The sequence below is a fragment of the Cucumis sativus genome, chromosome 6 (genome assembly GCF_000004075.3).
Source record: "Cucumis sativus cultivar 9930 chromosome 6, Cucumber_9930_V3, whole genome shotgun sequence".
NCBI classification, from domain to species: domain Eukaryota; kingdom Viridiplantae; phylum Streptophyta; class Magnoliopsida; order Cucurbitales; family Cucurbitaceae; genus Cucumis; species Cucumis sativus.
The window spans coordinates 2874809-2935756 of NC_026660.2; the positions used below are offsets into that span (position 1 = coordinate 2874809).

Below are 60948 nucleotides of genomic sequence, written 5' to 3' on the forward strand. Positions count from 1 at the left end.
TAGTTAGAAGATATCTTTTGAAAAGTCTTTATTATCTATCAATTCTAATGTTATGTTGCTAATACAAGATTTGAAAAATTCAGTACACGTTTGTAATATTTCACATATTTATGATTTTCAAACAATAATCTTAATAAATTGTTTAAATAGATTCAGTTATGAAAATTTAGAGTTAAAACAGATAAAAGTCTCTTATATTTATCGAACTTGATATAACAAGCTTGGAGATGCCACGTGTCACAATCATAGCGTTTCAATCTCGAGACGGACGATTGTGCGGCACTTGTTCTAACTTGATGAACAAGTGAGCCGATCAAAATTCGAAAATCACGGACAAAGTCGACGTATGATGTAGCCTTCTTCGACGTTTTTGGGAAATTCGTTCATAAAATGTGAGAAAGAAAGAAATATGTAAACATTGAAATTGATGTTACAATATGCATTAAAGTCCGTTAGTTGCAAGAAAAAAAGGTTGCTTGCAAATAGTACAATTAATGTTTGGACGGAGATTCAACTAGTATGCCTTTCCTATAATACATTTTGAACATTTTCAGCTCTGGTAAGCTTGCATATGAAAATTCTGAAACGTCACACCCAAATTTTATGACTTAAAATAAAAGACAACTACCTAAACTAAATATGAGACATAAAGATAAGATAAACTGAGGATATTCGGAGCGTATAACCATAAGTAAACACACATTGGAAAAATATGACCGTGACACCTCGCTCCTTTTCGACTTGATTATTGATGTAAAAGGCTGGACAAGACCAAAGGCTTTTTGATGGGCTTACAAGTCCTCTCTTTAGAAGATCTGATATTTCTATTTTACATGTCTTTACTAGGTCTTTGAACATCCTATTCAAGCTTTCAAAGGTTCACATTTGCAAAGGATATGTGTGCCTTATCACAACACATTCATTTTGGTTAACAACCTTAACGAAGGAATTATTGTAGGATCCAGTTTCCTATCCCAGTTGTATCCATATTTATTTACTAACAAGAGTATAATTTTCAGAAAGTTCAACAAAGTAATTACTTTCAATTTGTGTCACCCCATGCCTTCTAAGTATATCTCCACCATTGAAGAAAATATTTTTCAATTCGTCTTCGAAATTATAGTAAATTTTATGGAGATTGATGAAAATTATTAAAATTAGTTTGATTGTGATTGAGTTATGAAAAATTGTTAAAAGTAGCAAATTTGACAAAATATAACAATATTTTCAGATTCTATCAATAATAAACGTTGATAGTCGTTGATATGCTTCTATAGTGATGTTGATAGTTAGTAATAAAAGTCTATCCATAACTATCATGGATAGAATCCAAAATTTTTGTAAACATTTTAATTTATTTTGTTAATTTTAAAAACGTTCCTATCATTTTAATTATCATTACAAAGTAAGATAACAACCAGTAGATGTGAATGGTATAATCTATGTGAATGGCATAGAATGGGATGTGAGAGTAGAAAATTTGGAAAAAAAAGATAAAAAATATTATCAAATATTTAAAATTAATTATAAAATTAAAAACATGAAATATTTTCCTATAAAATTATGGTAAATGTTTATTATAAATAAACTATATATAAAAATGAAAAATTATAGTATTAAACCATAAAATAATAGGAACATAAAAAATCATAACATTAGAGATAACGTAATGAAAAAGAAAAAGAGAAATCAAAAATCAAATTTTCAAAATTTCAAGATTCAAGAAATGGAAGGAAAACTTTTTAAACCAAAATTTTGAAATTTATCTTAATCTCTCAAAATTTGGAGATTTCAACTAAAAATTTGAACTAAGGGTAAAAAAAAAAAAGGATAATGTTCTCAAATAATTTTTGTTAAGAAAAAAACTTGTTTCACCCAACTTTCTTTTCTCCATAAATTTGTTATTGTTAATAAAATTAAGTGACGATTTGATGGAAAGAGTTGTCCCAATCAGCCATTAATGAGAGATGGTATAGGTTCTTGTAATTAGAATGCATCTCCCTAATGAACTCAATTATTGTCCTTTAATTTTCAACTTATCATCAAAATAATTGGTATCATTTTTACTAAAGTTCAAATCATTGGTATTGGTATTATGGAAAGTAATAATCTCCCCATCACAAATTTAAGGTGAACTTTCAAGAAAAATATATATATATACACTTAAATAATAGAGCATTTTCAATTATAGCCAAATAAATATCAAACAAAAGTTATACTTTTATTAGTGTCTATTCCGAGCAATAGAAAATTTTGCTATATTTGTTTAAGAATTTGAATTAATTCCTTTTAACTAAAAGTTAAATTAAAATACATATTAAATTTTTAAGTAAAAAACAAGTTAGAAAAGAATAAGCGCAAATTCAACTTTGTTATACTCAAAATAAAAAATAAAAACCATTATAAAACTCAAACACTACTACAAAACTCGATTTATTTGACGCTTAAAAACTGTCAAATATTTGTTTACTTGACGCTTTTCAATGCGCCAAGTAATCTAGGGTCAAGAATAAGACAGTTTTACTTGACAATTTTTAAGCGTCAAGTACAACTACACTTCACTGGTAAAAGACGTCAAGCATACGAGATTAATTGACGCTTCTTCTGCGTCAAGTAATCCAGTGTCAAGAATAAACGGATTTTTGTTTGACAGTTTTTAAGCGTCAAGTAAAATTATACTCAATAATTTATAAACGTTAAGTATATAAGATTTGTTGACAATTTCTACATGTTAAGAATTTTTTTACTCTTGACACGCTTTGCATGTCAAGTTTTTTTAAATAAAAAATTATATATTTTAAAATATATCCATAATTTATCTTACAACTGTTTTGAAGTTCAACAATAACGAACATATATAAGTAAAGTAAGAGAGTACGCGTGCAAATGTGTTAAATACACATTAATTTAAAATTGAATCAACTAAACTTTTTCATCAAACAACTAATAATATTTTAACATATTGCATATATATATCAATCAATCATATACATACATATAGTTTAGCCTAAACTTCTAACGATAGCCTAAACTTTCCAACTATGTATAGCCGAACTATAGGTGTATCAACAAAATATCAACAAAACTAATTCACCTAGCTATATCAATTATATAAACAAAATATCACATCTACATCCAATATCAACAAAACTTGTCTATTTAACCCAAAATATAATTACCATAATCACATGTGGCCACAAAAAAAAAAAAAAAAATCAGCAAGCTTCATTCGCACTTCATCCAACTCGAATTGACTATATGGGCTTTTTGTATCAATTTGATATGAAACCCAAAATATTAAAGTTAATACATTGATTACTTGAATTGTAAAAAATAATTGAAATAATCATTTAAACACAACATACTGAATCTGTGACTACCATGCTCCTTTTAGCATTGTCAATTAAAATAAACTTGTACAAAAACTATAAACAAATTTACCTCAACTATGATATAGATCTTTACCTTCAATTCAGTAGGCACATCTGTCCATGATGCATAGTTAATGGGGATGTGGTAGTGTACACATGATCCAATAAAAGAGTTTAGCTTCACCCCATTTTCTCCAATGGGTACGCCATCTTCATTATATTCCACTAATTTTCTCTCACCTTCACTTCAAACACGAGTCACATCGAACATAATTAGGTCTTCACTTCCTTTGTTTTTTACGTTTCTCTATAATTTGTTCACCGACTCCTCCAACGACTAATCCACCAACCTCCTTGTCTTGATCATCACTTATTATCTTTGGCTCCATGTGTAAGGAGAATATCTTGTTAAAACAATATTAAAAAGAAAAGATTATATTAGACATACTAGGCATATACAAAATAAAACATAGCATATATGTACATATATAACAAGTAGAACCCACCTACAATGTGTTATTTAGAAATCTGTATGCCTTAATAGACTGATCATACATATGATGAGATACTCTCGTCCAAATCATTACTTTCATCGATATTTGGCATATCACTAGGTACTCCTTGACAATGTAACATAATATCTCAAAGTTCGTCGTCATTTGGTTGATCTTCATAATCTCTTTGTGGTGGAGTAAGCACAATTGACCATCTAGCATCACTTGGATCTTCAACGTAAAAAACTTGCATTACTTGGGTTTCCATTATAAATGAATCAGGCTTGTGACTTATTCTTTTTAAATCAACTAACACAAAACCAAGGTCATCGATCTTCATACTAATATTGTTCTCAACCCAATCACATCTAAACACTGCAACATTGAAAGTATTATAATTAAGCTCACATACGCGCCTTTAATCATTCCATAAAAGGACATATCTCCAGCGATGAAGTTTTTATCTTTTGAATTGGATACTTGCACTTTTTTCACGACTAATCTAACTCCACTATTTTGTACATTTCGATTCTGATCATAAGATTTTGTGTGAGAGCGACATTCATTAATGACATAACTGTTATACTTAATGACTAAAAGGATAAGGCCATGAGCAATCCACCTCAAGTTATCTGAAACTTCAATATTTTCCATCCTAATCTCAGATGCAACCTACCATGATAAGTACCTTAACGAAATTACAATGTTCACCATAAAAAATATCAATGTTTAAAATTTCACCTTTTCTCTTTACCAAGATATGAAAGTTCGATCATGTTCTTCTTGAATCTATTTTTTGATGAAGAGCCTTAATTGGGTATTTCAATTGCAATACCCCCGCATGTTTACTTGAACATTGAAACATTGTAACATAATGTTAAGTTTATGTCATAAAATTAAATAAAACAAAAAGAAGACAAGATAATTGAAACTTTAATTTACTCTATATATGGTTGCACACCAATTGTATTTGCCCAAACATATCGATGAGCTTGGTATAGAAGATCCTCTTCAAGTTTTAAGGAAACTCCTAAAGACAATGGTCTACCAAAGTTTGAATTGTCTAAAGATGCATCTAATCTATTAATGTCTAGCCCAACATGATCAATCCTTGATAAGAAGTCTGAACAAAACTCAATAGCTTCTTCTACTATATAACTTTCTGCAATAAAACCCTCTGGACGATATCTATTTCTCACATAGTTTTTTAGAACTTTCATGTATCTTTTGAAGGGATACATCCATTTTAGATATATGGGCCAAAAAAGTTTGACTTTTCTAACAATGTGCACAGTGAGATGCATCATATAGGGAAAAGTGAAGGAGGAAAATATTTCTCTAGTAGACACATAGTCACCACAATATCTTCTTCCAACCTTTTCAGTTGTTGCACATTGACGACTTTATTACATACTAGATTGAAAAATATACACAATTGAGTGATGGCATACCGAACGTATTAAGGGAGCACAAATCTTATCGCAATAGGAAACAATTGTTGTAAGAGCATGTGACAGTCATGAGATTTTAAACCATTAAGCTTTAAATCAGTCATCGACACAAGGTTTATAACGTTCAAAGAATAACCTTCAGGTACCTTTACTTCTGACAATGTCTTCAGAACACAACGTTTTTCTTCCTTTATAAGAGTATAACAAGCAAGAGGAATAATTTTTTTTTTTTTTTTACCTGACAGGTGCAAGCTCGGGTCAAATTTTCAAATAAATTAAATCATGTCTAGCATTCAAACCATCATTGCTTTTTCTGAAAATATCAAGAAGTGTACCCAATATAGTCAAACAAACATCTTTTTTTCAATGTATATCATTATCTACGCAATGTCTAACATGAAGATTTTTCCAATATGGTAGCTCAAAAAACAAAGACGGAATGTTCCAACAACTCATTCAACTTCCTTTCATAGGCTGTTTTTTTTTTTTTTTTTTTTTTTTTTGTCTTTTTCTTTCCTCTTGAAAATTCAAGGTCTTTTATTCTTGAATATACGGTCTCTTCATACAAAGGTTCTGAAATTGTTTAAAGCTCATTTTCACCATTAAATGATTTCTTTTGAAGACGGTATAAATGGTTGTGGGCTAGAAATCTTCGATGTCCAACATATGCCATTTTTTCCCCATATTTTAATCATATAAAGGACGTATTATCTCCACAAATTGGACATGCTTTATTCCCTTTCACACTACATCCACTAAGGTTTTCATATGCAAGAAAATAACTTATTGTCCATAATAAAACAGCTCTTAAATGAATAGTTCTTCTTAATTAGCATCATAATATTCAACACCACTTTCCCATAACAATTTTAAATCCTCAATTAGTGGTGCTAAGTACGTGCCAATGTCATCCTCTGGTTGTCTTGGACCCGATATCAACATTGATAATATCATGAACTTTCTTTTCATGCACAACAATGGTGAAAGATTATAAATAACTATCACTACGACCCAACCACTATATTTAGAACTCATTTCACCATGTGAGTTGATTAAATTAGTTGACAATGCTAAACGAATATTCCTAGGTTCAGAATCAAAGTTTGGCCACTTCAAATCTACTAATTTTCAGGTTGGAGAGTCTGCAAGATGTCGTAATTTTTCATCAACTACTCGCTCATTAGCATGCCAAATCAAATTTTTAACATTGTCAATACTTCGAAACAATATTTTGAAATGTGGAATCGGTGGAAAGTACCATACAACATTTCTAGGAATCTATTTTTTCCCTTTGTTTACATTATTAGCATACTTCCACCTTGATTCACCACATTCAGGAAATTCAATTCCATTAGCATATTCAATTCCATTAGCATATTCTTTTCTATACAAACAACAATCATTAGGGCATGCATGAATCCTTTTGTAATTCATTCCTAGTGCACCTAAAGTTTTCTTCGCTTCATACATTGGTGTTTGCATCACATTGGTAGTAGGCAAAATTTTTCTTTCAATTTTCAGTAGTTCTGAAAAGCTAATATCACTTCATCCATGCCTAACTTTCAAATTATACAACTTGATTAATGTGGACAATTTGGTGAATCTTTTGCATCCTTCATATAATGGTTTTTCGACATCATTAAGCAACTTCTCAAATTCATTTAGATATTTTGAATACTTCTCATGAGCAACTTCAATCATTTCAGTAATTCTTCCAACATCATTCTCTTCATACATGTGGGTATCCAAACTTAGAAGATTTCTCGCATAAGAATGAGTTAGGTAGTTGTTCACCATGCCAATAGTAGTATGATTTTGTTTTTCACAATTTCCACATTTCAAACAAAGACAATGAATAGAGCCATCATTTGTATTAGAAAAAATCAAAATTCATGAAGTTTTCTACACCCAATTCATAATCTTTTGATAACCTACTCTTGTGCATCCATGATTTATCCATAGGTGTAAATCCTAAGAGAAGTTATTGAGTAATGGTTATCAATTTCAAGTATAATATAAAAAAAATACAATGATACATAAAAATAAATGATGATGATGACAAGTTTTCTACACCCACTATTGCAAAGAAAATCTCATGAACATTGATGATGCAAATAACTATTTGACAAACAAAATACAAATAGAAAATAGAAATTTGTAATATTCAATATCATAAGTAATTCTATAACTATTACACCACCAATGATAAAAAAAAATATGGTTGTAGGGTCTCTTTTTATAGATTTAATGTACTAAAATAATAAAAGAAATATAGTTCATAATATAGAAGACTATTTAGTTAGGACTCAATCTATTAATATATTACTATGAGCATTACCGCCCGCCACCGTTTCTTTCACTATTTGACCTTCGAGTATAAAGTTTTGATACAATTATTGCCCTTTTTAACCCATCAAAACTTCATGTCCAAACTATTGTAACCTAACTTTCTTTTTCATGTTCAATTGTGAATAAAACTAAACTCACTTTTGTAGGCTCTAGTCAAAAGGCTAACCACAAATGTTTAAGAAGATTCGGAAATGAACCTTTAAAGGGGTCAACATAAAGACATTCCCTCTATTCTCTTTTCTTGATTTTCTTTGAAACAAAGACAGTAACAAATAGATAAATAAACAAAAACAAGTAATACACACAAATTAAGAACTCAACTAAGCAAGGGACCTACTAGGTCTCTGCATGTCAATATATTATTTGGTCTATATTGAGCAATATTTGACAGCAACAATCATCGTTCTAAAGTGAATAAAAATGACCACCAATATTTCAAGAATAAATAGTTAAAAGCAATGGCTAATGGGATTTTAAAATAAAATACTAGCGAACAACTTAAACATACATACAAGTATGTGTTTATGCATGATAATGAAATGACTCTTAGTGTTTGATCATGCAAGTAAAATGAATAATATATGCTCGAGTTTTGAAACTATATTTGATGAATATTGTTGATCACACACATATATATATTAATGAAACTGTTTCTGGACAACGGTACAGGACTATTAGATCAGCACAATACACAAACAAAAATATAATTCAATTACAATTTTTTTAAAAAAAAAATTGAAACATGCTTGATGGTTTTAAAATATCATAAACAATTACATTCTTGACAGTTATAAAATGTCATAAACAAATACATTCTTGACAGTTTTAAAATGTCATAAACGAGGACATTCTTGATGGGTTTAAAATGTCATAAACAAGTTCATTCTTAACAGTTTTAAAATGTCATGAAATTATGTATATTTGACGATTATAAAACTTCAACGTTCTCTATTCTTGATGTTTTTATCAACCATCAAGAATTTTGACTTTCTTGACAGTGACTTCAATGACATTTTTAAAACCATCAAGAGTAGGGTTTCTTGACAATTTAAAAACGTCAAGAGAGCCTGTTTTTATAGTAGTGAGGGACAATCTTCCTTTGTGTTTGGAATGCACTCATGCATTCATAGGAGATGAGCATTTAAGGAATTAGATCACATTGCATCCTTTAGGGATGCCAATTTGCTACCTTGATTTCCAACTTTTGTTGAGGTATTTAAAGTTAGTTTGGTTTGTAATAGAGATTGTGGTCTTACGTGGTTAATGTTGTTAAATATCTCACTAGATTTTTTTAATGGAATATTTGACTAGAGAGTAAGGGTTTTGAGACATCTTGGGAGGAGATCGAGACCATTGTTGGTTCAAGGCATTTGTTAGTTAAAAACATTGCCTTACCCCTTAGATCCAAGACAAGCCAATAAAGCTTATTTTCCCAAAAAAAAAAAAAAAAGCAAAAAAACAAAAAGGGCAGAAATAGTGAAGACACTAGCAAGTAACAAATTAACACTTGGGACTTATAATGTTGGGAAAAAGAACATTGAAAGTAGCTCATGCCTTCTTTTTCTCCATCCCTTGCTTCATGGAATTCGACACAGGCTTTCTAGATGATGCTACCCCACCTCGTATGACCTTTCGAGGTACTAAAGATCCCAATTGAATCAAAACATTTAGCATGAGATAATGAGAAATTGATATATTAAAAGCTAGAAGAGGAATCTTCAAAACCGTATAGGCAAGACCCTTTGGATTCATAGAATGCATAAAATTAACTCATATGAATGGAAAAGAAACTGAAATCATTACACAATCAACAGATAAATTCAAACAAAGGAATGTCGCCTCAATGAATGTATTAATATTGATCTCTATATGGACAGAACCAATATCTTATGAAGTAGAAAAGATAGAGGAAACTAACTGGTTCCAACCTTCATTTTAGTGAACAAGTAGTTTCTAAAATATAGTGCACAAACATGTCCATTCTATTCAGAATACAACAATCTCAATTGTGTTCCACTTTCAACTGCTCGTTTCTGGTGAACAAACTCCATGAGAGGGGTAAAAATTGGAGTTTCTTTTGCAGCACCTGCGAACAAAAGTGGATATATAAAACTTCTAGAAATTATTCGAATTTGGAGTTAATAGTATCCCTCTGGCAGTTCATAGCAAAGTTATTGAATGACTATTCAGCAATTGTTTGAAACTCTATTTTTCTTCTAAATCCATATTTCACAATTAAGAGTCACGTATGTCTTGTACCCAAAAAAAAATGTGAATGTCAAGATTGTCACAGAATACGAAAAACATTGGTGAATGGTTAGTGGTCACAATGAGAGAAGGTCAAGGATGTAATATATACATACGGACACAACTAATTTATCTAGCGACTTCTCACACAAAATCAACAATAACCATGAACTTAATCTATTATATGAAAGCTAAGTCCTTAGCTCAACTCTTTAATTCCCTAATTTAGCTTTCATCTATCAATATTCTATCCTTAAACTAATTAAAGAACACACAACTAAACAACAATGTAGTTTCTTAGAGCTAACAAACCAAACATTCCATCAACAAAAAAAAAACATTATATATCCACTGGAAAGTAAAACCTCACTTGAAAACAAAATAAAAACATTCAAAGTTCATTAAAAAGAACAAAGAAAACACCCAAAACTCATAAGAACAACAACCCATTAATGAAAAAAGAGAGAAACAGTATAAGTTCGAGACATTTCAAACAAACAAAAATATGAGTAAACAAAACAGCGAGTGATGAACAAACCAATGGTAAAATAAAAATAAAATAAACAAACAATTAACAAAATTAGCAAGAACAAAGAAAAATTCCAAAAGGCCATTACAAATAGAGAGACTTTAATCTTTAAAGTTCGTCTAATCTTTAAAGTTCGTCTCTCCAAAGACCTAATTGTCATCACTGGACAGAAGCCCTAACAACGAACATAACAACACTTGACCCACTTGTCCTCCCAATGTCAAAGAAAATCCTCAAAATTATCAAGAAAATCAAGCCTTATGTACCTGATTTCAAGCTCGCATTCGAACATTTTTGCATCCCTATAAGACTGATGAGTTCGCTCCTCATCCTCCTTCTTCTCTACCCGGGAACAGATTTGAAAAGGTGATGCAACTGTTTAGTGTGAAAAAGAGAAAAAGAGAAGAAGGTGAGAAGAGAAGAGGGAGTATCCATACAAAATATTTTGTTTCTTTTTCTCATTACAAAAATAGTGTTGGTTCTGCTGCCTAAAATTTAAGGGTTTTTAAAAACTTTTTTTTATATAAGTTATCCTTCAAAGCAATAATAAGGGATATTTGTTGTAGTGATAGAACTTTAGTGAAACGACCCATTAGTTAATGATGGTTGATTAACTCGGTCTAAAAAGTTTAGCTAGTTAATCTAGGATCATTGGAGTTCATGATCTGTAGGTCCATTAGGTTCCCTCGCTACCGCATAAGAAATCAACTTAGAACATTATGATGGAATAATTCAAATTGTTCAAATTAAGTAAAGAGAGAGAAACCAACGAATAAATTTGATATAGTCCTCGGTTATAAAGTTTAAGATAGAGTTTTATGTTTAAATGTGATTATAATATTAAAAATATGAATACAGATTCATATTAAGAAGCTCAGAATTGAGAAGTCAAATTTTGACAAGTTTTATATTCAAGTATGATTTGAATTTTGAAGAAATAAATGCATATTCATGCTCGGAAGGTCGAAATTAGTCGAAACGAACAAAATGGTAAAAAGTCAAAATGCTGACTTTACTTGAAAAAGTCAAACTTTGAATTTGATTTAAATATCAAATTACCATATTGCCCAAAGACTAATTTAATCAACAACACTTGTTGAGATTTAACAAGCTTATTCCTATCATGTGATATACAAGTGACTTATTACATGCAAGACACCTAACCTAATAATAGTTAGTGGAATGCTAACTGTTGAGATAAAGGAATCTCATTACACGCATGTAGTTTGCTTGAAAAAAGGATTTGTGCAAATGGAAAAGAGGACTCTTGTTTTTCGGGTGAGATAATTATTTTGTAATTAGGAATTACAAAATAAACCAAAAAACTCCTTTTTCCCTTCACAAAATCTCAAAAGAAAAGTTCTTCCTAAAAAAATTTCATCTCTTTCTAATTCCTTCACCAAACGGGTTCCACAACCCAGTTCTAAGTTCGGAGAACAGCGGATCAACACTAATGGTAGTTCTGACTTCAAGTTTGTAAGAATGTTGCAAAGAGTTCGTGAGGATATTACAAAGATAAAAAAACATCAAATGTGAGTTTTTCTATTAACTCTATATTCAATTTAATTAGAGTTGTAATGCATGTTAATTACTAAAACGTTTAGTTGCAATTAGAGTAAAATCATATCCTTATTCCATTGCGCATGTCTACCCTGAATTTCTGAATTTTGAAAGTTTTAAGACTAAATTTATGATTTTAAAACTAAAGTTTAAAAATCATATAAATACACAATACACAATTCAAAGACAAGTTATCATTTAACTTTTTAAAAAGGGGGTTTGAACCTAAGAACAATATTATCAAACTAGATTTATATAGCTTTGAAAGAGTTACTATAGTTTAGGATTTAGGATGCATGGACTTTTAGTATTTAGTATATGTACTAACGGGTGTAAAAATATAGTATATTTAGGTTAATTTTTATAAATATAATAAAAAAAATATATTTATGACTAGTGTAACAAAATGAACAAATCCATGAAATGAATATTCCTTTTAAATATTTTAGGTTTGTCATTCTTTTTCATGTCTTTCTTCTTTTTATCGTCTTTCTTCTGTTCGTCGTCTTTCTTCTCTTCCTCTTTTGCGATATTTTTGTGTTTCTTCTCAATCTAAATTATCGTCTTTCTTCTCTTCCTCCTTTGCAATATTTTTGTCTTTCTTCTCAATCTAAATTATTGTGTACAAAAAAATTTTGAAAAAAAAATCATTGAGATTTGACTATCCAAATTTAAACGATAAACGATCAAATCTAAGTGATCCAAAATTTTCTTGAAAAAAATCGTTTACATTTGGCTACGATAAAATATAAATGATCGTGTACTAAATTTAAACGATTATGTACCAAAAAATCTTTAAAAAAATCTTCAGATTTGGCTATTTAAATTTAAATGATTAAATCTATACGATCTTACTAAAATCTAAATGATTTTAAAACAAACTTAAATGATTTTGTACTAAGTCTGAACAATCTTATACGACTATGGTATTCAATATTATAAACAATCTAAATGATAATGGTTCAGGATTGTAAGAAAAAAATGAGAGAAAAAATTCTAGAAGAGAAAATGAAGAAACTACGAATAAAAAAAAGAGAATATAAATATATATATATATATATGAAGAAGATGTACATAAATTCAATTCTCGTCACAGAAAATTAAAAACCAACTATAAAGTTTATAAGAAAGCAACGATGGCATGAGTTTAATTTGTTATAGAGATGGGTCAATATTTTGGCGTTTTATAATGTAAATTAACAGTTATTTTAGGGTTTTATATTCTCAAAATAAGTTCCAACTAAACAAGGGAAGTTTCGTTATTATTTAAATTTAAACTTTGAAAAAAAAAAACAATTACCATTAGCCTTATTGCATAATTTAAGACATTGAAAGCATAAAAGAGAACACGGTGGCCGGAGCAGATAAAACGATGACCATAAAAGGAAGCCGCGGCGGTGTTTTGAGTTACTGTGGAATCTTGTTCAGCTTACAATATGCATATTCACTGTACTTCTTAGTTTTATATCTTGCCGGAATTTTCTCATCGACTAATTTCGGATGAGGCCCAACTTCAAACTCCGGCGGTGGCTCCAAGAACACCGGCCACGATATCCTCGTTTTCTCCTTGTTCACAGTCGTCCTATGAAGCACACTCTTGTACTTTCCATTACTCAGAATCTGCCCCCACAACACAACAAACTTTTAATTCAGCCATTTCCGACGCAACTCAAAATTTCAGACATCTCTTGAATTCAAGAAACACTTTACCTCAATTTGATCTCCGATATGGATGACAAGGGCGTTAGGAATGTAATTAACATCATACCAATGCCCATCTCTAAACGCCTGAAGTCCTTGAACTTCATTCGGCACAAGAATCGTAATGGCTGACATGTCTGTATGAGCAGGGACTCCAAGAGCCAGATCAGGGCGTGGACATGGCGGATAGTAATTGATTTTCAGTAAATACACCAATTCATCTCCACCCACTCGCTCTTTTAGTTCATGCCCTTCAAGCCCCAAACCCAGCGACAGGCTTCTGAACAGCTTCTCAACAACCCCATGTAAATGCTTTCTGTACTCTTCATTCGCTGCCCTATATTCTCGAACACACGTGCACCCAAAAACAAAACTGAGTACAATAACCAATTATTAAGAAAAGAACTCGGAGGAACTTATTGATTTCGTTACCTGTAAGAAGGGGGATTTTGAGGCCAGAAATTGTAATTAATGGAAGAAGGAGGCCAAATGATGTGGAACAAATGGTCGACCCAACCTCTTTTTCCATCGATTTCTTTTTGGAGATTAGTTCCGTAGCCTTCTACGGATTTGGAAGCAGGGGGTTTGGCGTATATCTCTTTCATCTCAGGTGGGAGCTGGAAGAATTCCTTCCCCACGGCTTGCAAATGGGTTATTGCTTCATTTGGGATCTGGTGGTTAATGATTTGAAACATGCCCCAATTGAGTGAAGCGTCGTGAATGGCTGTGAGAACAGAATCGTCATCTGGGTTGGTGAAATCGATGACAGGGACAGCAAGGACTTGGCCTTTGACGGTAGTGATTCCGGGCTGTTCGGTGTCCGGACGGACAAACTGGGAGGGGAGAGTGCCGGAGAAAAGAAGAGAGGAAGCAACTTCTTGGACTCTCCCAACCTCCATTTTTGTTTTCGGTGAGGAGAGAAGGAATTTAGAAGCTCAATTAATACAATGAAAATTGAAGAGAGTAGAGAAGGTAGAAGGTTGCTTTCAGTAGATACGGTTTAACAAACTTCCACTTTTGTGCGTGTTTTCACAACAGAATTCAAGCGCTGCAACCCTCTTCCGTTCCTACTCAGCATGCGCCTCTTATGAATATTGGTGAGCAAAAGAGTGATGCCTAAACATACATAATTTTAAAAATACTAATGCCTGTGTTTGGGACAATCACCTCTTAATAATTAAAATTTATATTTGGATTCAACATTTTCTACTTTTCTATATTACTAACCCTTCCTTTTTCTAAAAAAGTTTAAGAAGTTATTTTAAATATTATGGTTTGAAATCCCAATAATTATTTTAAATTATTATTTTATTTGGAACTGCAAAAATCAAAATTAATGTATTTAAAATTTCAGTTTGGATGCTAATTAGAAACAATTAATAATTTAGTAATATAGGCTTTTATTACTAATGTGTTAATTAAAAAGTAGAAAATGATAACATTAATTATGTAATTTATTTTGAAATATCAATAAATCGTGCAAAATCCGACCATTTTGGCTTTTAAGTTTTTAAGTAAAAATTATTCACTTTCTTGCTATAACAAATAACCAAATTCATTTGAAATCCTGAATATTGAAATTCTTCAAAATTATGATTTTCCAAATATAGCGTAAATGTATTTCATGTTTTTATAATTTTCAATCCAACTCTCTTTTCCACTTTTTTAATGTTTCTATCATTTTTCTTTTGTCCTCGTATCTCACTCATTTTTCGATTATAGTTTGTTACATCGTAAAGTCTTTCTTACCTCTTTTTCTAATATTTTAATTATTTTTTATGTGTGATAAGAGTAGGATTCATAGAGGTAATGTATCTCAGGATGCATGAAAGTGCCCAAATTCAAAGAATTTTGTGGTTTCAATTCCATCTATGTTTGTGATTTTTCATTTATGAAAATGTTGATAAAATGTATGATTTATAAAAATAATGTGAAAAACTAAAAAATTCAAATGTATTGTTTAAATTAATTAAATAAACATTTTATGATTTTTACAACTAAGTTGTTTATTATCTATTGTTCACATGAGATTTTTAGAGAAATATTGTAACACCCCTCCTCAAATCCCCCTCTCTCCCTACCCGGGTGCAAGAGCTGGCAGACATTACCATATTGACAACACTCTCCAACCAACTAACTAACTAAACAGTGATAACTTGTAGAAATACAAGTTATTACAGCTTTTTAGGTAGAATAATGAAGTCTTTAACGTATGAAAAAAGAAGAAAACGCATAGTAAAATAAATAAAATAACTTGGTCACACAATATGGAATAGAAAAGAGCTTTATGCCTATTTATCACATTTTTCATGTGTTTTTATGCTGGGTTTTAAGCGAAAATAGAAGAGTAGCCCAACGACAAAACATCACGCAAGGAGACACGCGACCAAAAGAGTGAAGTTATGTGAGACCCGAGTTTGGAATAGAAGGATAATTTTTATTAGGAATTCTGATTAATATGATTTTTGGAAGGAAGCGTTTTAAAGTGTTTTTAAGTGTTTTGATGGTTCGCACATCATCTCCAACTACCGCTCTTGTCTTCTAGTGCTTCTTCGTGTGATAAATTTGTTCTTTGCCTAGAGACGTTAATCGCCAAATGAGTTCATGATTGTAGTCCTTGCGTGAAATGATTCCTACGGTTCACTAGTTTCTTTCTTTATTCAATATTAAAATAGCGTGAAACAGACATAACTCTTATGTAAAATATATTTTCAAGTACCTCTACGTTTACAACACAAGTTACGTGTTCTAATTATTTTCTTGTGTGTTTTAACCTCATTATTCTAATACAAAGAGCTATAATAACGAGTATTTATACACGCTATTAGTGATAAAATAACTACATTAACTTGTTTAGTTTTCTTTACAATAGCTATGTGAACACAGACTTGTCCATATTTTGTTATGTGATGTTTTTGTTTAATTTTATTTCCATAGGATGACTTCATTTTTTTGTAGATGAGACTTCAAAACAAAGTTGTTCTAGTCCAATGTTAGGAAAAAAAAAAAAACTCAGTTAAACCAGTCACATCAGTATGGGAACATTTTATAAAAGTAGAAGGATTTGATCCTAAATAACCTAGGGCTGCTTGTAAACACTGTGCGACTTCATATGCTTGTGATTCCAAAAGAAATGGTACAACTAATCTAAAATGACATTTAGAGAAACATAAGAAGTATGCAAATCCATTAGAAGATAATGTTGAAGGAGAGGGAGATTCTGAGAGTAGTTTGATGGCTACATCCTTCACTTAAGAAAATTGTAGAACAATGCTTTTTAGTATGGTTATATTGGATGAATTGTCATTTCAGTTTGTAGAAAGTGAAGGATTTCATCAATTTTGTCGAGCATTAAATCCAAAATTGTGATTCCATCAAGAGCAATCCTTGCAAAGGATTGTTTTGAAATGTATATGGGGGAGAAAAAAAAGTTAAATAGTACATTAACTCAAAGTGGGAAAAGAGAGTTTGTTTAACAATGGATACATGTACTTCTGTGCAAAATATTAATTATATGGTTATAATGGCTTATTTTATTCAGGATGATTGGAACTTGTGCAAAAGAATTTTGAACTTTTATCAAATAGCTAATCATAAAAGAGATACAATAGAAAGAGTCATTGAAAAGTGCTTAGAAGGTTGGGGTATTGATAGGCTCTTTATTGTATCAGTTGATCATGTAAGCTCAAATTATGTAGCCATTAATTGCATATTTGGTTAAAAAGTTTAGAGGCAGAAATGGGTTGGTGTTGGACGGTGAATTTATTCACGTTAGATGTTGTGCTCATATTCTTAATTTAACTGTTAGTGATGCCTTGAAATATTTGCATGTGTCTATCCTTCGAAAAAGAAATGTTGTGAAGTATGTTAGGTCATCTCCTGCTAGACTGCAAATATTTAAAGATTTTGCTAAAGAAGACAAGATGTCAACAAAAAATTGTCTTATGATGGAAGTTCCAACACGATGGAATTCTACTTTCATTGTGTTGGATGGAGCAATTAAGTGTCAAAAGAGGTTTGAAAGATTCGGCGGACATGACCCTAGTTATTTGCAAAAGGATGATATTCCTACTGTTAAAAAATGGGTTAATGCAAAAGTGTTTGTAAAGTTCCTAAGGACTTTTTCAGAGGTAACAATGAAGTTTTTTTGCATCTATGTATGTGACTTCCAAACATATTTTTTCATGAACTTTGTTTGATCCAAGAAATAATTTGTGAATACTTGTTATATGAGAATGCATTATTGAGTCAGATGACATTAAACATGCAGACAAAATTTGATCAACAAGTATTGGGGTATAACTAAAATTGAGAAGACCAATTTATTATTATATGTTTATGTAGTTCTTGACCCTAGGTACAAGTTAGCTTATGTAAATTATTATTTTAATAAATTTTTGGAGGAAGATTGTGCAAAAAAAAGGGTGAATAAGGTTGAAGAGGCATTTCATCGATTATGTAATGATTATTATATGAGAATGTCAATGTACAATCATGTACATCTATCGAAGGATTTGGCTTTCAAAGTCAAAATGAAATAGCTTCTATCTCATCTAATGGATCTTATAAGCCACATGTTCTTGTTCATAAATAGATTTAAACGAAGTAACAAATTGTGTCTAGATGATGTTAAAACAGAGGTGACTCGTGATCTAGACGAGGCTCATATAGAAGATGAATACTTAGATTTGTTAAATTGGTGGAAGGTGAATTCCTCTCGACTTAAGATCATTAGCTAAGTAGCCAAGGACATCTACAGTATTCCTATATCAACCGTGCCTTTTGAGTCCTCCTTTAGCACTGAAGGACGGATGTTAGATTCTTTCCGAGGTTCAATAACTCCTCAAAATGCAGAGGCACTCATTTGTGCTCAGAATTCGATTCAATCTAAACTTTTGGATATGACATGATAGAAAAAATTGATAGGACTGAAGAAATTGACGAAGATAATTTTTTTTCGAGGTAAGCACTTAAAATTTTAAATTGTCTCATTTAAGCTAACAGTTTGTCATTCTGAATTTTTTATCTAAAATTCATAAATAAAATTCATAAACATAGGAAATGAGATGAAAGTTGCATTTGAAAATCTTAATTATGACTCTATCGTCTAAATCCCTACTTTCAAATATTTGTTTATATTTTTATGTTTTAAATGGTTAACTTGTTAAATATTGAATCTTGCTTTTCTCTAGAGTATTGATGCACATTGACCGCTGCCCTTGTGTTGTGTTGGCTACATCACTTTTTGCACTAAAGACTCTGCCAATGCTGCCATGACCGCTGCTATGATCATTCTTGTTGAGTAGAGACATATGTACCAATTTTAGTCTAATTTCTACTGTTATCTACAAATCTTGTAAAAAATCTCAACACCCATCTGAATTTAGGTCCTGATTTTGCGTCCAAATATCTATAATTATCTAGAGCTTAAGATTGAATTTGGATTTGCTGGTCTGATACTTATCATTCTGAATGATGAAATTGAGTACAATTCCATAGGTTCAGGTACTATGGGAGAATTATCCTCAAGTCCAATGGGGACAAGGGATTAACATTGGTGTTAACAAGAATAAGGAATTATCTTCAAAGCTCTTGCAAGCAGAGGTGCCACTAAGCAGACATGGAAGAAGCAAATAAGCTTGCTTCAATCATTGTCAACCCTAAAAGAAGCAACGCAGTTCTTCAAGGTCATATGTGCCTTTCAGAGGAAGGGAAGTTGTTGCTTATGATGGTATTCTCTAAGTCCACAAATTGCTTCATTTGTTTTCATCTTGTCGTATTCTTTTGTTAAATAGGTAATGAGTTATATTAACCTATATTAAATGTTCAAACTGGAACTATTTATGGTTGATTTGCATGGATAAACATAACGTATTGGATTTTTGTTAGGATCAATGTTTGTGGAGATTTTTAATTTCTCTCTTATTAGGTGAATTGTAAGAGAGAAGGGTTGTAAAAAAAAAGACAGAAGCTACTCTTTACTGATGTGTGAATGTAAGTTTGTAATTGTAATGTTGAGTTTTTCTTTCAGAAAAAAGTTTGCAATTCAATAACAAGAAGAAAGAAAGGAAGAAATGAAAAGAGGAAAAGAGAAGGGAAAAAAATGACTCGACTCGACTGTCCGTACATTTCGAGTTGGATCGAGTTTGAAGGAAAACTGATCCGACCCAGCCCAATTATACCTCTAATAACAACTCACTCCACGCCCCAAATGCTCCTTCAAGTGGTTTTCTTTCCTAATTCGAAACTTTGGAATGTTATGCTTCAACCAATTTGATGACTACCAAACGAGATTTATGCTAACAGAGTTGTTCATGAAAAAACATTAATAAAATAATAAAATGTAGGGATTTTAAGGACCATATTGAATAATTGAAGAGAGTGAGAAAAGAGGGATTATTTGAAATAGTTAAAGAAGAAATTATACAGACTAAAGTAGTGTTTGGTAAATTAAAATAATGTATTTTCTAAAAATTCATTTATAAAATAATCTATTTTGGAGAAATCTTTAAAAACCAAACTCACATGTAAACACTTGTAAAAATATCTAACAAAACATTAATAGTTTAAATTTTAAATTCATTTTCAAAAAAGTGTTTAAAAAGAAATATATGATTGAAAAACATTTTGATTTTAGTTCAATCCAGAGTGAATCTAAGTAAAAAAGAGGATAATTATTGAAGTAAAGCATGCATGGAAGGAAGAAATTGAAAAGGGGACGTGGGGAAAGTCACACTATAGAAAGTAAGGAACATGAAATTTTTTTATTTTTTTTCAAGCAGCTGTTTGGTTGTTTAAGATCGTGAAAACAATCAATAGATATTGAAAAGTCAAATATAAATGATCGTGTATCAAATTTGTTTAAAAACATCGTTTAGATTTGAATAGAAAAATTTAAACGATCAAATCTACAGGATCTGTGTACCAACCAAAAAATCATGAAATAAATGGCTATCCAACTTTAAACGATCAAATCTAAACTACTATATATATACATGATTTGGCTATCCAAATTTAAACGATCATCTACCAAATCTAAACATCATTTACTAAATTTAAAGTATTAAATGTAAACGATCTTGTAACAAAAGTAGTCAAATCTAAACAATCGTTTACTAAATATATTATAATTCGCGCTTGCATGTCAATTAATTATGGGGCATTTTTGTATTTTTTTTATTGCGGATCAATGGACTTTTTTCATTTTTTAAAATGCTCTATACTGGTAAATATTTTTATTTACCACTTTGTTATATTTTTTAAAAGTCCATTTTTCTTAAAGTTAAACATGTTTGTTTCCTCTTAATTTACACCTTTACTAACTAAAAATAGTTAAATGCTCACCCAAATTTTAGAAATAAAAAAAAAAAAATTTAAAAATTCTTTTTCTCATTATTCAAACTTTGATTTGATTTTTGAACATATTTGTAAAAAGTAAATGATTGTTTATAGTCTCAATTTTTCAAAATGATAAACCAATGACACACTAAGCATTTTATTGGATACTTTGACCTAAACAAACTTCAAAATTTCTTTTTGATCAAAGTTATTGAACCATAGTGATAAACAACTAACATTAGTTTAACTTTAAAAAAAAAATAGAAGGAAGTTATTCAATTTAATTAAGGTTTTCATCTACCTAAGTTCATTCTATAAAGTTTCATCCACAACCAAACTTTGTAAAATCAAGTTGCAAAATCAAACTTGTTATCCTAATTAATAATGATGTACAAAAGTTGACCCAAAATTACATTAAAGACAATTCAAGACTTAAATGTACTATCTAATCTAGTCTAATCTAATCTATAAGATGAGTTGATATTCTTAAATGTTTATTTAAGTGTGCAACTCAACAAATGAATTGTAAGAGTTATTTATAAAGTTCTTGGCTAAGCTTGGCATGAAAAAAACTCAAGGTAAGGGAAAATTTGAAGTGTATGCAAATTTTTCATACCTTTATTTAACAAGGTTTTCTCCCATGGTATATTTTGATTTATGCATTTTTTAACATGAGCTCGTCCTAATTTTAAAAAATCCTTTACACCTTTCCAACTAATAAGTTTCTTTATCATCATTAATTTTATATTATTATTAAAAAAATTTACTTTTGATCTCTAAGGTTTGAACTTCTATGAAGTTAAAAAAACAACACGTTTTAGTTCTTAAAATTTAATGATAGTTGTAAAAGATCATTCACTAATTATGAATGATGTGGCAGTGGTTAGATATTTGAATTGGAAAATAATATTAATTTTTGAAGTGACATGGCCATCTTGTCCTCATCTCCCTCGAGCTCTCTACCTATGGCCTCTAGTTTCGTCTAAAAAATTGTTTTGACAAAATACAACTTTTCTTTGTTACACACCTTAATGATGGCATTTAATGTCTCAAATGGGCTTTTATTCCAACAAATGTGATGAAATAGAGGAATCTTCTTCAAGAAATTATGTGATAAAAACTTCTTCAAAAAGTACATGTGTTCTACAGTGGGTTTAGTCTGATCAAATATAATCAATCTTAGTTAGTTAGAGTTAGAAGGGAACTTAAAAATCTAAACGTAACCGATGACTAATTTCCAAAAAGGATAGAACAAAAGTGGAACAAAATCGTCTCCAATAGGCTTTATGTGGCTTCTATCATAATTGGGTTCTGATTTGTACTTGGAGCATAGTTGGTTTTTGGGTCTTACGAAGCTGCACAAGCACGGGTAGCATTTTCCAAACTTCCTGCTTCTGCTTTTCAAATATTACTCAGCCGTCGTTGAACTAAAGGAGTTCCTCTTCTAATTTGTTCATATGGAAGCTCAAGAAATAAGGGGACTTCAATTCGTTCATCACCTGGCTAGTGATGGTTCTCGTTCTTTAATGGTTGGCAACGATGCCATGGAGGTGGAAGGTTGGCACAAGTGGCACACATTGTTGAAATTTATGTCTTAGAACTCGTAGTTTGCAATCATATTCTATTCAATAAAGTCGTTATTGATACTATAATCTTAAAGCCAATAAAATAAGGACTTGAGACTCTTATTAAGTAAACTTAACTTTATGTAAAGACATAAACTTGGATCAAGTTTTAGCATATAGCCTAAATAGTGTATAATATACGAATACGGTTTTGCACCTTATTTTGGAAAAGTTATGGATGTGGTACACTTTATAGTTAGCAAATGATGTGATCATGTATCGTTCATGTAGAGACATGAAATTGGGATCATCCTATGTAAAGAGTTTACCTAAGACTGAAACCATGAAATAGTTAGACACTTTTAAGTTATAACACCATTAACTTTGTAAAATTGATTATTTTGCGTATAGATATCTCATATAACTTAATCTTAATCTTGAGCTAACTATGAACATTGCATACCATTTCCATAGTTTGTAAAGAGTTTTATCCAATTTTCTGTAAATAACCCTGTTAAGAACAAAACATGTAGACAACATTGCTTCTCTCCACATATTATCATATAATCCAAAACTCAATAACATAGCATTCATTATTTCCTTAAGGGTTCTATTTTTCCGCTCTACTATACCATTTTGTTGTAGTGAATAAGGGGCAGTAAATTCATGAATAATACCATTTGATTCACAAAATTCCTTAAGAAATTTATCACTCTATTCACTACCTCTATTTCTGCCTTCAATTTCAAAAATATGCTATCAGCTTCATCTTTTGTTTTTATGAGATAAATTTTAGTAAATCTAGAAAAATCATTAACAAAATATACATAATATTTTTTTTCACCTCTACTAAAGTGTCTTTTAAATCGGCTAGATCAGAATTAATTAATTTTAACAATTATGTACTAGTTTCAACATATTTGAAAGGTTTCTTAACATACTTTCTACATAAACAGGTCATTCACCAGTTCCATGTGATTTATTTGCATTACTTATTCTTAATTCTTTAAGTTTCCTAATTGATGCAAATTTTACATGACCTAGTGTACCATGCCACATATCAATAGATTCAACTATGTAAGTAAAACTAGAAGCATTTGCATTCATCAAGACAGTATTGAGTAAAACAAACCATTAGATAGATATCCCTTATCAATAAAGTCTCCATTTTTGGTGAGGACAACCTTGTCACCTTCCAATACAATCTTAATACCTACTTGATTCAATATACTCTCAGACATCAGGTTCCTACATAGGGAAGAAACATACAAAATATTGCTCATAGATAAATTTTTTCCATAAGTTAATTTTACAAATAACCTTTCCTTTCATGTGTACTCCTACAGTAGTTGAGTTTCCCATGCATACGCATTCCTCATAGTCATGGAGAAGTTCTCAATTGGTGCAAAAGTGTCTTGAAGCTCTAGTATCGAGAATCTAGTCCGTCTTATTTTCAATCAGATTGACCTTCGCAATAGCTACTATGACATCGTCATCTTGTGCAGCAAGATTGGCTTGTGGTACAGGTTTCTGGTTTGATCTCCCTTTCCTTTGATGACATTGATAAGATTTGTGTCCTTCCTTCCCATAGACATAGCAAATCAACTTCTTCTTCTCAATTTTTCTCGATAACCTTGAATTGTCCCTTCCTTTGTGAGTTTTTCCCATTCTGTCTTTTAACCTAAGGACCTGTCTCTGTTAACAACAGAAGATTCAACGAGGTTAGAATCAACAGAATTTAGATTTGTAGAAGCTAGCTTATCTTTCAATCTATTGACTTTTTCTTTGCGCATATTGTTGATCAACTCCTAAAGTTTCAAGTCCCTCTTTTTGTGCTTCAAATGATTTTTGTATCCATTCCATGAAGGAGAAAATTTCTAAGTAGTACATTCACTTGGAGTACTGGAGTAATTTACACATCTTCATTCCTTCGGGCCTCGGCTAGAACATTTGCCACCAAGATTTCATATTCATGAATTTTGTTGTCCGTCTTCTGAAACTGCAACCATTTTTCAAAAACATACTTTTTTTTGCTTGCATCATCTCCACCATATCGAGATTCCAAAATGCTCCAAATATCCTTGGCATATTTCTAAACCGCTAACATCTCAAACATTGGATCTGATATGTGGTTCAACAGATGCCCGCAAAATGTCTTGTTATCCTTTGCACATTTCTCAAGATCAGATGTGGATACTTGCTTCACTTAGTCAATGGCAGGGGACCCGTGGATGATTCTAGATCAGAAGTAGGCACTGGAATGGTCACTGGTGGATCAAACAGTGGATCGATGGTAAGAACATAGTCGACTTCTAGCTACTCGAAGAAGATCAATAATTTTTAGGACCATCGATAGTAATTTGTTTCATCAAGCGGTTTGACTTTAGACCAGATCCGAAAGAACTTTGTTGGAGGTCTTGATCGACATTGTTATAATTGCTTTCAGATTGTAGGAAAAATAGTCAATTAGGACCGACTGAGGTGCTAATCATGTTGTTGGTTGCTCTCCAAGGTTAACACAACTTCCATACTCAAACGTGCACTCTTCAAAATAGGGAATAGAAACAAAAACAAAATTGGTTAGAACAATAGGAATGTACTTGAGGGCGGAATAGAGATGTGAACAAAGATGGAACTGGGAGAAGAGCGACAGAGAAGAGAGAATTATTTCGGTGGTGAAGAATGACAAAATGAAGCCTCATTATATAAGGGAGATGGGTTAACTGAAGCCCGAAAAGAAGGTAACAAAACTTACATTTTATTCAAGCAAGTGCAATTATCCAATCAAACAACAAAATGCATGTGGTGACAAGATTATACTATCACTCTCAACTTATTTTGTGTTTGTTATAAAGTTTCTTAGTATTTAAACCATTTTTCCTCATCTAAATATTTTAATGTGGGATAAAGATATCAAGGTTTTCTTAACTTTGTTTATGGGCTTAGACCCAGGAGTCATTTCCAATAGGTAGCACTTGAAATTCCCATTAATCCAACCAACACTTCGCTCGTCTATGGCTCTCCCTTTCTGATTTTTCTGCGTCAATAACTCCATCCTTCATCATTCCATGCGTCTGCTAGTTTCTATCGTTGGTCAACTTCAATTTTGGCTACTTCAGTTAACTCAATTCTTTTTTAAGCCTCACATTTTGCAACCAAAAAACTGCATTTGAAGCAATTAATCTTCAAATTGGTACTAAAACAATGAACATATACTTTTTTCTTAGGTAAACTTTCGTATGGTTCGCGAAATTTTTATGCTCTTTCTTTAATTATTATGAGATATTTCATGGTGTGTAGATTACATTTTCAAGTCTTTAGCTTAAAAAATAAGTTATTCCGAAAAAAACTAAAGTGTTTGGAAGTCACTCAAAATAGCATTTTACATGTATTTTAAAATATTGAGAAAAAGTTTAAACAAAAATGAGTTTCTTGAAAAACATTTTTTTCAATTCCAATCAAACCCAACAAAAATATTATAAGGGTTGGATTGGATACTATATACGGATCGAGGTTTATTACCAACTCTCCAATTGTTTCACCAACAATTAGAGAGGTTTATCACCTCGTTATTTATATCAACTCAAATTTCTTACTAAAATATTTGTATAAACTCTTCCAATTGCTTTCCTATAATTATTACCTAACTCAACTCAACTAACTCTTTATTTTTATCACTAACCAAAAATCCCCCAAAGAAATAGAAAAGCATATGAAAGGCATCTCAAAACTATACCTCTAACCCTTTTTTAAAAATATTAACATAAAAAATCAGTTACAAGCATCTTTTATAATATATATATATATATATTAAATAATTAACATTCGGTCCTATAGTTCTGAATAGATAAGATGTAAGACTAAAGGTATTTTAACCAAAATAAAATCATGGCGAGGTTTGATTAAAAGTGATAGTATTATATTATCTTTAAAATGACCAACACTTGCGAAAAAAAATAGTTTACAACATTATCTTAAAAAATCAAGATGAGATGAGATTATGAGAGAACTCATTGATTTATGAAGGATTTACGTTTTACTTTGACATAAAATATATTCGCACTTAACATTCCATCAACATTTACACCACGTCTCACAGTTTTAAATTGAAATAAGATTGTCTAGAGAGACAGCTTTATGTAGACGAACCATGGAAGCAGCCATATCTTAGCCACAGCACGAGCCACAGGCAGGTAACGAGCCTGATTGCCACGACATCATATCACATATCAGTAAATAAATCAATTGAAAGTACGGAGAATAAAGGTTCAAAAATCAGCATTCAACTTACTGTGATCAATCCCTCGAACATTGTCCAGACCACGAGGTGGACCGCGGGGACGACCACCATAGGGCCCCGACCCAGGACCTCCAGGGCCCCCACCGTCCCATTTCTTTCCTGAACCGGATCCTTTTCTATATGCCTCTGATTTTTCCATCTATAAAGAAGTATATGAATTTTATCTTCCTTCCCAACATGACGGTTTCTGAATGCTAATATATATATAATCAAGGCAATAAGGAACAACTTACCGAGAACAAGGTGGTAAAAAACACACCAATAACGTTTACGATGGCCCAAAAGAAATCAGTTATAGTTTTGAGACGCCAAAATGATCTCTGGGACTTCACAACACCTACAAGATATCACCGCAAGTGCATAGTTGGTCAGTAGTCAGTACATGCACAACAGAATCAATAACATGGAAACATCCAACTTCATAGTTCCAAGAATCAGATCAAGAGTAGTAATATATCCAACCCACCTACGAAGCTCCAAAGTTTGTTGATCCGAAGATAGAAAATCAGATAAGATGGGACATTGTGCAACGTAAAAGCAATTTGACAACTCTTAAAAATAATTTTAACGTAAAATCAATTGAAATAGAAATGTTTAAATGTCACACAGACAGGAGTACGTAGAGAAGAGTTGAAAGGTCATTAATGTAGACAGCCTGCTAATCAAGCGAAACTGAAAGAAGAACACAGTTCGCTACTCGATAAGATAACACACAAGTGGTTCTTCTATCAATGTACTCCAACAAATATGTAAAACGGGTGTACCAGGAGACAGGTAGCAGGCTGCAATAGGAAATTACACAGAGCTGTTCAATACTGGCAAATTTAGAATCAATTTATGCTTCAGAAACATGAACATCCACCATGATCAAATATGAGAGAGTTCACCAATAAGAAGCAACCAAAAGGAATTCCAAGTTCTGATTCAATCAAAGAAATCTGCTGAGCTACACAATCCTGCTAAACAGACAACCGAAAGGATTCCCAAGCACAGGTTTATAACACTAAACCCTTACTGATACCTCCTTAGGTTGCAGACAGACTTTTAAGGGTGCATAAGAAAGGAGACTATATGAAACATCAATTTCTTAACTACGGTAATTTCACAAAAATTTAAAACTATGGTTGTCGAAATCCAGTTGTGGTTGACAAAATGAAGACATCAATATCTCTACACTTCGCTTTATAACGTGGACCTAATATTGATCACTAAAACTAAAGAGCCAGACAAACTTAAAGCAACTATAACAGAATTTACAAGAAAATACATCTGTTTATTCATCAACTTTTCACAAGCACTGACACCTGCTTTCCATTATGAACTGCAATCAACTATACAATTTTAAATTTTAAATTTTATATTGAGCAGTTGCATTTCATAAGGAAAAGATAAAAATACCCTGAAGTGAATGTTAACCTTTTAAGTGAAGACCCATTTTCCTGGCCTTTATATCCTACCAAAACCATAAATTGATAAACAGTGTAGAACTCGTTAGAAAATCTCTGTCACCACACAAAGAAATAACTAAATCCCTTCATCTTTAAAGTATCAGTAACAGCTCGTAAAAGTGGCACAACAAAATTCAAAATTTAAGTTAACGAAATAAGAATTCAACTCATACAACATAATAAAACCATCAAGCTATGTATCTTATCTAACATATCAAATGACAATAAATTTCCCAAACTCGTATATCTCTATTTTCCCGTCATTCCATTAGGTCGTAGAACAACTACCTCTCCAACTGGAATTCGACGGTTTTTCCCCTCTTCATTATTAAATTCGGGACCTAGGTTTATTTCCTTTCCATTTCTGTGGTTTCATCTTCTGTGTACGGTTTTTCAAATTGATATTTGGCAACACAAAATTCATAAAGAAATTAGACAAAGAGATATGCAATGAGAAGAATGTTCCTTGGATCTAACCTACTAGGCCCAAAATGGAAATCAAAATCATGAAATGCATAAAGCTAAGGGAAATAGGGAAAGGATCGATAGATAACACACGAACAACCCAAACACAGAAGGATCATATCTGAAGACGAGTAGAACCAAAATCCCTAATTCTATGCAAGAAATTCTTGGAGTAACCAGGGAAAGAAAATCCAAAATATTTCTGATTCCAAAAGTGATCTACCAATTTCTCAGCAGTGAAATAAAAAAAAGAACTGAATAGAGAGAGATCGAGAGAGAACCTCGTTCAACGTACGCCATGGGAGACTTTCCAGAGCTTTCTCGAGGCCGAAACGAAAGAGTCGATATTGTAAAAGCTGGACGTCAAATTACCGTTTGGATTGTTTAGAGGTTTCCGCTTCCTATTTTATTTATGATTTATGATAATATTGATAGGCTATGGCTACGTCATAAACAGGTGATCTTTTCTAAAATATAATAAATTGATAAAACAAAACTCACATGCCAACCATCTAAATACAACAAATGTCAAATCCATTTAATACAATTTAGTATATATTTATATTTGAAACACCATTTTTAAGATTTGATCGTTTAAATTTAACTACTTAAATCTATAACTAATATTTTCAAATTTTTTTTATACGATCGTTTATATTTTTAAAAAAATAATTACTTATATATTTGGTATAGGATTATTTAGATTTCATCGTTTGAATTTAGTTATCTAAATCTAAACGACAAGATTCCTTTATTTAGATTTGACAATCCAATATTCAATTAATGTTTTTCACTATATTTTTATACTTGAAAGGTGAAGTTGGATTGGGTTGTGAGACATTCTCAACTCAACCTATATTTTCGGGTTATTTGGGTTGTCTTCTAACTCAACCCAACTCAACACATATTTTTTTCTAATTTTTTCTCGTTTTCTAGTTTCTAATGGTTATAAAAGTTTGAAATAGTTGCATTTAAATTTCAAACATACATAATTCAAACTTCCATACAATAAATTCCAAATTTATATACCTCTAATTTATTTTTATTAAAATAATATTTATTTATTTATATATTATATTAATTCGGGTTGGGTTGGGTTGAACCGAATTTTTCAACCCTCCAATCCGAGACCCAACCCAACCCGAAAAAATCGAATTTTTTTAACCCAACCCATATTTTAACCTAACTCAACCCAACCCTTATAATAATATGAGTTGGGTAGTCCGGGTTATTCAGGTTCAACCCATATTTGTACACCCCTACTTGAAACAACCAAATAATAGTTTGAAAACAAAATAAATCTTTTATATTTTGTACAACCAAATAACAGTTTGAAAAACAAATAAAAGAAAAACCGTACAAAAAGATGATAGAAAAAAAAATGAAAAAAAAAATCGAAGAAGAGAAGAAAGACAATGAAAAGGAAAGTTAGACCTTTAATATTTTTTAAAAAAATAGTTAGTTTTTAAAAAAATAGTTAGTTTCTTGGACTTTTTCACGTACAGTAAATATTTTCCTAGTTTGTTATATTTATAAAAATTAACATATATATTAATAGAGTTAATTTTCATGAAGTTGGTAAAATATTTTCATAAATTTTAGATTTGTATTTGATATTGCATACGATTCGTTACTTCTATTTCTAATTCTTTGCAATTTATTCAGGCTCTCTTTTAGAATTTTTCAACTTCACTTCCAAATTTTCTTTCTTCTATTTTTAAACAATTTATTATTCTGTTTAAATCATCTATTTCATCTTCACCATTGTTCGACAAGATTCTTTAAAGCTATTTCATCTTCCTCATATTCAAGAATATTAAGATCGTTTAAATATCACTTTGATATGATCTAAGCGGTCGCTCACCTAGTTAACATGATCATTTAGCATGGTTAACACGATTGTTTAGATTTGAAGCCCTTTTTTCCATGGTTATAGTTGCTCATTTCATTAATGATGATTGGAACCTACACAAAAGAACTTTTGTCAAATAGCTAATCATAAATGAGATATAATAGGGAGAGCCATTGAAAAGTTCTTAGAAGGTTGGGGTATTGATAGGCTCTTTACTAAATGCAAGTTCAAATGATGTAGCCATTCCATCCTTGGTTAAAAAGTTTAGAGGCAGAAATGGGTTGGTGTTGGATGGTGAATTTATTCACGTTAGATGTTGTGCCCATGTTCTTAATTTGATTGTTAGTGATGCCTTAAAAGATTTGTATGTGTCTATTATTCAAATCAGAAATGCTCTGAAGTATGTTAGGTCATCTCTTGTTAGATTGCAAATATTTAAAGATTTTGCTAAAGAAGATAAAATGTCAACAAAAAATTGTCTTACAATGGATGTTCCAACATGATGGAATTCTACTTTTACTATGTTGGATGGAGCTATTAAGTGTCAAAAGACGTTTGAAAGATTAGAGGAGCATGACCCTAGTTATTTGCCAAAGGATGATATTTCTACTGTTTAAGATTGAGATAATGGAAAAGTGTTTATAAAGTTTCTAAGAACTTTTTCAGAGATAACAATGAAGTTTTATGTATCTATGTCTGTGACTTCAAATATATTTTTTCACAAACTTTGTTTGATCCAAGAAATAATTCGTGAATACCTGTTGTATGAGAATGCATTATTGAGTCAGATGACATTAAGCATGTAGGCAAAATTCAACAAATTTATTGGGGTATAACTATAAGTGAGAAGACCAACTTATTGTCATATGTTTTTGTAGTTCTTGACCCTAGGTACAAGCTAGCTTATGTGAATTATTGTTTTAATGAATTTTTGGAGGAAGATAGTGCAAAATAAATAAACGAATAAGGTTGAAGAAGCATTTCGTCAATTGTGTGATGATTATTATATGAGAATGTCAATGTCAAAAGAAAAATATTCACAAACACAATCACGTACTTCTATCGAAAGATTTAGCTTTCAAAGTCAAAGTGAAATGCCTTCTATCTCATCTAGTGGATCTTATAAGGCACGTGCCGCTGTTCATGATAGATTTAAACAAAGCAACAAAACATGTCTCGATGATACTAAAACAGAGATGACTCGTTATCTAGATGAGGCTCGTATAGAAGATGAATATTTAAACTTGCTAAATTGGTGGAAGGTGAATTCCTTTCAATTAAGATCACTAGCCAAGTAGCCAGAGACATCTACAATATTCCTACAAAATCAGTGTTATCGGACGACTATTAGAGAGCTATCGAAGGGCTATAAGAGGGTTATTAAATTTAAAATTTGCTACTTTTACAATTTAGAAAATGTAGTGACATGAATTATATTATCATAGTTTTTTTTTTTTTTTTGTTATTTTTGCAAGCGCCCCGTAATAAACATACAATATGAACTAAATTTAAGTTTGATTGGAAGTATAGAATAATGGATTAAAATCATTTTTATGAAAATTTAGCATTCATAGAATTACTATCATGTACAACAAAACCATTTGGGACTAAAATCACTTTTTAAAAAATAATGTAAGCAATCAAATAGACTAGAAACTTAGTTAAAATCATCCCATGAAAATAATACTTCTTAAATTTAAGGTTTATATTACATATAACTTCAAACTAATAGTTAAAATGAATTTAAACATTCAATTGAAATTTTGTTTTAAAAAGGTTAAGGCATTGTGTACCCATCACTAAGACTTAATAGTAGGTTTTAATTAAATATGAACATGTTGTCATCTACTCTAAATTTGTTCTTTTAGTTATTTATGTTATCTTAATAGAAGTATTTTAGAAGAATAATTTTATACATATAATAATAACTATATGCAATTTTATTTGGTAAGAAGATTTTGAGCCAACAAATAGTTTGAATTAACTCACAACAACAAATGAGACATCACAAGATGAAAAGAAGATAAATAGTTGAATGATGGAATTGGGAAGGGAAAAGAGAGCAATGACATGGGAAGATGTAAAGTTAACCTTCCTTCACAAATCTTGCAATAAGTGTAATGACGCGTGTACCTACACTCACCAAACCCTCTATATATATTATTAAAGCACTTTGGGTTCACAAAAGTGAATAAAATTTCTTTAATTTCTTTTCACTCATTTAACCTTTATTAGTAATCAACTAAACTCAATAATAAAACATTTATACTCCATTGGTACATACATAAAAATTGTATTAAATTAATTTTCATATGTTAAATTAAATCATAATCACAAATTGGTGTTGCTTGAGTTCAACCAATTTTTTAAAAATTTAGTGTAGTTAAAGTGTTTGTTGGTGGATGCATGATGCCCATTTAGGTGAGGTTGTGCTCCCAAGAAAAACCAAACAACTTATTTATTTTCCTTTCAAACTTTGTGAGTCATTCTTTTTTTTTTTTCATGGAAACTCATAGTCTAAACCAAAACTTTTAAAAGATATATTTTTTTACTTCAAAATAAATAAATAATTAAAAACCTAAATGGAAGGAGAAGGAATTTTCTTCTTCTGTTCATTATCTTCAAGAGAACGGGAGAAGGACCGTCACACACGTGGAAGATCATAACCATAGTAGTAAATGTGAGATCCAATTTCATTATTTGTATATTCAACCATTTTTTTTTATTAACGTAAGTCTAATTTATGTTTTCTTTGTTGAATTGCTGATTTAAGGATTTATACTATCAAATACTAGAATTGAAGAAATGAGAATCAATTCTTTAAGTACAAATATACACGAGTTCCAAATTAAAGAAGGTGGGTTAATATAAGAGCAAAGAAAAAGAACAAAAATGGGATGAGATTTAAAATAATTTAAAAAAGAAGCGAAAGGATAGAAAAGGAGAGGAAAAGAAATGGAAAAAGATATTAAAAAAAGAAAAGAAAAGCAAAGTGGGAAGACAAAGGAATCAAGAGTCGGCGCCCTTGTCTTCGCCGACCAATCATCCCGTCCCTTTCTTCTTCTCCACAGTCTCACCAACACCAACACTCTCTCTGTTTTATAAACTCCTTCTCACGCCTTCTCTTTGATTCCTCTCCTCTTTTCTTCTTCTGGGTCTTTTTAGATCCATTTCCAAACCTCTTCTTCCCTCTGTTTTTCCAATTATTCGGAAGAAAGTTGTCTTATTCTTATCTCTCTTTCCTTTAGATTTCTGGGGTTTTTTTCTTTTTTTTCTTCTCCTTTCTTTTCTAGCTATGAGAGCAGCTGTTGAGCAATCCACTCCCGAAAGGAACGGCGATGGTGACAAGGAGAAGAAGAAAAAACGCCGATCCAATCGCCGATCTAAGCACAACCCATCTCTTACCACTTCGGGTACTCTTCTTTTTTTTAACTTCTTTTGCTTTAATTCCTCGAATTTTTCCCAATATTAATGTACCCTTGTTTGGATTTCTCCATATTGAAACCTAAGAGGGGATATAAGTCTGGTATGATTGAATGTTCTTCACACTTTTTACTATCGTAATTTGTATTTGTCTTGTTCTTCAGATTTTTTTTTTTTTTTTTTTTTTGTTGTCCAGGAAGATGGTTTTGTGTTTTGTGCTTTGTGTTCCACCAAACCATCTTTCACTCTTATTATGCTTTAACTTACAAGATATGTTGCCCCGTTTGTCAGCGTCTTACACTTCAGTCAATGGAATTCTGGGGGAGGCATCAGAGTGCATGGAAAATGGTAGAATAGATGCTAACTTAACATCACCCTCAAATTATTCTTCTTTGACACAACAGGAAAATCATTCAAATCAACAAATAGAGCATGGCTTGACCAGAGGAGATAAGATTGGCTTTAGTTCGTTGCCCCCTCTGCATATTAATGAACAAGCAGAATTATCTGCATCGCATAATTTGATGAATCAAAATCATCATTCATCAGATGCTGGTGGAAGGGTTACAAAATCATGTCCTGAACAGATTGCCAGTGGAAGGTATTCAGGGATATCTTTGAACCAGCATTCACCTCCTGCTGATGTAACTGACAATAACACACAAAGGAAATATTTTCCTTCACATTGGTCCGTAGATGATGTCAATGAAGGACTACAGGTTAGTGTGACATTCTGAATTTGAATGATGCTAGGGGCGAGTGCTTTGTCCAAATGATATCAAATTTTCTGATATAATGCAGCAATTTTGCTGTTGTTTTCACTTTTGCAGAAAGGGGGCATATTTAAAGCTTTATTTCGTGTTAATGCACACAATAGACTTGAGGTGTGTATCAAATTTCTTTGGTATATTTTATTGGAAATCCCTTTGATATATCATGCTCTGAATAATTCTAGCTACTGAGTATGATTTTTCAAATATTTCTTTTAAGTTGTCTGAAGATGATATGTTAAATCTTGTAGGCCTACTGTAAAATTGACGGATTACCCATTGATGTCTTAATCAATGGAATTGCATCTCAGAACAGAGCTGTAAGTACTCTTTCCCTTACACATACAAGCACACATGTAAACGCATGCTTGCACGCTTTTGCTCATGCGTAAACTCAAAGTTCGTTGTAGGGTTTTTGGAAGGATCAAACATTTAGGTCCATTTTTCTGTCAAATATGCTTTGATTTATGCATCTAATCTTGGAACATTTGTTCATGCTATTTGCTTGTATATTGGTGTCTATTTCCACTCCTCTATGGCCCATACTCGTATCTAGATGGCTGGACATGTATATTTATTATTTGCTTATGAGATGAGAAATTTGAAAGGTGCTTGAACGGACATGATACAAGGGGGCCTAGAAACATCAAATGAATATTTATATTTTGGGTTAAATTTTTTTCTTTATAATGTACAATAATGGAAGGAGCCAATTGTTTAGTTCTGTTGTCTGTTAACTTTCTGCTTTTCATTTGATTGTGTTAATATTCTATTGGCAAACATGCCAATGCCGTGACTTTTTCCCTTCAAACGAATGTGTAGCAACTTGTGTTTTGGCTGCTGTAGAATTGCAAGTAGAACAATCAAAATGTTAACATGGGGAAATTTCCACAATATACCTTTTCTTTCATTGAGCGGAGGAATTTTTTTATTGATTTAGATTGTTCACTGTTTTCATCTAGGTGGAAGGAGACATAGTTGCAATTAAGCTGGATCCTTTTACGTCATGGACTAAGATGAAAGGCACTAGTGAGGCCCATAACAATATGCATTCGATGGAAGATGCCAACTTACCTGCCGAGCTGACTGAAAAGAATGACCATAATTGTAAAGGCAAGAATAAGGTCGATGCCGATGTTAAGTCTGACAGTTTTAGGAGTACCTCTTTACCTGATAAAAGGTGTTGTAGTGAGGACAAAGTGTTGGATGGAGTTGCTTGTGATGTTCTTTTATCAAATTATGAACAATGTGATATAAACGAGTTATCGGTTGTCAATCCTTCCCAAGCACATCATTCTAGTAATCAAGATGATGTGTCTAAGGCAATTGGGAGGATCTGTGCATTGATTAATTTATATCCTGCAAAGAGACCAACTGGCAGGGTAGTAACCATCCTAGAAAAGTCTCGGCTGCGAGAAAATGTTGTTGGCCATCTTAATGTCAAAAAGTTTCTTTCCTTCCAGGAGTTTTATGTGAAAGAGAGTACAAAATCATGTTTATCACCATCGCAAAATTGTGGATATGTCCAGTTGATGCCTAACGATGCAAGATTCCCAATAATGATGGTTCTTGCTGGAGATTTACCCAATTGCATTAAGAAGAGATTGGACAATGGTGACGTCACGGTTGAAAATGAACTGGTGGCTGCACGAATTTATGAATGGGTTAAAGAGAGTTCATCTCCACGTGCACATGTCTTGCATGTTTTAGGACGGGGAAATGAAGTAGAGTCTCATATTGATGCTATTTTATTTGAAAATGCAATTCGTACATGTGAATTCTCTCAAGATTCACTGTCTTGCGTCCCTCAAACTCCTTGGAAGATCCCACCTGAGGAACTTCAATGTAGAAGAGATATAAGAAATTTATGTATATTTACAATTGACCCTTCCTCTGCCTCAGATCTTGATGACGCTTTATCAGTTCAAAGGTTAGCCAATGGCATATTCAGAGTTGGCATTCATATTGCTGATGTGTCATATTTTGTATTGCCAGACACTGCCTTGGACAAGGAAGCTCAAATCCGATCAACTAGTGTTTATCTACTGCAGCGCAAGATACCAATGTTGCCACCATTACTCTCTGAGAGTATAGGATCACTTAACCCTGGAGTGGATAGACTTGCGTTTTCATTGTTCTTGGACATAAATAGTTGTGGAGATGTTAAAGATTTTTGGATTGAGCGAACTGTGATATGCTGTTGTTGCAAACTCTCATATGAACATGCTCAGGATATTATTGATGGATTAATTGATTCTGATAGTTCAGAGCTTTTTGGGAATAATTGTCCCCAGTTGCATGGTCAGTTTACATGGCATGATGTCATCTCATCTGTTAAACTTCTTCATGAAATTTCAAAAACTGTGAAGGAGAAGAGATTTAGAAACGGGGCTTTGCGGCTTGAGAATTCTAAATTAATTTATTTATATGATGAATATGGAATTCCATATGATAGTATGTTTTATGAGCAAAAAGATTCAAATTTTCTTGTTGAGGAGTTCATGCTTTTGGCAAACAGAACAGTGGCCGAAGTTATATCCAGAACTTTTCCTGATAGTGCATTATTGAGAAGGCATCCAGAACCTATGTTGAGGAAACTCAGAGAATTTGAAACATTTTGTTCTAAGCATGGTTTTGAACTTGACACATCCTCTTCAGTTCACTTCCAACAGTCATTAGAGCAGATAAGGATAGAACTTCAAGATGATCCTTTGCTATTTGATATTCTTATATCCTATGCTACAAGGCCCATGCAATTAGCAACTTATTTCTGTAGTGGAGAGTTAAAAGATGGTGAAACGAGGAGTCATTATGCACTGGCTGTTCCCCTATACACACATTTCACTTCACCATTGCGACGGTATCCTGATATTGTAGTCCATCGCACACTTGCAGCAGCAATTGAAGCTGAGAAGATGTATTTGAAGCACAAAGGAGTCATACAGAAAGTTAATAGCAATGAGGAGACGAGATGTTTTACTGGCATCTATTTTGACAAAGATGCTGCGGATTCCTTAGAAGGTAGAGAAGCACTATCATCTGCAGCATTGAAGCATGGAGTTCCATGCTCGAAATTACTTTTAGATGTTGCTCTGCACTGCAATGACAGAAAATTGGCTAGTAAACATGTTGCAGATGGTATTGAAAAGCTCTACATGTGGGCTCTTTTGAAGAAAAAAAAGGTAATTGTTTTAGGCCTTCTCATATAAGTTGTGAACCTTCATGCAATGATATTTTTCATTTCTTCTAGTTGGTTTTTTCTCTCTAAACTGGTTTGGAGATCAATTGCTTTTTTGTTTCAAAATGTGAGCAGCTGTTACTACGAATTGTTTGTACTATGCTTGATTGGATTACTGCCTTTTGTCAATTTCTTTTATTCCTTAGTTTGTAGTCCAACACTCCAGCACCTTTCCTTTGTGATACTATTTCTTCACCCAAAATGCTCTATATTCCTTTCATCATTGTATGAGATAATTACATGAATAACCTAAATTCTCTGTTCTGTTGCGTACCATAAAATTCTTCCACAGATGGTATTTGTTGTGTTCTTTCCACACTGTCATTGGATTTCTACTTTTTCATGTCAAACCTTTGATTGTCTTCAAATATATTGGGTCTGCTACTTGGGTTATTCAACTAGCTTTTAGAAGATGAGGATAGCATCATCATGTTTTCTGACCTGTAGGCATTAAGTTGCGATGGATGATTGATTTATCTGTGGCCTCTTCTTTATATTTGCAGATTTTGTTCTCAGATGCAAGGGTATTGGGCCTTGGTCCAAGATTCATGTCTGTGTACATACAGAAGCTGGCTGTGAGTGTTCTTTGAACCTGTATTCTCTTTACAATGTCTGTACCAGTATCTATTATTTTCTTTTGTTTTGATTAGTTTCTCGTGGCATATGATATCAGATTGAGCGAAGAATATACTACGACGAAGTTGAAGGTTTGGCAGTTGAATGGCTTGAAACTACATCTACATTGGTGCTTAGGTTTTTTTGTTCTAGGCGCTCACATAGGAGTAGAGGTTCAGTTAAGTGGAAGGCATTGGAAGATGTTGCACTAGTTATTTCTCCTTGCGACCAGAATGTTAAAGAGAGGACGCTTGGAGTAAGTTCTAATGGAGGAGCAAGCAAAGGGGGTAGTGCTGTTGTGGAACAGGACTCCAATTTGAAATCTCATGTTTCAGATACTGGAGTTGACCCTGCAATTTTCCCCCTCACAGTAAGACTTCTCTCAACAATACCAGTAGCACTTCATGCGGTTGGTGGGGATGATGGACCCATTGACATCGGGGTTAGGCTATACATGAGCTCATATTTAAGGTAATATATGGTGTTTGATGTGGCAAATCAATTGTGCCATTCGACAGCTCCTTCAGAATGTGATATAATGACAGTTTTTTGTTCCTCTTTATTGCTTTTCTGGGAATTGCCTAGCTCTGTTGTAGATAAGAAACCAGTGCAAGGCAATAGGGTTTAGTTCCATTGGTGTAAAATCTTGCTGAAGCTTCATTAAGTAGGGAAGAAGACATGATCAATATGCTGGAGAGATGTAGATAAAAGTTGGAGAGAAATACAATGTGGCTTCAGTTCTAATTGCTCTTTAGTTATGTAGGTAAAAAAGAAAACAAGGAAGCTGGTTTCTGGAGAAGGCCATAGTTTTTTGTAGGCCAGTTCCATTCACTTGAAACTGTTTGTGATTACAGCTTGATGTTTGTATCTTACCCATCAGCAGCAACCCAGCTTCAGACTAAACATAATATTTTTCTCTTCTCATATGTTCTTTGTTTGCAGCCCAATCAAGGTTATTTTTTGGTCGTTGGGAGGCTCGAAAACTAGGTTGTATTTGATTGTTACCTCTTTAGCTACTGTTTGAATACACGTTTCCTTTATATTGAGCTACGGTGTTCATTTTACTGCAGGCACTTTTGCCTTGTGTTCCTTTCTTTGGTTGTACTTTTCAGACAAAATAATGATGATATAAACATCATATACAATTGCTCAACTTTGGTAGTTTTTGTAGTGATATTTAATAAGGATTTAAATCAGTTTAGTTTTGTTAAATTGCTGAGAAAAACAAGTTGAAATGGTGATGTTAGAGCCGGTTTGAATTTCGGCTTTGTTTCAATTAGTTCTTCTATTTCCTTTTGTTATGGAGTATTTAATAATGATTATTATTAGAACTTTTTATTAATTGTCTATTTTTTCTTTTTGTTTAAATTGACATTTCTTCATAATGAAGATTTTGTTTGTTTTTTTTTTTCAACTTACGTCCTGTGATCTCAACTATAAATCAAATATATCAATAGTAGAGTAAAAGACTCTGGATTTGACTTAAGAAAAAGTATTTTTTAAGAAAATAAATGAAGTAGTTTAAAATATATTGTGTTTTTTAAAAAAATAAATGAAGTAGTTTAAAATATATTGCATATGCATATTATATGAAATCGATCCTTTTTAGTATTGCTTAACTGGAACTTTTGTAAACTTCATCCAATTACCCAACTTGTTATATTTTGCTATGATTTTTAATATTTCTAATTAGACTATTTATGTCAATTCAAGGGGAGATACATTTGTTCAATGTTAAAATTTCTTGTTTTACATTATTGTTATGAAAATTAATAAAGTTAAGAAATTGAATTATAAGTACAAAATATATATAAAAAAATCAATTAAAAATTTGATGATGTACAATTTATAAAAAAAACAAAACATATTAGCTAAATCCAGGAATTCAAAACCAACATTTCAACACACAGACAGAAATTCTGATTCCACAAACATCACCCAAACACACATCGACAGAAATTCAGATTTCACAAACATCACTCGAACACACATTTGTAATTCCTAGGTATGAAAACCCTTCAAATAAGCCCAATCATTTAATTTTCACACACATCGATATCTTTGTAATTTTCGGGTATCGAAACTCCATCAAATAAACCTAATCATTTGATTTCTACGCATTTGATTCTGAACCGATGAGTCAAACACCCCCTTAAGATCTTAAGTATGCCAACTTATAATGCAATAATAATAAAATAATAAAATAAGAGTAAGAAACATCTCCCAAAGGTGGACGACGACCTTGAGGCCATCGTGGTTATCATCGATCGATTCTCAAAATACGCCATTTTCATTTTCACTAACAAACTATATTCTACCAAGCTGACAACACAATTGTTTTTTAAGCATGTCGTGAAGTTATGGGGAGTCCTGACAAGCATCGTGAGTGACAGAGATGGTAGATTCATTGGTACCTTATGGACCGAGTTATTTACCTTCTTGGGGATGAGCTTGAATATATCCTTAAGTTACCACCCTCAGACTGATGGCTAGACCAAACGATTTAATTGTATGCTCGAGGAATATTTACACCATTTGTTGATGTGAGACAAAAGAATTGGGTCCAGTTACTAGATGTGGCTCAATTTTGTTTTAGCGTTCAAACTAGTTCATCATCGAGGAAGAGTCCCTTCAAAATGGTAAGTGAAAGACAATCCTTAATGCCTCATATTATTGATCATCCTTATACAGGAAAAAAAGTCCACAAGCTCACAACTTTAAGAAAAAATGGAAGCAGACTACTGACATAGCTCGAGCCTACTTAGTGAAAGCCTCAAAGCGTATGAAAAAGTGAGCTGATAAGAAGTGGCGTCCTCTAGTGTTTCGAGCAGAAGATCAAGTCCTCATAAAGCTGAAAACAAAGCTTAAATTCAAAGGACATAAAGACCAGCACCTCATCAGAAAATATGAGGGGCCTGTAGAAGTCCTCAAGAATATTGGAAATGCATCGTATAGAGTGGCGTTGCCTGCATGGATGAAAATCCATGCTGTAATTCATGTAAGCAACTTAAAACCCTATCATCAAGATCTTAACAACAAGCCGCGCAACATTTCTGTTCGACCATATATCTACCTAAAGCATAAAGAAGATAAAGAAGTTGAAAAAATCTTTACTGATAGAATAAGGAAGGGTAGAAGACCCACTAGGAGAATCTACGAATTTCTAGTCAAGTGGAAGAACCTCCTCATGGAAGAAACAAGTTGAGAATGTGTCGAAGACCTTGAAGTATGGAAGGAGAAGATCGAAGAGTTCTAGCTTCGACAATCGATAGAGACGTCAACTGTTTAAGTGGGGAAGAATGTCACATGCTGTCCAAGGTGTTGTTTGTCTATGGTCGCATGCCCAAACATTCTCAAACCACCTTATCTTTTATGTCTTGTACTTAGTTTAGTCTACTACTTCCATTTTTATGTCATCGACCTTGGGTGTGACGTTTCACACTTTTTATATGCAAGTTTGCCAAAGCTAAAAAAGTTTAAAATGTAGGGGAGACCAACTAGTTGAATCTTTGACAAATAAAAGTTTTCTTTGAAATTGACCGTCTTCAATTATGTTTTTAATGCATTTCTTTCTCTCTCATATTTTATAAAATAATTTTTTAAAAAGATGAAGGGAGGCTACATCATAGTGTGATTTTGATTTGATCGCAAAACAAGTATCACACAATGGACTAGAGGCATGTGCCTCTTACCCCATGTAGATCCACCAAGACTCCATTGCATTGCCTGCAATAAATTGAAAAAACTGTATATCTAGTTCATCAACGTAAGAAAATAAATGTGTGAAGGGTGAATCGTCAATGATGAAGACGTGCTAAGTGGGTTAAACGTTCTATATGACCATGGGGTCATCTGTACAAAGAAACACCTTTTTATGGCATAATGGAAAACGATGAAAGAAAAGATCCCTAATTTCTATTTTCTGTGTGTTGTTTGGAGAAATGGGGGCAGAATACAATAGGTGAGAAACTAAGGGCGAGCTCCATTCAAGAGGGTTTAGTCGAACGATTCCGTTCTCTCTCCTCGATCCGATTTGAAGAAACAGAGAGGAAGAGCGTGATGCGAGGAACTGGAGGACCTCTTCTTTGCATTGGCGATCTTCTCTGCGATGTCGGAGAAGACGAAGCCGTAGAAGGAAAGGGTTTGAATGAAACCCCCAGATCAATTCCATCTCCATCTTCTTCCTCTTCTTCTGTTTCCACCACAATTTTCGACCTATCTCAACCCCCCGATCTCCCCAAACTCTTCCAGGTTTCCTCCTCATCCTTCCATTTCCCTTTCCAATTGTTCATTTTGCTAATATTGATTCTATCTACGATTGCGAATGTGATAAGGACTTTACCTATTTTGCTGTATGTTTATTTCCTGTTTCAAATATCATAGCTGCGAGAATTTCACCCTACCCATCTTCTTCTTCAGGAAAATTACGACCAATTGAACAAAGTATTTGATGATAATGATCACTCATGGACTGCTTTGACATTGAAGGTAGGCTGTTTCGCGTGCTGGACATTGAGTACTTATACATTGATATGAAATAATGTCTGTAGCTTACCATTCGATTTCTACAACCCGTTCTTTCCCCATTTCCTTTGATTTGAACAACTGCTTGATTTTTGGGGAGAAGCATTATTTCCTTATATATGACTAATTGGGGCATTTTCAGATGTGCAGTGCTCTTGATACTGCTACCAAGTTGGTTGAATCAACCAACTCGAATTCAAGATTTTTGTTGGAGAAGATTGTTGAGCTTGAACATGTTTTGGAAAAGGGAGATGCTACAAGAGAGGCAGCCATGGCCATCCAAACAAGCTATAGCTCTCATGTTGCTCAAGACTCCATTTCTTCTCTGAATGAAGGTTAGCATAGGCTTGTACTTCAAAGGTTTTCTCATTACTGAAGCCTGATGGAAATTTAATCTTCATAAATGCTCGTTTAGGGTAATTTACATATTCACAGCTTTGATTCATGCTCTTGTTTTTCTTATGCGGTAGGGTGTTGTTGAGAAAATTTTGTTTTCTAATTATTTGTCATCATATTTTGATTGGATTAGAATTAGTAATTCGACTAAATAGAATAAGGTTTATATTGTATTTTGGTCCCTAAAAGTTCTTTCCACTGTCCTTCCTGAATTTTCAAATATTCATTTTAGTTCTTCAACATAAAATGTTCTATTTTGGTCCAAATTTTCTTTTAGCATAATTTCTTTAGTTTTTGTTCTAATGTTAGTATATATCTACTATGAATTACATGGAATGATGCATTGTTTTGCCGTATTAATTATTATTTTCATCCAATTAATCTTTTTTTTTTGTATCTTCTCTAAACTTTAGATCTCATAAAATTATTTTCTTAGGTAGAAAAATGCAAGTACTTTTTTTTTTGTTAGACGTGCATCTCACATATACATTGGAAGAATCAATGCACCCTACCAATTCAATGTGTATAACCAACCTCAGCCTAAATAGATGCATTTAAATAGCATCTATTACATTCTACCTCAAAGAGTTACAACCACTCGATGAAGCACAACACTTCAAAAGTTACAACCATTCGACGAAGGGCAATATGAGAATTCATGTAAAATATAAGGATAAAAGTTACATGTAAAAGACTCTTCTTACATAGCCCTTTTAATATAGTAAAGATCAATGGTGTAGCTTATACGTGCTAGAAATAGCATCGTAATAAGAGCAAGATTTTCAAGTCAAGTTAGCTAGGAAAAAACATTGTGCAAGGTGTGTTTAGGGAGAAAGATGATATAGCAAGGACCAAAAGAATATAAGGGTAACAGGTTGATAGTACGTTGTAAAAAATCTATTGGGTATTGGTCTGGAATTTTCTTTTTGTAGAATTAATTGCTTTCATTGAGAAACAAAGGACAGAAAGAATAAGGGTATACAAAAAAGAACTGAGACTACAAAACTCCTTAGAGAAAGGGCTTCCAACCAAGCAAAATCTTTCCGAAAGGGCTTCCAACCAAGCAAAATCTTTCCTAGAGAATAATTACAAGAAAAATTTAAGACTGAAACCTGACCATTACCACGGACCAGACCTCACTGGGGTTTCTCCATATATACTTGAAGTCTTCTTTTCCATCACCCTGTCCAAGAAGTCCCAATTAACAATGATTGTAAGCTTTCTCAAAGTTGATTTTAAAAATCACACCTTCCTTTTTCTTGGCCCTATAATGCTCAATAGCCTCGTTCGCAGTGAGGCTTGATCAAGAATCTGTCTCCTGCAACAAAGGCTCCCTGAGCTTCAAAAATGGTCGAAGGGAGCACTTTCTTAAGCTAAAGGATCTTATACACCTGTTGTGAGACTGATGGGTTTGAACTCCTGGACCCTCTTAGCATTTTCCTTGGGAATAAGACACAAATGTTTCCAAAAGAGAGTGATTCAGAATACCACTTTCAAAAAAATGTTTGAATACATTTTCTAAGGCCCCCTTCAGAAAATTCCAATTATTTTGGGAAAAAAGCCCTGGAGAAGTCGTCCAGACCCGAAAACTTATTCCTATCACTCCAAAAATGACCTCGATTTCCTCCACAATGAAACGAGACGTCCAAGTCCTCACACTCTCTGAACGAGATGGGATTCTCCAATCAATGCTTTGAAAAAATAGTCTAGGCCTAACGACAATGCTCAACAGGTCCGACAGAAATCTTTTTCATCACCTCCTTATTGTCCTTTGTTCGAAGGGCCTATTCAATCCTTGTTTCTTCCACTTGCCACCGCATGGGGAAAAGAGGCAGAATTCATTTTCATCTTCTGGCACCAACTAGTATTCTCCTCAGCAAACTGCCCTCTAAAGAGGTTCCCTCCCCTCTTTCAGCACATGAACCACAAGTTCCTCCACCTCCACCTCCACCTCCACCTCCTTCACATCAATCTTCTCAATTTTATTGAGAATTTCCTGTTTCTAATTCTTTTATATTTCCAATAACCTGGTCTTAAGACGGTACTTGAGTATTGGTTTTGTATTTAGCTCTGGTATCTTATTCGAAAATATTAGGTTGTTTATCGTTTTTCTTGTCATCTAGATCTTTAAAGCAAAAGAATATTGAATTTTGATTCACGACCCTTTTTTTTTTTCATTTACTAAATAGATATTTAACACCCAAATGTTGTAGGATTAGGTGGATATTTGACACCCAAATGTTGTGAATTAGGCGGATACTTGACACCCAAATGTTGTAGGATTAGACAGGTTGTCTCGTGAGATTAGTTGGGTGTGACTATGGATATAAAGAAAAAACATTTCAAGGATGACTTTAGTGTAATTTAAAGGGTGATCATTTATATCATAAGAAAAAACATTTTAAGGATGACTCTAGTGTAATTTAAAGGGTGATAATTTATATCATATAATTTTTCAACGATGACTTTATTGGTATGGTATTAGTTTAACAAAGATGAATTTGAAACGGTTTACTTTAAGTCGTGATTTGGATGATAAATAGTAAAAACTGCATCCACCAACAAAATTTCTTATTTCTCAAATCTTTTCTAATTTGGAAAAGTAAAAAGGAAAAATTATCCTTTTACTTTTGAAGTTGAGTATAGATTCCTTTAGTTTATGAATTTTCAAAATGTATTTTTTTAATTTATGAGTTTTGAAAAATGAATTTAAAAAGTTCATCAAATAGTTTTACGTATTTTACATTCGAAGAATAATTTCTAAAACTATTTTTTTTCTAATTTTAAATATCATGTAATTATTTTTAAAGAATCAAACAAAAAAAAATACTTCTAGTATCTTCTAAACCTGGTTTAAAAATCTTAAAAACCAAATGAAAAAACTTGAGAATCAAATGAGTTAATTATGTAAACTTGGAAATTACGTCTTTAAAATTTATTGACCAAACACACATATTCATCAAACCTAGAGATTAAAAAGATAATTTCTTGAAGTAAAAATTATGTGGGTTCGGTTTTTTGTTTTTTAAAATTGCTTTTTATTCTTCCAACAACAAAAATGATCTTTGATGTAGATTTAAAACAGACATTATAAATGCACGTTCTTAGTTGTCATTGAATATGTTATTATAGGTTTTTATTGTCAGTTATAAATCAACATTAAAAATGGCAACAATGTTAGTTTAAAATCGACATCATAGAGGTACTACGGTGTTAGTTCTTAAGTGACGTCTATGAACGTGTTTTAAAACCTTTTAATGGTGGTTTATTTTTTATGTCGGTTCTCCGACTTTACCATTTTTTTTAATAATTGTTGAATTTTCCATTTTTTATGATGCCAAATAGTTAAAAAATGGCATTAATTATCTCGGTTTATGTTCAAAAATGTTCATCATCGTATATTGTTTAAAATATATAGAAAAAATTGTTTGCTAGCTAGAATGCCTACCATATGCATACATGTTGGGCTCCATAGCAAACCAATAACATTTCTATTTCACATGCAATAAGATCCTACACCTAAAATATCAGCACACTTCCATATAGTACTACAATATAGTACAATATAGAAAAACATGATTATTCTACTAAAAACATCAAATACATATCATCCAACACCTATACGTAGAAATATAATCACATATCAGTACACATCACTTCCAAGACTTCTATATCAATTACACACTTCCATAAAGTAATGTGGTGTCCTACCTGGCAAGCAAAAAAATATTTCTATTTATATGTATATATAATCACATATCAATATACACACTGTAAAATCGAAAACAAAAAATCTTCTAACAATGTATAGATGATGGTTAGATAATAGTTCTCCATCTAGAAACCACAATTATTACATGACCGCTTGCCCTTCCAAAAACTATGGGATGGTCTGTCCCTCTAAAAACTCATCAAGATTCAACACTTCATTATATTATCTATAGGAATCGCTTGCCCCTACAAAAGCTACAAGCAGAAAGACCCGAAACAATTATGAAATATATGGACAACCACAAACCACAAGTTTCTTCACAAACTAGAGTCAACATCTAACTTAACTCCCACCAAGATTTTAATAAACATGTACAAGTAAAACCTTACACAAATCATACAACAAAACCTTACACGAACTTGGCTATATGCATTTTTTGTATTGAACTACACAGAGAAAGAAAGATAAGGAAATAATAAGTTTAGATCATTTAGTAGATTGTAACATATAAAAAGTGAAGTATTTACTTACAAGGCTAGTAATGGAAGTACTAGAATTATGTACTACTTTGTGCATATACTTTTGGACATAGTACCCACACCATACCAAATCCAATTGATGAGGGCACTGTGTCACGCTCCGCTCCTAATGTCACTTCATGTGACCAAGTGGAGGCATGTCGTCTAATCATTCAACGTGTGTCTCTCGCGGACAGCATGCTGAACGCTTAGTAAGCAGAACAACTTCTTATACCACAAAATTTAAACATAGAAATTGGACTTGAATGAAGCAAGAAAACTTTACTGATAAACAAATTGCAAGGGTACATTTGATTCTTAGTATACAAGTTTTTCAAAAGAAGGAAAATATAGACTCAAACCTACGACTTGACTTTTCTCGCCTAGCTTCGACATGCTATGTGAGATAACAATAACCACTATCAAAATGATACAATTAAGGAGGCACAATAGGTGACTAAGACTGTAAGTTCAACGCCAGATGTCTTTCGCTACTTGAAGGGGAATAAAACAAAACAGTTGAAGGGTTAGACAAAAACGCCTAGTGAGTGGGATCTTTTATCAAATAATTTAAATAAATCAAATTTTCCTCACGAAAGGACTTACACTTTCAAAAACAAAATGAAAGAAAGTCAATCTATTCCTGCAATTGCGGTCAGTCTCACTACCTCTTTAGTTGTCGCCCCCTACCTCTTTATGAAAGGGAGATAGTCGAGTTTGTGGCCAAGTGTTTGACTTGTCAACAAGTAAAACTACAACGCCATAAGGTTGGTGGATTATTATGTCCTTTGCCAAGTCACGATTGGAAATGAGAATATATTACTATGGTCTTCTTATTTGGGCTACCCAAGACCCCAAGTGGTTTTTTTTATGGAATTTGGATAATTATGGACAAGTTCACCAAAACAATGTTTCATCCTCGTAAAAAAGACCTCCCCATTAGACAAATTGGCTAATTTATATGTTGACAAAATCATAAGTCAATATGGAAGACCTGTGTCTATAGTTTCAAATAGGGATTTTTGTTTCAACAAGTTTTCACCAAAGTTGCATGATTAAATGGTGGGTGGATGATCGGTATAACTATTTTACTAACCGCCAATGTCTTTGATCTTGCCATCATTTTAAAAAATATAACAAACTAGTAAAATCTTTACACTCTATAAAACAATTTCAAAAATGGAAAAAGCATACAATATGACAATGGAAAATACCAAAAATACCCTAGTCAACACGCGATTAATCGGTCACATGCGCACGGAGTAATATTCTTCTAAACGACCGTGTTACAACAATCTAAATGAATTATCTACGATCGTTTAGGTCATGATACATGATCATGTAGTTCTTTTTTAACGATAGAGAAAAAGATTTCAAATTTAAACGATCGTGTTGACCATAGAAAATGATTGTATTGATTATGATAAGCGATCATGTAGTCCAATGTAAATAATCGTTAAAAACTTCAAATCTAACGATTGTGTTAATCATACTAAACAACCGTACGTGTTAATCATGCTAAATAATCATGTTGACTATGGTAAACGATCGTTTAGCTCATGTCAACACGATTGTGTAATTCATTTTAAGTGATGAAAAAAAGACTTCAATTTTAAACGATCGTGGTAATCATGGTAAACATTCGTGTTGATAATGGTAAACGATCATGTTGGTCATTCAAAATGATATTTAAACGATCTTGATTTTCTCGAATATGATGAAAATGAAGAAGAACATTGAACAATGGTGAAAAAGCTTCAAAGAATGTTGCTAAAAATGATAAAGAAGAAATAGAAGATTTAAACATAAGAATAAATCGTTTAAAACCTAACTATATGAAAAAAAATTAGAACATTGAAACATTTTTTAAATAACGATGGTAGAGTAGGCTATTTGGGGTTGACAAAAATGAAAGTAAAGATTATGAAAAATGATATAAAGATGTTGATTAGGCCGAAAAATAGTAATAACAATTTTGGGTTCAAAACCACTTATGCCTTCTTGCAACAATCTATCATTCAATCAACATTACTTTTCGTTCCACTTTGACGTTGCAGTTACAAAATTTGAAAGATTTCTCAATTTTATTGGATTCATTTTCATACTTTTAAATTTCATATTAGAATGTGACCGAGTACGAAAAGAATTGGTGAGATTGTATTATTGAAAGAAAAATGATAAGCAAAAGCTAAAACAACTAACAATAATCTAAAAGTACAAATAAGGAGGAAAAGCAAAATTTAATATAAAATTTTGGGTAAATAATGAATGCTCTCACTTCATGGATATAATGAAGGGCATAGGTGTGAGCATGCCCCAAACTTCCAAATCCGTAAACACACAGCTACATGATCATGGACTATAATAATTCCATCATCCTTTTTAATTTATCAAAGAATAGTAAATAGAATTAAAAATTCATGATTGTTCTTTTGGACCATGTAAAAGAAAGAAGAAAGAAAAGAGACATGAGCTTCTACTTCAAGCAAGAAGGCTAAATGAAAACTTAAGAAAATATCAAATTATAAGATTTGAATAAAGTGACATGACATGCACCTCCTCCAACCCCAGAATAATGAGGTAAGTAAATGCCAATCCAACTCTTTTTAATACCACTTTGGTGAAACCACATTTTTTATTCTTAAAGCGAGGTTAAATTATTAATAAAAATAAGGAAAGATAAAAAGACTAAAACATAAAGTTAGAAAGTAATTTAGATATAAAACCAAAATGGAGTATTGAAAGTTGATTAATTAAAAGAGAATTGAAGGTAATAAAGTTACATATAAATCTAAAATGTAATGAATTATACTATTTGTTTCCTCATAATTTGACATCTTATGCTTGTATTTTTAGGGTGGGCATTGTAAATTTTGAGTATATATTCTTAAATTAATATTTAGTAATGTGTGAATTGAAAGAGTTTGGTGGATGATACCAATAGGCATAGCTGTCAAAGTTCAACTAATCCTTTTGCAAAATTGTAATGTAAAGGCTGACATATATTTTCTTGAGATTTGAGAGTCCCAAAGATTAGGTAACCTAATTCATATCTAACATATTATTACAATTATTATTATTATTATCAACTCATTTTAGACAAATTGGCCCCATCACCATCTATATATACACTTTCTTTAATCTCCCATTTTAATCATTTTTAATATAGTTTTTGAGTTTTATGATTAAGATTTTTAAATTGAACTATAAAACTAGGAATAAATAGCTCTCCAAAATAGAAAAATTAATCAACTACTTTCTCCAAAAGTGCTATTAAAAGCATAAATTCTTTAGGCAAAAGCCTGCAATCTCTTTTTATTTGAGCATGTTTTTGTTTATGAAAGAATTTAAAGATTAGCATTTGTAACTTTTCTTTCACATTTAAGATCTAAAATGCAAAAGGACTTAGCAACATTTTCAAATGTAGAACCTCTCATTTTGCATACATGCATTATTCTAAATCAGTGGCACTACAATTTTTAATCCATTTCATGTATTATAATACTATTTTTACTCAATATTAATTTGCCCAGACCTTTATGATTCTCTTTTCTTTTTTATATATATTATAAATTGAATTTGCCACCTAAAATTAAATTAAATATAAAATAGTGTCACGTTAGCTTCTTGCATACATTTAACTTTAGTCAGTTTTTCATATTATGAGAAGAGAACCCATTTGTAACACTTTCTGAAAAAAAAAATCCAACTTTTTTGCAAATGTAAGAAACACGAAAGAAAAAGAATAAATTAAAATACAATAATATGTGCCCTAGAATATATGTAGATGAATTTTTAATCAAACTCGGTTATTAGAACTAAATAATCTCACCAACTTGTATTAATGATAACATATTTTTGTTAGAGATACTTTAATATTTTTTTTATAGTATAATACGATTTATTTATTTATTTTGAAAAGGCAATGTGATTTACTTTATATGTATTAGGGAATGAGTTTTACTTTATATATATATATAATAGATGTGGAATCTAGGTTTCTATGAAAATGTAAATCAAACATACTTAAAGTTTATATAAGTGAATGTTTAGCGCATTAGTTGCCACGGCTGGATAGAGGGAAAGCACGTTAATGTGACATTTGAAAATATGAAATAAAAATAGACTAAATAAAACTACATTACATGGTTTTTGTTATCAGTAATTTGTATATGTATGTATAGTAAATTGAGCCATTAAAACTTGAGGATATCCTTGATTTCTGGGGACATGGGCAGAGAAGACATGCTATTAATACCATTTATATATTATTTATTTATTAGGGAAAGAGAAGAAAAGATTGGTCAAAAAGTCAGAGGAGGAATAGGGAAGAAACTGTGTTGTTTATATCAAGAAAAATAAATAATCCCAACACTCAAATTAAATAGATGCAAAAGAATTATTAAAGAAAGCAACAGAGAGAAGAGGCAGAGGCAGTATTTAAACTTTAAAAGCAACCCGCTCCCAAAATAGAATCTTACTTCCATTAATATTGAAATTCCCTAACTATGCATCTACTTTTCTTATAAAAATACTATATGCTAAATTAAATCTATATGTTTTCTTTTATTGATCTACACACATTTCTATAGCTCATAGTATTAGATATTGAAATTAAGACCATTTGATGGGTTTGTCTAACTTATTCTCACATATTTAGTCTAAGTTTATTAAATGTATATCATAATATAGAAGTTTATAAGTTTATAGATGGTACACAAATAAAAAAAAGAAAAAAAAGATGTGCATGTGTGGAGGAGTAGCGTTGCGACTTGTTTAGGAAAAAAGTAATTTGTTATGGTATATACATTGTATCTTAAACAACTAAGAGACAATATTTATAATATAATTGTAATTAGTGGATGAAAACGAAAAATAAGAATTATAAAAGAAATAAAAAGAAATGATTTTTGGAAATGAGATATCATGTCCGACAGTCATGTTACTTATGTCGGAAGTGACGTGGCCATGGACATGAGTTTTGATCAATTGGTGGGGAACTTTTCTTCATCCTTTTAACGCTCACTCTCCTAACCCTTCAAACCTAACACATATATTTCTACACAAATTCATCGCACTTTTCCCATATATATTCAATTCTACACACACATATATATACATACTTTAGCCCACTGGTTTTAATTTATCTGTTGAGATTTCAATTTTGTTCGCCAAATACTGGAGTTGAGATTTTAACTTTAAAATAGTGGAGTAGATCTATGCTCATCTCAATTGTGGATTATCTTTAATATAGTTGTGAATATCAATATTGAGATTTTAATTTTATAGAATATATAGATGATTATAATAATTGTTAATAAGACACATATTTTACTAATATAAATTCTTTGGGTATAATTATTCCCAAATTCTATGACATTGATTGAATAGGTTACCAGTAATGATCTCCCAAATGCACTCATTTGAGTAGATGGTTCGTAATTTCAATGGTGATTTGATCCACTAAAAAATTATTTCTCAAACAACAAACCAACAAAAAAGAAAAAACTATTCATTCTTTTTATTCTATTTCGTTTTTGTACTATTTTGAGGGGCCATTCATCCTTCGGCAACATTTTATTGGTTATTTTTTTGCGTTTCATGAAACAGTAATACAAATCGATTCATCTGATGTTGAACTCGCAAAATTATAAAAAAAGAATACCGAGATTTTAGATAATCTTTATCCGAGAGGCAAACAAGCTTAGATAAGAGGAAATTATGGATAAGTTATAATATTGAAAAGGAAAATGGAAAGATGTGACTAGTTGCTTCTAGCTTACTAATTCCTTCTCAAATTCTAACATCTAAAAAGCCAATCTGATGTGGCCATGCCATCCCATCCCATCCTCCACGTGGCTTTTGTCTCCTCTCTTCTCATTTCCCTCTTGATCAACTCTTAAACCAATAATAATAATATAGACAAAGAAAAAAGAGTTGATGAAAGATGAAGCTTGCATTGATATACAAGGAAGTATATACATGTTAGATTGTGACCACCATGAAAAAACCTAAAAAAGAAAGAAAAGAAAAAAACTAATAAAAAGCTCCCCTCAACCTCTGATGAACTTTTTGCTCAGCAGGGTTGTGTTGTTGTTTCCTCCACAAAGTACTCAAAATTAGCCAAACTTTACACTTTCTTTTTTTTTTTTTTTGGTTGTTTAAACGCCTATATCACAAAACTCCCCTTACATTCTGTTTTGAACAGCTTTCACTGCAGCAACTCTAGCAGCATTGGCCGCTCTGTTAGCCGCTACTACTGCCTTGTTCACCTCCTCATCCACTGGCTCGATCTTAATTGCATTCTGTGCCGTCTTCCGAGCAGCCTATTGAATTGTTATTATAAAACTATAATCAGCATTAAGAATTAGCATCTGAATAACAGCAGCTACAGCCTATATGAACAAACTTATCACTGCTACCTGAACTGCTCCAAGGACTAAATCAGTAAGAGAGGGAAGAGGGTTCTTGAGATGGCCTGCATCCCATTCACCACATCGACTCTCGATGTTTCGGAACGTGTACATTCCGAAGCCTTGCTTCTGCCCTTCATGCCATGACCCTTCATAACAATGCCCATTGGCAAAGTGATATGCACCAAACCCATGTATTTTGTCCCCAAAGTACTCCCCTGCATATCTATCTCCATTCCTGGATAGTATTACCAATCATCCAAAGAAAATTAAGAGATTGACCTCATAAATTGGCATTGATTCTCATTCAATGCTCCAATACGATCAATAGTATCATCAAACACACAGTCAATCATTTCAGAGATATCTCATAAATATTGAATTGGACAACTACCACCAGATCCAATCCAGAATGAACGGCTATAAGAGAAACTAGACATAATGATGTATAAGAGAGAAGATAGAGATTCTCAAAGTAACATTTAAGATCATGTATAACAATTGATGCAAAAGAAAAAAGTCAAATGACAAATCAACACCAAAACATAAGTAACGGCAACTCAAAATGTACAGTTAAGAGACCTCACCTAAAATGGTAACAACCAAGGCCGTGCTTGGCGCCATGCTTGAACTCGCCCACATAACAACTGCCATCAGAGCATGTTTGAATGCCAATCCCATGGCTCTGTCCATTATACCATTCTCCTGCATAAGAATCACCTGTATAGAACCTATAAACCCCAAATCCATGCCTCAATCCCTGCCTGTATTGGCCTCTGTATCGGCTTCCTCTCGCCCAGCTCTCAATTCCATACCCATCGTACCACCCGTCGATCCAATCCCCTTCATACCTTCCATTCGCAAAGTAATTGTAAACCCCACTTCCATTACTCTTCCCTTTATGAAACTCTCCTTCGTAGAAATCCCCATTGCTGTAGAACTCAACCCCTTCTCTGATTATTTGTCTCTTCTTCTTGGCTTCAAAATTGGGGTTAGGATTACCAATAAACCACTTCACTGGCTTCGCATTAGTACTCGTAAACCCAAACCGTCTCGCATTTTCATCCCATGAATGTTTCAAAATCGAAACCGTCTGCTGGATTAAAACCTTGTTTTTGTTGGCGAAGAAGAGCGCAATCGCAACGAAGACCAATGCCAGTAGAAGGTTCTCCGAAGTCGCAATCTCTTCCTTCCGTGCATAAGAGAAGAAAAAGAAGCAAGAAATGGAGAAGAGAGTGAAACAAAGAAGCAAACCCAAAACAGGATTAGCAAAACACATCGACCAATTCCTCGCCGACGACCGGCTCCGACGAAGCTTCTTGTTCTTCCGATTCCGGTCTTCACTTTCGGTTTCAGTTACATCCTCCTCAGTGACCGAAGACAAACTCTGAATGGAACGGAGAGTCGGGGATGAACGAAGAAGCGAAGATTGTGTTCTCGTAAGTTTCGCCTGATTTTTCTGGCCGTCCATCGGAAGAGAAAAAAAGAAAAAAAAAACTGAATACAACTTCACTTCCCAGTATGAAACAGATCTTTGCCCTTTTTGTCCGTTCAGTAAGCTCTGTACCTGGAGATTCTTGTAGTAAGAAAGGCAGTTTGGGAAGCCGGCGTCAACAACATCTCCGGCGAGAGACGCAGGATGATCAAAGGGAATGAAGGAATAGCGCAAAATTAGGAAAAGAAGGTCCTCAACAAAACCAAGGGACGGTTTTTATTAGAGTTTCACTTCCGCTTTGCTTCGAAAAGGAAAAGGGGGCGGGTTTAGATGAATAAAAAGGGAGGGAGTGAGATTCAATTACAACCGTGTGATGGAAATCTAACGGATTGAATTAGAAAAGAATAGTGACCGTTGGATGAAGAGCGATGTTGCCGGGAAGATATGGTCGTCGGATCAAGATTCGGTCTTCTTTTTTACTTTGGTAATGACAGGTGTGGCACGTGCTACCACAGTCTTGAACAATTTCTTTTTTAAAAAAAAAAAATTGAAAAAAACTCACTTCGAAAAAGGAAATTATCTTATGTAGTCTCTACCACTCTTTGACCGTCCACCCGTATTGATCTAAGTCCTCCAATCACCGTTCTACCTTTAATCTGACAGGTGAGACCAATTTTTGAAGGGCTCTGATTGGCTACGCTGTGGGACCCTGGTGATTTTTTATTTTTAATTTTCAAATTTCACCGAAAATGAACAAGTCTCTCAATCACTCCCCTGTGTTGTGTCCGTCTCTATAGCTCACTCCTATTCATTCTACCATTCATATTTTCTATTTAATCTTCATCTTTTTCAATTTCTAATTACTAAATATGGAAATTACAAACCCCTTTTCCCAAATTTAATTCTTTTACGGATATTTCAATTCACTCTAAATTTCCCATGTTCCCACCATTTACAATTTCACATATTTCTATTTCCACTTTACACACACACATATCATTCATTTTCAAAAAATAGAATAATCATATATATATGCATATATCAAATTGGAAGAGTAATGCTTTTATATGATTGTGGGTCTCCTCTTATAAAATTGTCTGATTCGTTCACGTCTTCCAAGTAGACCAATGTGAGAGTACTAGCTTTGGTACATTCCTATGTCATAAATATGTAGGAAATATGTTAATTTTTTATATTTAACATTTGAGTTTTATGAAATTTTAGTTATTAAAATGTGTTGTATACATATTTAAGTATTTTAAGTTAATAAATAATATATTTAAAAAAAAAGAAAACAAATAAATACTCTTACCACCCAACCCTCAAAATTCGGGTTGGGTTGGGTTGAAGATCTTATTTGGGTTGTCAATTTGACCGTTGGTCTAAAAAAAGAAAATTTGTAATAGATACAATTTTAGGAATAATAATTAAGAATATAACAACCTTTTAAAAAAAATTACAATTATAGCAAAACTATCTCGTTGATAGACTTCTATGATCTACCAGCGATAGACCAATATTTACAACATGGTCTTCTATCATTAATAGAAATTGACAAATTTTGCTATATTTGTAATTTTTTTTCAAAATGTTGCTATATACTTAATTATTTTGAATCTGATTGCTAAATTTGCAACTATCTCCTAAAAAAATTTCTCTAACCCAATCCAACTCAACTCATTTTCATTTTCTTTTCTTTCTTTTCAATGTTCTTTTCATGCGAATTTTTAAAAAATAAAACAAGACGTGAAAATATTTACACCGTATAAAACAATTTTGAAAATGGAAAAAACTCACAGGCATACAATGTTAAATGCCAGAAATACCTCTGTCAATATGTGATTAATCAACCACATGCAGACAAGTAATCTTCTAAACGATCATGATACAAGATCGTGTAGAAAATGATACACGATCGTGTAGATTGTTTTAAACAATGACGAAAAAGCCTCAAATTTAAACGATCAGATAATAAACTCTAAACGATGACGATAAAGCTTTAGACATAATTGATCATTCAGATTATACAAGATCGTATAAATAATTATACATCATCATGTAGTGCAGTTTAGATGATGAGGAAAAAGACTTCAAATTTAAACAATCGAACAATAAACTCTAAACGAAGGTGATAAATTGCTTCATATATAAATGATCGTTTAATATATCCTAAACGATCGTCGAATCCATATGCACGATCATTTATGTAAGGATAAACAATCGTTTTGAAAAATCGGATAGAAGGCAAGGTCAATCATCACGCATAAAATACAAAATTACCATACAAATCAACGTGAAATAAAGAGTTGAACCCTCCTCTTCAAACTGTTTCATTTTCTTAGCACCATTTTCGTAGTACATCTTCTTTTTTAATCATTCATTCCCACCTACCTTTTTCACCTAAACTTTTGAAATTCTTCTTCGCCTTATTCTTCCACGTAAGTTCTTTTTCGACATTTCACTTGTTGCTTAATATTTCGATTCCAAAACCAACTCTATCTTCATCTTTCTCCAATACAAAAAGGTTTGAGTATATCTTTGTTTCATTTAATTTAATAACCGCTATTATTCAATGTAACTTAATCGTAATTTATTTTTTGTAAATAGATGGTGAGCAAAAAGCAAACAACATAAACTAGCAAAGCAATTAAATTTAAAGGAAAGACAGAAGAAAAACAATTGATAAATGAAAAAGAAGTGAAGGTAACAAAATAAAATGTCAATTTCTATCAGTATAGTGCTCTATCTTTGTCTATCTTTGTCAATGTCTATATGAATAGTACTTTATATTTATCTATATTTGTCTATCTTTGTTTATATTTGTTTATCTTTGCTCTATCTTTGTAGATGTCTATTTGTACAGTGCTCTATCTTTGCCGATGTTTATCTATTAGCACTAGTTTTTGGTTTATAACATACTGTTTATTATATCTTTTTCCAAGGTCCAACACCATCCAAATGACCTAATTATAGAAGATGAATACAAAAATCTTAGAATTACTGTATACCACAATTTAGAAACATTGAATTTAATCAAATCAAGAATAGGCCAAACAATTCTTTCTAGAGTTTTAAACTGCCCTTTTGGCCACTTTCTCAACATTAAAATGGCCAAAATTCCAACACAATTCTTGAATTATTTAATAAGGAAGCAATGTCATACAAAAAATATAACATATGTATCTTCTATCTCATCTGTTTGCTAAGAAGTTAATAGGCAAAGAGTTTTGCCAAAGAAATTTCAGGACAGAAGTGAGAATCTCGGGCCTTGTTCGGCTGAGAGAAAAGGTAGAGAAAAACAGAGAGCAAATCTTGTTCATCTTGGGGATGTGGCAACCCGAGATGGAAAATAAAAGGTTTTAGAAGATGGATCTCAGGCCATCTCGAGGTCGTGTTCAAGCAAATTTATAAATCGGCAAGGATATAAAGCTTGAATCAATGTGTGAGTGTGAGAAATTAAAATAAATTTATTAAGTGATTTCAAAGCATGTTCTTAAAGTTGATGTTTAAATTAAATGTTTAAGCTAAATGTTGAGTTATCTGATTTATGAATGATTTCTAAAGCATGAGATTTTATAATTGTATTTATTCAAGCACGTCTATATTGTTAAATGTTTAAGACTTATTACAAAATGAGTTTACCAAGGCATGATTACGTTTAAATGTTTATTTTATGTGCAAAGGGATTCTTAAAGGGTTTGAAGCATATGATTTTGTAAACGTTTTTATCGAATCCAAGATATCTTAAATAGCTCTTAGCATGGTACGTATTGAGGCGCCAAGGAATTTGAGGTAAGAACACTTATCTCCAAGATCGAAGCAAGGGATGTATATCTTCCAGGAACAGGGATTGAGGATGCCCGTCTCTAAAGTTTGGAGTTGGTATTTAGTTCACTCTACCACCTCCTAGGAGTAGATACTTCATACACGAATAAATAAAACAAGGATTTGACTGACTGTCTATCATGTTAAAGTATTTATGTTATCATTTATTGTTACTGTTTAAAATGGTTTATGAATTACTGTCTTTTGAATTACTATTTATGAATTATGCCACTGTTCTAAAATGTTTATAAATTACGTTACTGTTTTAAAAGGTTTATAAAATTTGTTTGAAAACTTATCACTCATTGAGCTCGTTTAGCTTACACTCTTCAAAATGTTTTACACTGTCTGTGTACAAATTGTGTTGCTTGGTGTGCTAGACTTACTACTGTCATGCCAATTTTATTTTAGTTATTTAAGGGTTGGAGTTAAAGTCTGTTTCCTTGTAAATTTTGGTTGTTGTTAAATGTCTATGTAAACTTATTTAACATTTAGTAGAAAGAGTTGCTTTCAGTTGTATTTAAGTTACGTCTCTTAGATTTCCTTTGTATTTCATTTAAAGGTTAAAGGTTATGAGTCAGCCGGTGTGTCGTTCAGAAGGGGAGCGATATCGGATGACTTCACGCTGTCTCTCAAGTTGAGTGTAGGTAATCTGGGAGGGGGTGTGGCAAGTTGGTTTTAGAGTAAAAGTTTAGTCCTTGGAGAGCAAAAATCTAAGTTGTGGTATAGATAGTCTGATATCAACTTGATGTTAGAGTAAGTTTGTTTTCATGGGTAAGGGAAGAGTAATGAGTCTAAGGTAGGTAAAGTTATGGGGAAAGCTTAAGAGTGAAAGTTCAAAGTAAAAATTAGTTCTCAGGGAACAGACAGATAAAGGTTTAAGATGAGTTTAAAGCGTCATGGTCAAATAATGAATTAAGTTAAGATAGGTAAGGATAGGAAATAAATATTATGTAGAGTCAGATTGGTAGAGGAAGTATGTAAGCAGCAACCGAGACACAGTCTTGCCAAAAGTTATGTAAGTGATTTTTTTTTTTCAATTTAATGAAAAGTTGTTAAGGAAAATAAATCTTGACACTCGCAAATCAAATGGACTGTAGGATTGAATAGCAAGGAATTAGAAGCATTAGGGGTTGAAGTGTTTAGAGGATCAACTGGTTCAGCCAAAGTAGATGGATGGATTAGTAAAATGATGAAATGTTTCACGATCATTAGATGCCTTGAAGACTAGGAATTCGAACTAGTAGAAACTATGTTGGATGAAGAAGCAAGAGATCGGTGGAAAGAAGTTTAGAGAATTTATCAAGGGAAGAAAAGCTAAGTTGGAGGAAGTTTCAAGAAATGTTGAGGAAGATTTTTTCTCAAAATAGAATCATAAAAAAAAGTTTAGATTTAGGTAGCCAAATTTA

General features: G+C 32.3%; 5 protein-coding genes, 1 long non-coding RNA gene and 1 other non-coding gene across 9 annotated transcripts; 2 read left to right on the forward strand and 5 right to left on the reverse strand.

The window, feature by feature from the left end:
- Positions 1–9484: 9484 nt before the first annotated feature.
- On the reverse strand, positions 9485–10893 carry LOC116404784. Its single transcript, XR_004217860.1, has 2 exons — positions 10708–10893; positions 9485–9751 (listed from the first exon to the last, which is right to left on the reverse strand). It is a non-coding gene; the product is annotated as an uncharacterized LOC116404784 (long non-coding RNA).
- Positions 10894–13163: 2270 nt separating this feature from the next.
- On the reverse strand, positions 13164–14870 carry LOC101219245 (flavonol synthase/flavanone 3-hydroxylase). The gene is made up of 3 exons (XM_004140814.3): positions 14135–14870; positions 13712–14039; positions 13164–13621 (listed from the first exon to the last, which is right to left on the reverse strand). The coding sequence occupies exons 1-3, from the start codon at positions 14599–14601 to the stop codon at positions 13409–13411; spliced, it is 1008 nt and encodes a 335-aa protein (XP_004140862.1). The 5' UTR covers positions 14602–14870; the 3' UTR covers positions 13164–13408.
- Positions 14871–26579: 11709 nt separating this feature from the next.
- LOC101219481 (selenoprotein K) lies at positions 26580–29253 on the reverse strand. 2 transcript variants are annotated; one of them, XM_031888065.1, is made up of 5 exons: positions 29100–29187; positions 28322–28358; positions 27139–27242; positions 26897–27044; positions 26580–26807 (listed from the first exon to the last, which is right to left on the reverse strand). In XM_031888065.1, the coding sequence occupies exons 2-5, from the start codon at positions 28338–28340 to the stop codon at positions 26773–26775; spliced, it is 306 nt and encodes a 101-aa protein (XP_031743925.1). In that variant the 5' UTR covers positions 28341–28358; positions 29100–29187; the 3' UTR covers positions 26580–26772. The 2 variants fall into 2 exon arrangements, with proteins under 2 accessions (XP_031743925.1, XP_004140863.1); XM_004140815.3 differs by lacking the exon at positions 28322–28358 and having other exon boundaries at positions 29100–29253.
- LOC116404812 lies at positions 27662–27806 on the reverse strand. Its single transcript, XR_004217916.1, has one exon. It is a non-coding gene; the product is annotated as a small nucleolar RNA snoR137 (small nucleolar RNA).
- Positions 29254–33614: 4361 nt separating the features above from the next.
- LOC101205097 (DIS3-like exonuclease 2) lies at positions 33615–39912 on the forward strand. 2 transcript variants are annotated; one of them, XM_004140926.3, is made up of 7 exons: positions 33615–34083; positions 34385–34812; positions 34924–34977; positions 35115–35183; positions 35826–38045; positions 38605–38676; positions 38775–39912. In XM_004140926.3, the coding sequence occupies exons 1-7, from the start codon at positions 33966–33968 to the stop codon at positions 39189–39191; spliced, it is 3378 nt and encodes a 1125-aa protein (XP_004140974.1). In that variant the 5' UTR covers positions 33615–33965; the 3' UTR covers positions 39192–39912. The 2 variants fall into 2 exon arrangements, with proteins under 2 accessions (XP_004140974.1, XP_011656525.1); XM_011658223.2 differs by having other exon boundaries at positions 34498–34812.
- A 2536-nt stretch (positions 39913–42448) lies between these two features.
- LOC101219718 lies at positions 42449–43902 on the forward strand. Its single transcript, XM_004140816.3, has 3 exons — positions 42449–42967; positions 43136–43204; positions 43383–43902. Exons 1-3 carry the CDS (start codon positions 42776–42778, stop codon positions 43578–43580), a joined length of 459 nt encoding a protein of 152 aa, XP_004140864.1. The 5' UTR covers positions 42449–42775; the 3' UTR covers positions 43581–43902.
- A 9901-nt stretch (positions 43903–53803) lies between these two features.
- LOC101219961 (MORN repeat-containing protein 1) lies at positions 53804–56026 on the reverse strand. Its single transcript, XM_004140817.3, has 3 exons — positions 54867–56026; positions 54289–54517; positions 53804–54192 (listed from the first exon to the last, which is right to left on the reverse strand). The coding sequence occupies exons 1-3, from the start codon at positions 55748–55750 to the stop codon at positions 54055–54057; spliced, it is 1251 nt and encodes a 416-aa protein (XP_004140865.2). The 5' UTR covers positions 55751–56026; the 3' UTR covers positions 53804–54054.
- Between the last annotated feature and the right edge of the window lie 4922 nt (positions 56027–60948).

Excerpts from the sequence above, each read along its gene's own strand:
- LOC101219718 (XM_004140816.3), top strand. The coding sequence starts at position 42,776 with ATGCGAGGAACTGGAGGACCTCTTCTTTGCATTGGCGATCTTCTCTGC. Across the intron at positions 42,968-43,135 it reads ATCTCCCCAAACTCTTCCAG|GAAAATTACGACCAATTGAA; the intron begins GTTTCCTCCTCA and ends CTTCTTCTTCAG. Across the intron at positions 43,205-43,382 it reads GGACTGCTTTGACATTGAAG|ATGTGCAGTGCTCTTGATAC; the intron begins GTAGGCTGTTTC and ends GGGCATTTTCAG.
- LOC101219481 (XM_004140815.3), bottom strand. Across the intron at positions 27,045-27,138 it reads TTTTTACCACCTTGTTCTCG|ATGGAAAAATCAGAGGCATA; the intron begins GTAAGTTGTTCC and ends ACTTCTTTATAG. Across the intron at positions 26,808-26,896 it reads TGTTCGAGGGATTGATCACA|GCTCGTTACCTGCCTGTGGC; the intron begins GTAAGTTGAATG and ends CGTGGCAATCAG.
- LOC101219961 (XM_004140817.3), bottom strand. The coding sequence starts at position 55,750 with ATGGACGGCCAGAAAAATCAGGCGAAACTTACGAGAACACAATCTTCG. Across the intron at positions 54,518-54,866 it reads CTTGGTTGTTACCATTTTAG|GAATGGAGATAGATATGCAG; the intron begins GTGAGGTCTCTT and ends AATACTATCCAG. Across the intron at positions 54,193-54,288 it reads TAGTCCTTGGAGCAGTTCAG|GCTGCTCGGAAGACGGCACA; the intron begins GTAGCAGTGATA and ends ACAATTCAATAG.
- LOC101219245 (XM_004140814.3), bottom strand. The coding sequence starts at position 14,601 with ATGGAGGTTGGGAGAGTCCAAGAAGTTGCTTCCTCTCTTCTTTTCTCC. Across the intron at positions 14,040-14,134 it reads CAAAATCCCCCTTCTTACAG|GGCAGCGAATGAAGAGTACA; the intron begins GTAACGAAATCA and ends TCGAGAATATAG. Across the intron at positions 13,622-13,711 it reads ATATCGGAGATCAAATTGAG|ATTCTGAGTAATGGAAAGTA; the intron begins GTAAAGTGTTTC and ends TTGTGGGGGCAG.
- LOC101205097 (XM_004140926.3), top strand. The coding sequence starts at position 33,966 with ATGAGAGCAGCTGTTGAGCAATCCACTCCCGAAAGGAACGGCGATGGT. Across the intron at positions 34,084-34,384 it reads CCCATCTCTTACCACTTCGG|CGTCTTACACTTCAGTCAAT; the intron begins GTACTCTTCTTT and ends CCCGTTTGTCAG. Across the intron at positions 35,184-35,825 it reads TTGCATCTCAGAACAGAGCT|GTGGAAGGAGACATAGTTGC; the intron begins GTAAGTACTCTT and ends GTTTTCATCTAG.